The sequence below is a fragment of the Lactuca serriola genome, chromosome 8 (assembly GCF_051521515.1).
Source record: "Lactuca serriola cultivar US96UC23 chromosome 8, Lser_US96UC23_V15, whole genome shotgun sequence".
In the NCBI taxonomy this organism is placed as follows: domain Eukaryota; kingdom Viridiplantae; phylum Streptophyta; class Magnoliopsida; order Asterales; family Asteraceae; genus Lactuca; species Lactuca serriola.
In genome coordinates this window covers 113126109-113198197 of record NC_136415.1, presented here as the reverse complement: position 1 = coordinate 113198197, position 72089 = coordinate 113126109, and the positions used below count along the sequence as shown (strand labels likewise).

The 72089-nt window shown below is 34.5% G+C and overlaps 3 protein-coding genes, 1 long non-coding RNA gene and 1 other non-coding gene across 8 annotated transcripts; 3 read left to right on the top strand and 2 right to left on the bottom strand.

The window, feature by feature from the left end:
• Nucleotides 1-20631: 20631 nt before the first annotated feature.
• Nucleotides 20632-25548, bottom strand: LOC145067299 (uncharacterized). Its single transcript, XM_079014471.1, has 3 exons — nt 25029-25548; nt 22017-22346; nt 20632-21650 (listed from the first exon to the last, which is right to left on the bottom strand). Exons 1-3 carry the CDS (start codon nt 25546-25548, stop codon nt 20632-20634), a joined length of 1869 nt encoding a protein of 622 aa, XP_078870597.1.
• Nucleotides 25064-25170, top strand: LOC145071690 (small nucleolar RNA R71). Its single transcript, XR_013690697.1, has one exon. It is a non-coding gene; the product is annotated as a small nucleolar RNA R71 (small nucleolar RNA).
• Nucleotides 25549-45826: 20278 nt separating the features above from the next.
• LOC145070162 (putative E3 ubiquitin-protein ligase XBAT31) lies at nt 45827-48280 on the top strand. Of its 4 annotated transcripts, none has more exons than XM_079017109.1 (8): nt 45827-46193; nt 46301-46363; nt 46539-46610; nt 46723-46844; nt 46960-47100; nt 47184-47279; nt 47400-47658; nt 47755-48280. In XM_079017109.1, the coding sequence occupies exons 1-8, from the start codon at nt 46014-46016 to the stop codon at nt 48085-48087; spliced, it is 1266 nt and encodes a 421-aa protein (XP_078873235.1). In that variant the 5' UTR covers nt 45827-46013; the 3' UTR covers nt 48088-48280. The 4 variants fall into 4 exon arrangements, with proteins under 4 accessions (XP_078873235.1, XP_078873233.1, XP_078873234.1 ...); XM_079017107.1 differs by having other exon boundaries at nt 45829-46193; nt 47172-47279; XM_079017108.1 differs by having other exon boundaries at nt 45830-46193; nt 47397-47658.
• Nucleotides 48281-49091: 811 nt separating this feature from the next.
• Nucleotides 49092-51737, bottom strand: LOC145071273 (uncharacterized protein At3g17950-like). Its single transcript, XM_079018185.1, has 3 exons — nt 51502-51737; nt 51276-51419; nt 49092-49721 (listed from the first exon to the last, which is right to left on the bottom strand). The coding sequence occupies exons 1-3, from the start codon at nt 51511-51513 to the stop codon at nt 49257-49259; spliced, it is 621 nt and encodes a 206-aa protein (XP_078874311.1). The 5' UTR covers nt 51514-51737; the 3' UTR covers nt 49092-49256.
• Nucleotides 51738-52513: 776 nt separating this feature from the next.
• On the top strand, nt 52514-53537 carry LOC145071425 (uncharacterized). The gene is made up of 3 exons (XR_013690452.1): nt 52514-52686; nt 52830-52912; nt 53333-53537. It is a non-coding gene; the product is annotated as an uncharacterized LOC145071425 (long non-coding RNA).
• The last annotated feature ends 18552 nt before the right edge of the window (nt 53538-72089 follow it).

The following is a 72089-nucleotide window of genomic DNA, read 5'->3' as shown; positions in this document are numbered from 1 at the left end:
ATGTTCCATTTTGAACAAAAAACATTGTCTGACACTATATCCTTTTAACGTTTAGTTTAAACAAAATGCTCCAAATCTAAAAATTATTTCACGTAGCGTTTAACAAAACGCTACCAGCTACTAGCTATCCGCTTTCTCTGTTATCGACCATCAGTTACCCATTATCATTTAGTTTTGTTGAATACACCCTTAAAAATAGATTAGCATATGAATCGTTTAATATTTTTATTATATTATTAGAAATGTGTAAAAAAAAGTAAGTATAAAATGATTTTCATATTTTCGACTGAGATAATAAATATTTGACCGTTGGTAGTAAATGACATGTTTCACAAAATTGGTTTTTATCCGATTCACTTACTCGTAACTGTAACACATGGGCCTAATCGTATTATGGGTGCATCACACGTGGATACCATAAAAGGACAGCTCGTACATCATCTACATGCTTGTGAAATGTCACTTTTTTTTTTTAATCCAACGTGTTTTTTATTTGAGTTTTATAATAGACATAAGAGTAAATTACACGAATGGTCCCTATGGTTTGGGGTAATTTGCGCGTTTGGTCCCTAACTTATTTTTTTAACTCGGAAGGTCCCTACTGTTTGTTTTTATTACGCATTTGGTCCCCACTATTTATTTTTGTTACACGCTTGGTCCTTATTTTACCTAAAAAGACTATTATTTAAATAGGAAAAAATGATGGGGTATGTAAGGTAATGTGAGGGGGTGGGGTTGAGGTATGTTTATTTAAATAAATTTATAAAATCAAGAGCAAAATAGTCTTTTTAGGTAAAATAGGGACCAAACACGTAACAAAAACAAACAGTAGGGACCTTCCGAGTTAAAAAAATAAGTTAGGGATCAAACGCGTAAATTACCCTAAAACATAGGGACCATTCGTGTAATTTACTCTAGACATAAATTGCCCCACTTTTTATATGAAATTTAGTCTTTAATTTTGTTTGATCTTTGAGTGATTCATATCAAATTTAGTCTTTCATTTTATTCGGTCTCTTAGATGCTGTTTGTTTTTTTAAAAAGAAAAAAACCACTTTAGACCACTTATTGTTGCGTCGTGCAGCACACGCGCAACACTTGGTCCTTCACATCTATTTGTTTTTCAGAAGACTTCTGACTTAAAAACTACTAAGTGTGTGTTGCGTGGCGCAACACTAAACCAACTATTTCAAACATCTTCACGCCTTAGTTTAACTTACTGCAACAGTCTGTAGACGTTAAAAAACAAACATACTTTTTATTACATGTTGCAGCCGTTTGTTACACCTCTTCTGCTATAGAGGATTGCAGAGATGGTCTGCAGACTTCATGTATTTTCTCTTCGAAAAAACAAACAACACCTTAGAAAGCCTTTGTGGTTCAATTGTATACGTGATTAGTCTCTTAGCCGGATAAAAAGACTTTTATATCATTTTATTTTATTTATATTTTCTTTTAGCTGATTAACATAAAAACAAAATAACAAAACACCTGACAACCACCCTTATCCCCAATAAAACCTTAATCTTCTCTTCCATTTTCTTCTTTAGCAAACCTCTCTCACCATTGCACCACAATCTCCTTTTCTAGATCCAATTGCTCTGTTTTCTTCTTTCTGAACACCTTCAAAATCAAATCAAATATTCGAATCATGTAAAATTAGTTCAAACCTATGTTCATCTTCATCTCCCTCTAAACCTATGTTTATCTTCATCTCCATCTGTAAACTGGACTCCACCAAAGTTCCTTCTCCTCTCCCTATTTCTCGCATCCTCACTCACCGTCGAACCTCCATCGCATGCAAATTGAAAAAATGAGAGGATATATCAGAGAGATTGAGGTGTTCTAGCGATTTGAAATCATACTAAGAGGAGAGATCTAGAACATGGTGTCTAACGGCTTGAAATGCTTCGTCCCCCACTTGTTCATGTCGTCGTTCCACAAAGGATGACCACCGACGACCCCTTCTGGTGAACCTATAATCTAGGCGGAGAAAGCAATGAACATGGGGTTCAGTTCTTTAAGGTGGGGTTTTTGGTATCATATTTTCTCCCTGTTAATCCGAGAAAGGACTGATATGCATATTTAGTCACCGAATAATTGTAGTTGCTAAGAGCTCCATTTTCTCTCTGTTATGTATAGTTTTTCTTTGTTTTTATTGTATCTACTCATAGAAATTGCTCTACTACTATCTTATTGCATGCTTTTAGATCATTGACAAATGTTGATTTTGAAACGAGAGGTGGGTTTCATGAATTTCATCAAACAAGATGATTGGGTGGTGATGTTGGTGAAAACATAATAAATTTAAAGTCGGGGAATGGATTTGAAGTTAGAGGGGTCTGTAACACCCATAAAAATCAGAAATTTAAACTTTAAAAATCATCCAAATTCACAAACTGTTTACAAACCATTTTCCAAACACCAGAGTCTCCAAAAATCATAAGTCATAAATAAGAGGATGTGTACGGTCACGCCTTCGCCTTTTCGCGATCATCCAAAGTACCTGAAAACATAACCCAAAACTGTAAGCCAACGCTTAGTGAGTTTCCTCCAAAGTACCAACACATAAACAGATAACATATACAATAACAACATGTACTGGGTCCACAACTAAAAGATTGGATTACCCCTAAGCCCACAAAATAAGTCTAGCTTGCCCTCGGGGACCACCACTTATGACTGGCTTGCTCCCTAACCAAACCAATCATCGGACTAAAATACCCTCAAGTTCTCAGTACGAGTATGACATATCACCCGGTCCTCAGCTCGTATCTGGAATGCTCCTAAGTCCTCAGTATGAGTCTGGCATGTCATGCACGACCCTCAGCTCATATCTGGAACGCCCCAGGAATTCTTGGCTACAGCACGAAGCAGTACAACCTCAACCCAACATAATATTTCGACGAACAAATAACAAACAAAAAACATATACGGATAATCATGCAGACAGAATCAAAGGTAGTCTTACAGATCTACCGAACTAGCACATCGACAACTAGCATAACCATGCATATTTATTACACACCCAGTATATCAGCGAATAGCATGATATCAAACCAATGGGTCGGATTTGGTGCCTTCGACCTGTAAGTACAGCGAGGAAAACTCACCTCACAGACTGGACAAAAGTTGATGAGGTCTTGACTCCAAATCCCAGCTCTAATTGTCACCTATCCAACCAAATGAACAATCCCAATCAAAACCCCAAACTACCCAGAATACCTTTAAGACAAACTTGGTCAAACTTGATCAAAGTTAAAGTCAAACTGGTCAAATCAACTGAGTCAACCCAGACAAGTCAACTCAACTGAATCAACCCAAAGTGAGTACTGATGGGTTTTGAGCATTCTAACACTCCTATGGTGTACATGCAACCCTATAAACCTTGGATATATGTTTTCTCTATTATACATGCAAATATTAAATATTCAAAGGTTTCATCCTAACTAGCATATTATGACGCACCTATACTACAAAGTTCTAGTTAGATAACATACCTTTTGATGTATCTTGATATCTTCAAGCTTTAAGAGCTTAGCCCCAATAGTGTGGAAGCTTCAAGTGGAATCACAAATCACCAAAACACCTTGGAAGAACTTGAGAGAATATGTATGCACACTAAAATCGACCCACCCTTATGTCCTCACACACTAGTGTCATTTCTTGTGCCAAAGGCCTCTTTATATAGTATGGAGGATTAGGGTTACATCCATGTAAACCCTAATACCCATGACCTTTCATTTCATAGGATCCATGGGTTAAAACTCCATGGACTATCCATGATAGCTTAGCCCAACCTAAATAAACTTGTCCCATTCCATATATATATATATATATATATATATATATATATATATATATATATATATATATATATATAAGAGTCCATATTTAATTAGTTCCTTTTGATCACTTAATTAATTCTAAATTAATTCTTGATCAATACTAATTAAATAATATGATTCCATATTAATATATTAGAACTTATAATATATTAATATAAATCATAATTATACTATTCTCAAAAGACTATCCATATAAATTGTGCCGGTGAAGTGCAACCCAAATGGACCATGCCGGGTCGGGTCAAGTACATACCAAATATAGTTATGGACTTAGACATTAATCCAACAGTCTCACTTAGATAAGTCAAAAACCAACTGGCAATCGTAGCTCTTAAAGCCGCTGTCGAACTTTGATCTAGTCAACGAACTCTGACCTTTGTCAGTGACTTGTCCATTAGATAAGGGGTCATATATTCCTCCATTCTAGATATCATATGGACTGAGACATGGATTATCAATCATTCTCTCTGTCCATTTGTTGTTTCCCGATTTTCGATTTATGACGACTGACTGATTGAACAAATCAAATCAGTCCTGGCTTGGCCAAGCACTTACATGTGTCATCATTAAATCATCGAGGGGCCCACATATATCGCTTTTATCCCGAAGGTAAAAGGAATGGATACACTTCGACTCATATGGCTTAAAATACTACTTGTTGAATCATACACAAGGGCACGTTTTATAACATCGAGTTATCGAATGCGTTTTCGTGCAATCAATGTACAACCAACTCATAGTAACAACTCATATCTCTAGGTTTGAAGAATATAAGATATTATCGTCTCATGATCACTCGTGATAAAATCCATGAAGTGATTCAAATGAGCGCGGGTTGAATCCAATACTCAGAACTTATGAGCACTCATGAGTGTTGTAGCACAACTTTGTCCACCAACTTTGACCTCTACAAGCCAACCCATGACAGTCTTGATTCATATCTATTTCCAACATATGACCAACTCTGGATGGTTTGAATAACTTAGGGGCTGTTTGATTTTAGACTTACTGGGTCTGGTCAGTAATTTTGGACTAATTCGGTCCAGTCAGCCCGTTTGGTAAGCTCAAAAAGTGGCTGACTCGGTCAGTTTTGACTGACCCAATAGCTTACCCGGTCCATTGATTATTAGTAGCTGACTCAAAAAATTGACTGATATGCTCTAAAGAAAAAAAACACGCAACCTCCTCCTCTTCGGCTCTCTTCATCGCTACTGTGTCTCTCCCTTCTTCCACAAAAAAATGAAGGTGTAGTCTTTCATCCGGCCAAATCGACGCCGTCGTCGTCTCCTTGCCACCTATCCCCGCCTATCGCAACGTCTGACTTGCTGCAAACAGGTTTCTTTTTTTTTTTTTCTAAAATCTATTTTTTTGATGTTGAGGGGTTGTTTATGAACGAAAATCTGGAAAAACCCCTTTTTTATGTATAATGTAAGAAATCAGATTGTATATTGAATTGTTCAATTTTTGTTGATGTCCTTCCGACGTGCTTGACTTGCTAGTTTTTCAATTTGTTGTAATTTATTGTGATTTGTTGCTGAATTGATGTTCGAATATACACCATTATTGTTGAATTATTGATGAGATATAAGTGTTAATCAACAAAAGATATTTTGTTGTGTGAAGTTATGATAATCAGTTTTATATTGTGCTCCTCATAGGATTACATTTTATTTCTTTCAATTGGAGAGTCAAACAACAAAAGAGGTGCTTACAATCACAACTGAAGATGGAAGTGAGAATAGTATTTTGGAAAAAACTGCATTGGTTCATTAGTCTTTTGTTTTTTTGATTGATTCAATTCATTATTTCTAGTTTTTTTTATATGATTATGGAAATTCATCAGTACAAATATGGATTTAGATTATAGTTACACAGGTGAATGGTTGTAAGTATATTTGTGTGTACAAATCTTATTTTGGAAAATGTATTTTATGTAAGCTTTTATGAAAAATGTTGTGTATATTTATTTGTATATGAAAAACGTGTGTATACTTGAGTAAAAACAATAAACATAAAGGGAGAAGAATGAAGTTTATATATTATGAATGTTTTTATAAAAAATGTTGTTTGAGGGTAATATAGTCATTTTTGCACTGTCAGTCAGATGTAAAATCAAACAACAAGTTTCAATCAGAAGTTAATTCAGTCAGATGTTCTAACCCAGTCAGTTTCTAACCCAATCAGCTCTAACTCAGTCAACAACTATCAAACGACCCCTTAGTCATTCCGGAAGAATAACCTAGTTATTATGGAAGTCAAAACATGCAAAGTGAAACACAAGAATAAATGAATCAAATATGGTATCAAATCCTATGAATATAAATAGACCACTTTTATTTATCACCATACTGATTACTCATTATTCATTGTTTCGGTTTTATCAACTTTATACTTGAATTAAAAACACTAGTTGTCCCATGCTCCAAGCATGTACACTATGTTTTTCTAAACAATAGCTTTACCATACACCAAGTATGCACTCTATGTTTATCTATGATCCTTACTTTGTGAACTAGATCGATTGAACATAATTTCAATGATTCTCTTTTCACACTTCCAAATCCTTGTCGTAAATGTAAGAATTCCTAACATTTATCGGAATTTGTTTAGATTTTTGTAACACCCACGTTTCCAGGCTAGGCATTATCTTTGACGTAATAGTCTAGGTTAACCTTTGTAACCCGTTTTGAAATAATATAAGTATATTATTTGAGTATTATGTGTTTTGTGCTTAATTGCTTAATTATGTGGTTCGATTAATTAGGAATAAAAATAAGCGTCAAAATTTAAGTGTAAAATAAACTTGATATCTTTGGATAATGTTGTAGTAGTTGAAACGAGGTTTCCGAATATATAAAGAACGCCCAAATCTGACTTCGTATGAGGAAGTTATGATTTATTGAAGTTTCGAGTTAGCGGTATGCAGCCTGAAATACTCGATTTGAGATCGAGCGGTTTTTAGCCGAAACAATCTAAACGAGAATCGAAGATCTCGTTGTTGGTATCGAAGCGATGAAAAGTTAGGCGAGAACGGACGTCAAACGAAGAAGTTATGAATTTATAACGAAGTTTTTCTGTCCTGGCCTACTAAAAATAAATAATAAAAATAAAGTCAAAATTAGCTGACGAAGTCTCAACGAAAGTTGTAGAGCGTAGTCTCACCTACGCGTGGATATAAAGAACGTTGAAAACGGAGTTCGTATGAAGAAGATATGAATTTCCGAAGTTTATTAAATTTTTAGTATTTAAATTTAAATCTAAATCTTGGTATTATCCGAAGAGGAGTCATCAGACTCATCCGAAGTACGCCCAACGTACTGTTGTACGCCCCGTGTACCGCGAAGCATGACGCACCTCGCACTCAAGTGACTTCGGATACGTAAGCAATGGCGATTTCGGACCAGTACGCCCCGCGTACTCCGAGGCTCCAGCCTCCTATAAATAGGATGCGAGGGCAGCCGACTCAATTGCTCTTTTTCTCTCTTCTCTCTCCCGTTTTGCATCGATTTGCGTGCCAGAAGTACCCCGAAGCCCCGATATCATTCCCGAGTCCCGAAGCAAGATCCGAAGCCCCGAGAATCCCGAAGAGCGTGATTCCCGAGCCGAAGCTCTGCCCGCGAGAAGTTCGATTTTTGTGAAGATCTTCCAGATCTGCGGAGAGATACTACTTCTACAAGCCGTAGTGCTGTCTGATCGTCTTCTGATCAAGTGAGTGTATACTACCTTTCATAAACACGATAATAATACAAGTATGGTTTGAGTGTATTAAGTATATTGTTGTTTATATGCGTGAGTGTGTAGTTACTTTCTTCTAACGCATAATTATGAAGTATTTTATACGAAATACGTGTTATGTGTATAAGTTTGTTGTTATATGTGTGAATGTATATTCATTCTCTTCTATCTCATAGATCTGATTTATTTTCTATGAAATACGTGTTATGTGGGTGTGCCTCATCTGTTATGTGGAATACGTATTGAATGAAAATGATATACAGGTTTTAAACTATGTATAAAAATATATATTTTTATCTACTAATATGTTGGGTAGAACATGGATAGATAGTTGGTGTGTAATAAACAGATGAAAGGCCTCGATGTTGTTGTTGTTGTTGATCTAGTTATTCAGCGGAGTATGGATAACGACCACAGACTCTTTCTAGACAGTCCTGTGGAACGCTAGCAGGTTCATAACTTGTAGGTGTTGTGAACGATGTGTTCACCGGTGTACTCTATCCCCCTCATGGTTGCCTTTAGGATGTCTATTGTTGAGGAAACCCCTTAGCAGTAATGTCCGTCCCGATGAAAATCCTAGATTAGGTCCCTTGAGATAGATGTTATTTTAGGGACGTAAAGTGAGGATAACGGGAATGGGTAATCGGGATAGTGATTGGTTGGTGAAATTAAATATAAATTATTTATTGTGGGTTGAAAACCCTATATGCTCACCAGGCTCCCAAGCCTGACCCACTCAGTTTTATTTGTATTACAGGAAGTGGCGCAAGGGCGTAAGATGGATGAATCATCGAGTTGTTTTGTTTACAAGTATGTATATGTATATATTTGTTGAATGACTTGTAATGTTATCGTTTATGCTTTATGGTTTATATCAGAACATGACATCCCGAGTTTTGATTATATAATGAAAATGCATCTCTTGATGAAATGCTTTGATAAATATTATTTTATCATGTTTTGTTTTGGGAACAAATTCCGCAACACTTTTAAATCAAAAGGATTTACTCTGAAATTATTTTAAAAAATATAAATGAAATCGGTCTTTTCTGGCCGTGATTTTGGGGATGTCACAATTTTAAACTTATATGCACTGTTCCTCTTGTAATGATTATGCACAAAGCCACAAAGACTTGGCAACAATCATTACAGAGTATTCCAATGGAGAGCAATTCCATGGAAACGATGTCTCAAATTCAAAGTGCATTGCTTTGAACATGCTTCTTGCATTAAGTTTCTTTAACCTTACACAGATTGCTTCCACCTATGAAGACAACTCTATATTCCCATTTTGACTACCACTTCTGAACAAGAGTTGCCTCTTTTCAGACTATGTCAATATGGTCCTTCCAATATTAACAGTATACTTCCAACTGTCCTTGAGCAACCAATCTTTGGTAAACCTTAGATTGTCCTCGACAATTACTTAATCACTTTAGTCATATCTAATTCGAGACATTTTCCTCCTTAATGCCCCAAGGCATTTGGAAAATTTAGAACGGGTAAATATTACAGCACATGTAATCGATCTTGTACCCAAAGTAAATGGGACACGATTCATGATGTTTCACATAAAGACATGGTTCTAGACTAGTCTTTTGCCATAATAATTTTTGTTTGCTATATTCTCAAAATTTGACTATGAAAAGGGATGTCGTAATCATAATCGAATTTTGAGAACGCAATATATAGAATTTTCTTAAGTTGAACCAATCCAACATGAAATATATATATATATATATATATATATATATATTCTTGACTAAAGGTGATTAAAATTTCAATATAAGCTCTTTAGAATGATTATAAACTCAATCTAAGCTTTTTAGAATTGAAATGAAGTATAATTTCCTCTCCCTTAATTATAGCAAAACAACTTTTTCAACCCCTACAACCTCACGAATTAAAACTTTTGTTATCTATATTTAACATTGTTAACTTGCAATACTTATCATAATTATCATGCTCCCACTAACATGATGATTATTAGCATAACACTTATGCTCCCACTAGCTTTGACATGTATCCAGAAAACAACTGGACCTCTAGAAGTCAATACTTTATTGACATTCTTACCAAAGTTCAGATTTCTGATACTAGATTGCTTTGATAAGACTTTATCAAAATCATACACCTTATCTTAGATAGATCACAGGTGTGTCTAAACAATTTTAGAACTATGAAAAAGGATGTCGTAATCATAGTCTCAATTGTTTAGACCTTTGCCATTTCTCATAAGTCCATGTTAGTGTGCCGATTAACCGCGCACGCTCCACTAACGACTTTGAGAACTGCAAATATCACTGATGGCTATCTACTTAGTGAAATAATTTCCTCACCATCATTTTCATGAATTGGAGAGAAACCTTATGACACTTAGATTTTATGGTGTATGTGTTCTTATCCATGTGAATTTGTCAAACCATAATCACAAGAATAGGTTAGTGACAAATCCTAACTCATATGGATTAAACTTTTGCAATCTTAACTTCTTGCCACCTGGCAGCTCAAGGGCCTGCCATTGCTTCCAACTAGCTATGCAAACAATTGAGAACATGTAGAACTCAAATGTATAGCAAACTTAACTGGACTGGGCACAGAAATGTCAGCACGATAGGTTATAAACCTCTAGTTGTGTGTTAGTGATGAAATACATGTTTTATTCTTGATTACTTCTTGAAACCCTTTCAGGATCTTTTAGACTCCCACAGTCTCCTTGACCTATAAGACTTTCTTTCCAAATATTCAAAAGATAATGTGGATTCTAATCAAGACAGACACTTAACACAATTGGCCTTAGTTGGTCTTTGTTTTATCCAAAACATCACAAATTACCAATTTCAAATGTACAAGAGTAGAAAACTTTTACTCTTATATTTGACAAGTGTTTTAAACCTTCTTTAAGACATCTCACTCAAGTTACAATCTTAGAGTATAACTCTAAGAATTGTTTTTGGAATGAAGTATGAATCATCTTCTTGATTTAACCACTTCAACAATTCATAACTCTTCTTCTTAACTATCAGAATGTACTTAGAGGATGAATTGTGATAAGGTCTCAAAATCATTAAGATGATCTTAAAACATGATACTAAAGTACTCTCCCATGTTTTCAGATTTGAGAAACTTTTATCCTTCTGCCTAATTTGATTCTTCTTATTCGTTCTGTCATACATTGAAACTTTTCAAATGTCTCAGAGTCAAACTTAAGCTTGTAAGTATAATCATATTTACTAAACCTTAGTAAATCACGACAAATAGTCTTATCCATCTTTTGTGGTGGACTTTGACAAGTGCACAAGAAAGTGTACTTGATACCTTAGCCCTTCACTTGAGTCACATATACATGGGAACAAGGAACTAGTCTTAATTTTCCAAAGTTGAAAATTCTCATACATCACACTAAACAGCTTCTTGATTCCAAGTTTCGGTCCAATTGAAACTTAGGTGATGAGAATCTTTCCTTATTTGGTAAATTTAGACACTACCACAAATGAAAGAATCAAATTCATTTTTCCAATGTTGCTAGAAACATACAAACATCAAGTTTTCATAAATGTCATTGTAAGGAGATATAAAATAAAGTAAAACAAAATTTTATTTATTTATCAAAATGCGGAAAAACTTTTTCCTTACAATGTAACTTGAAATGAAAACTATGTTATTACATGTTTCCTAGCAATCTATCATAACTCCTAAGAAGTAGCTCAAGAATTCGATTTTCAACCAAGCAAAAGAAATCCATCTTCGCGATCAAATTCAACATACTCTTTCTTTAAGTTTCCTACCCTTTGCTTGATCCTGCTGAATATCAAAATGCAACCGAGTCCCATTTTGTATTAAGAATCATCAACTGGGAACTTAATAGAGTTAGATAGTGGACCTACCTGAAGCAGAGTCAAACTTTTGATTCTTCTTTCTTTCAGGTAGCTTGGGCAGCTTCGCTTCCAATGCCACTTTTCTTCACACTGAGAACATATAGACTCTTTGGGAATGGTACACAGGCTATTCCAGATTTAGACTTTTTCTTTACCTTCCGGTCAACCGGGTTGACCAAGGCCGATCCCTTTCCATTGGGAAGAGAAAGTTTTTCTGAACTTCCAATGTCACCATTGTCCATGTCCATGGAAGGTTTGATAAATAGACCTTCCATCCATATTTGCTTGACTATTGCACCAAATCATTTCTGATTCAGTAGCAATAAGCAAATAAGAAAGATCCATTAGGGTCATGTCGTGATCTGTCACATAGTAGTCTTTCTATATGAATCAGGAAGTGACTGAACGACGCAGTCAATAGCCAACTTCCTTGGGACAACAACACTCGACATTCTCAGCCTGTCACTATGTGACTTCAGTCCTAAGACATGAGTGCACACAGGACTTCCAATTTTATGTTTTATTGTGAGTAGGGATTGAGTGATCTTGAACTTTTCAAGTCCTTAAACTTGTGGGTCATTGGAGGATGAGGAGGAAGAGAAGTATGACTTCCATGAGCCAAACTTGGGAAGTCACATTCATTAGGAAAGCTTGATTTTGGAAGATCATTGTTGTCTAAACCAGAGATCAACAATGGGAGAAATTCAGAAATTCAAGTACAGTTGATTTAAGTCCTTAATATAACATCCAATATGAAATATTAAGGTTAGGACCCAATAAACTATTTTATAACTTGGAAGAGGGATGCCGTAATCCAAGCTATAAAATATTTGAAGGTAGGTGAACAACGATTCACCAATTTCCACCAAAATAAACGAAATGTATTATTAGGTTTTAATTGGTTTCGAAACTCCTAGTTCTTTTGAGATTCGTTGAACTTTTCAATGGCATGTTTCGATCTCGAGTGTGCCCTTCAGGTTTTGTGATTGGGATGTTGAGGATCACAAAACAAGGTGTGAAGTAACCATTCAAATATACTTGGTATCCTTAATATTTACCCCTCAATCGATGTGTCGGTTAACCACACACGCTTCACCGATACTATGATAAATATTAAGTTACCCTTTGCCTGCCTTGTTAAACCCAGGTTAGTGTGTCGGTTAACCACACATGCTCCACTAACGGCTTAAACAAAGTGCAAAGTGTAATTTCCTGGATTCGCACCTTATTCACATTTTCCTATATAACTAAGATTGGGAATTTATAAATTTTTAGTTACTTAGTATTTATCATTAATACTTTTAATGAAGGGAGAATTATAATCCTTGTCCTACCCGTTCGGCTAACGACCCTCCACCAGTCAAGGAAGCGGTGGGTGAGAATGGACACGCATTAAACTGCTATTTTATAGGCAGTAACCTTATACCCCCCTTACAGACCGACTTCATGAATGAGGCCTACTAACGGTAAGACTGACTTGCTCTTATATATATATATATATATATATATATATATATATATATATATATATATATATATATATATATATATATATTATTAACTTATAATATTATAAAGTATAAGGATTGAGTTTTAACTTTTAAAATTCTAAGGGCTAAACTTGGAACTAAAGTACTCATGGGAAAAACTTTACAAATTCCAAAACTTGAGGGCAAGTTTTGAATAATTTCAAAACTTATGAGTCTAATTAAAGCTTTAAAACTTCTAATGAAGAGACTCTTGGACATCCATAACTTGAGGACAAATTATGGAGCCATAAAAACTATTTATAAGAAAAGACTCTTCATTTTTTGTAACCTAAGGCATTTTTCTATGAGTTTTAAGATTCATAAATACGACTTTTCATATAACTTGAGGACAAGTTACAAAAACACATTTTATGAACAACTTTTAGATTAATTTGGATTGAAAACAACTAACACATATTTTTTTCATTAATCTTAAATAACTCATAAAACGAGGTAACACAAAAAAACTTTTGGTAATCCATAACTCGAGGACAAATTATGGACTCCATTAAAATACATTTAGATCAAGAATTAAATAACAAACACTTTTGTAAATAATCCTTATGATCTACCAAAACTCATAAGCATGAACAATCCATATCAACAATTTCAAGAATTCCATCAACATAAATAAAACTTGAAATTTTGATTTTAACCTTGAAATTGGTTTACTATAATCATTACCACTTTAAAAACAAGTTTTATAAGTCCAAAACAGCTTAAGGTAATGATTCTAGACCAATTCATGCTTTAAAACTCGAAGATATGCTGTCAGTGGGTCCAACTTGTCACGCCCCGAAACCGTGATGGCGGAATCGTTCCGGGGCGGAGGAAGTCATGCATAGCATCACAACCAATGTATAATATCAATCATAGCAACGCAACCATTACATTGAATACTTAAATAAAAATGTTTACATCAATTTGGAAATTGTCTGAAACTTGTTTGGATTTCGTCATACAGAATATATATAGAATATAAACATTAAACTCTTATTGCTCCAACTCCTCAAAAACCCAGCAGGTACCTGTCTACTGATTTCCTGAGAATACAAGCAGTTTAAAAATATCAGCATAAAGCTGGTGAGTTCATAAGCAGTAGTTTGTAATGAAACTTGTTGATGAGCTAGCATAAATGTTTGTATAGCTTTAAGAAAATCCGCTATTTTCTTTAATGAAAATGTAGTGTTATCAGTTCTGTAGTAAACCATGAATATCTGTATGTTTCCAAGAAAATCTGATATTTTCTTTAGTGAAAATGTAGCATTATCGATACCGTATAAAACCATGAATGTTCGTTACTGAAAACTGTAGTGATATGCGCAAATACTACCTCATGTGACTAGCTAACGCTAATCATGAAGTATAAGTATTTTGTATGTGAATCCATGGCATAATTGGTTCTATTTGAAAACCCTGGCTTTGGCCAGTATACGTAGTGTGTTTTAGTTCTATTTAGAATGAATAAAACTATTGAAGAGTGTCGGGATGTAAACTAAAGATGATTTATACATAATGTGAGTCGTATAACCATACTTGATATGACTAGAGACCTTTCCAACGTTCTTCAGGCGTCGATTTAAATGACATTTGTCACCCTGGGCATGCCTGCCCAATTGTAGCTAGCAGTTCGGGTGTGGGATTGTCAGTCCCAAATAGATCTATTCACAAATCTCACGCTCTCCCTCCAGGAGACTCTGGTTATACTATGATAGGATTTATCCCTGTACACCTAAGGGTACAGTAGTGAAGTAGTGCCTCACAGTATCGCACAATCTAGTTTACATGTAGTGTAGTAGCGTTCTACCGTAGTGAAAAATCCGAATGTATACCGTTCGTAGTGATAATTACAGTTATGAAAACATGATAAAGTAGTGAAAACTACTTCTGTATTAGTGCATACGTTTAGTAGTGAAAGTTTCTATACTTGTTATGTTTAGAAAATATCCCAAACTATACCGATTATAGTTTTCATGTATAGTGAATAACGTGTTCGAAAACTATGCAACTTAGTGAAAACGTCCCTTATGCTCGACACATTACAAAAGGGTTAAAGTATGAAGTTTGCATAAGTTTTGAAAACATTTATGTTTAGCTTGTATTCCCCCTGAAAACATTAAAAAAATACGGAAAATGTAGGGGTATGAACTCACCTCGGGTGATTTGAATGAAGGATCGATACGGAATGCGGGATGTTCAAGTGAAGCCTTGAACACGATTTGATCGTTTTTGAAGCTTTGGAAGGTTCAAAGTTGGAGAAACTCGAGAGGAAATGATGTTGTGTGCTGCCAAGGTGTTAAAGGAATGAAAGTAAGGGGGCTACCCTTTATATAGGGGTAAAGGTTCTGCCCAAAAGTGAGTGTGCTGCCAAGGGAGTGGGTGTGCGGCCGCACACTTGTGTGTACGGCCGTACACTCCTCCAAGAGGTGTGTATGGCCCAACTTTTTCACTATTCAACACTCCGACTTATTCCTAAACTCAACCTTGATTATTTATACAAGCTTATAACACTTAAATGACCCCTTGAATAGCACTAGAAATCGACAAAACAAGTTGAATATTGATTGAATTGATTAATTGTACAAGATTGAAATTCCGGGTTGTCACACAACTCGTCGAATGCATGAACCAACTTGGCGAGTTGGATGAGTTTGCACTTGGACTCGTCGAGTCCCCTTCCCAGACAGCACACAATCTTCGATTTTTCATCAATTTAAACAAGTATAACAAGAAAACAAGCCTAGGCTCTGATACCACTGATGGGTTTTGAGCATTCTAACACTCATATGGTGTACATGCAACCCTATAAACCTTGGATCTATGTTTTCTCTATTATACATGCAAATATTAAATATTCCAAGGTTTCATCCTAACTAGCATATTATGAAGCACCTATACTACAAAGTTCTAGTTAGATGACATACCTTTTGATGTAGCTTGATGTCTTCAAGCTTTAAGAGCTTAACCCCAATAGTGTGGAAGCCTCAAGTGGAATCACAAATCACCAAAACACCTTGGAAGAACTTGAGAGAATATGTATGCACACTAAAATCGGCCCACTCTTATGTCCTCACACACTAGTGTCATTTCTTGTGTCAAAGGCCTCTTTATATAGTATGGAGGATTAGGGTTACATCCATGTAAACCCTAATACCCATGACCTTTCATTTCATAGGATTCATGGATTAAAACTCCATGGACTATCAATGATAGCTTAGCCCAACCTAAATGAACTTGGCCCATTCCATAATATATATAAGAGTCCATATTTAATTAGTTCCTTTTGATCACTTAATTAATTCTTGATCAATACTAATTAAATAATATGATTTCATATTAATATATTAGAACTTATAATATATTAATATAAATCATAATTATACTATTCTCAAAAGGCTATCCATATAAATTGTACCGGTGAAGTGCAACCCAAATGGACCATGTCGGTTCGTGTCAAGTACATACCAAATATAGTAATGGACTTAGACATTAATCCAACAAGTACGTGGTGGTAATCCAAACATACGTTGGGCGTACTCGAATGTTGACCACCATCGGCGTGGTTGACCTCGTATGCAGGGCGTACTCCAGGTATGTGGGACGTACTCCTAAAAACCCAAAATCCCAATAAGAGCTTACTAGCTTAAGCTCTCACACCCATCTTTCAGATCCATGACTAAACTACCCCCAAGAGTCATAAAGTTTCCATCTTTATGACTTTGCATGTCCATTAAGTGCTTAGCTAAACTTCTTAATCAAATAAGACCTTCTAAATGATGCATGGAGCAAAAGCAACCATTTGGAACCCATTTTTATGACTCAAGACCCTTCCAAGGGTCTTCAAGGATAATTTAATAGGTCAAGAACATGCTATGTTCATGAATCATCATTTTTGACGAAAACGCGCACTCGCAAGTATATGAGGCCGTGCAAGTAATATAGTCGTAAGACCAGATATCGAACCCACATGGAATATCCTATTCTAAGGAAGAATGAACTAGGCAATTGATTGCAAAAGTTATTGATTTTAATAAACTAAGTAAATTATTAAAATAAAATTAAACTAAATTTAGCAAGGTAATAATGAAAACTAAAATAACCGAATAAACAAGCACACACAAAAATTCAACGAATTAACAGTTATGAGAAAAATGAGATTTAGTTGACTTATACGGGTTCAATGGTTCTTCTAATGCAATTAACTTGACAAACCAATTATACAAAAACGAATAACTTAACACCAACAAAAGTTATCAATTACCTCTCGATCTCATGATTCGATTTAAAAAACATTCACTCATATCTCTATGTAGTTCATGATTTTAAAAAGCATTAAGTCCAATGGTCTTGATAAAAATGCTCTAACACACGTCTATGTTAAGTTTAAGTGAGATAATGAAACCACACATTTATATTCAAACGATGTCCCAAATATAGCTTCTCTCGAAGTCAATATAAGCATGTAAATATTAAATTTAAACCAAGCAAATTAACCCTAACTAACGTTGATCAACTGCTAGCCAAAATCAAATTTACCCGTCAAAATTCATATTTTTTTAAAATAAGCACACATTTGAATATGTCATTCAATTTCAACAAAATTGGTTTTAACAAAATCAACTACATTAAAATTACCATCTCACCTAAGTCAACTAAAACCTAATAAAACCTACTCCATAAAATTAAAATTGATAACAGTGAACGAACAAAAGTTAAACATCATAGATAAAGGAACACAAAATTACTAAGTAGGGGTGAGCACGGTCCGGTTCGGTGCGATTATTAGCTAAAATCTCACCACTAACCGCAAATGCGATTATTAGCTAAAACTTCACCATTAACCGCATGAATTTTGTGTCGTTATTTTGTGTGGTTTTTAACCACAGTTTAGAACTTAAACGGTTTTAAGAGTTTAAACATATTACTTATAGTAATATAAAAAACCTTAAGGTATAAGAAAATTAACTTAAATCACAAACAACTAATATCTTAATTAAAAAACATCAAATCAATAGTAAGTAACAATAAATATCTTAAATTGTCTAATTTCACCATTTTTTAAAGTTAAACATAAAATACTTTGTTTTCTAGTTTTTATCCATCTTTCATCCATGAAACCTGTCTTATTTTTAATATTTAATATGTTAATAATTAATAAAAAAAAAATGTATATAATATATACGGTGCGGTGCGGTTTTTTTTGCGGTTTTTGAAAACCAATAACCGCACCGCACCACAAGTTTGCCGTTTTTGGAAAAAAGAAAACCTCACCATCGGTTTTTATTGCGGTTGCGGTTAATCGGTTGCGGTTTATACGGTTTTGCGGTTAATTTTTGTTGCGGTACGGTTTTTGCTCACCCCTACGTACTAAGACACGATAACTTAAATGTAACCGTAGCAAAAGAAACGAAAATAAATAAATAAACAGAAAAGTTAGAAAGTCTACAGAGAAACTAAATTGAATTACTTATGTTGTATGCTTACATGCGTAGCCCCTCGACAAAAGAAAATGTTTGCCTCTTGAATCGCAACAATCGTGGTGGCTGAAGGAATGGCGGCTGATCCTCTAGTTTTTTTTTTTTGTCGTCTGTATCTTCCTTCCCCCCACTTAATGCTCACGTGAATAACCATATATATAAAGCATAAGTACAATCTTGTCCCTCCAGCTTTCATCTATTATGCAGCCTTAACCCCAAAGCCTTCAACTTTTCAACTTGGTACAACTTTATCCCTTGGTCTTTCAACTTTAATTCAACTTTTACTTCTAGCTTTTGATTGTCGTCCAACAAACTAACTTCAACTTCAACGTCGATTATGAGCACGAAAACGACCGATTCAACGAAAACTCAAAACTTCAAACTAGTAAATAATTGTGTATAGTTTCTGAAACATCTTGAATCGCCTAAATCGAAGTCCCGATGAGCCAGGTATGATGAAAACATTGAGATGTGGTCAATCTACCAAACATCTTTTATTCACTTTAATTTGCTCGTGATGAATTTATCTTCTTTCGAACCCGTCAATTCCTTGCCGAAACCATTTGGACATTATAATATGAGTCCAACTCCCACCAAGACTCATTGAATAAGTGGTGGGGGCCTAAGAAGCTTAGGCCATCTTGTATACACAAGATAAAAATCATCAATTCCTTATAGATTTTTGAACTTCATAAGAGGAAGTCAAACTCCCACCATGACCCATAGACTAGGCGGTGGGGAACCCATGAAACACAGGTTGCACTTACATTAACAAGTAAATGAATACCGTCAATTCCAATGCAAAGCACAATGTGCTATAATTTGGATTCGTGCAAGAAAACCATCTCCCACCAACCTGTAGAATAGGAGGAGGGAACTCAAGAAACTCGAGTTTCACTTGTGATGACAAGTGGTGAGGAAATTCGTCAATTCAGATGAGAAGCAAGTGGTGCTATATTATGGATTTCGTGCAAGAAAACCATCTCCCACCAACCTGTATAATAGGAGGAGGGGACCTAAAAAGCTTAGGTGAACTTGTAAAAACAAGTTAATGAGCCGTCAATTCCTTTAAGAACTTTGGACTTCATAATAAGAAGCCCAACTCCCATCGTCCTATAGAATAAGAGATGATGAACCCATGCAAGACAGGTCAAAAACCCAATTGAATGGGAACAAAAACACCAACCGGGAAATATAATGTCTATTATATTCATTAACATAAAATTATATTTTTAAGCTCAAAAAATGATGTAAATTGTAAAATCCGGGGACAAAATAAGTTTTTTATTTCATTTAGTGATCGAAAAATGAGCACTAAACACATCCCCAAACTTTAAACATTGCTCGTCCCGAGCAATAAAAATAGAATAAAAAAATACTCCCTGATGACATGTCATCTCACATGATATGATAAACCAAGAATGTATATCTTGACGGCTGATCTCTAAGCATAACTCGAACTTCTTCTTTTCAACGACTCTCACTTCACCACCAACTACCTAGATAGCAAACAAGGGTTGCACATTCGACAAATTTATTAAAACAAAACAAATAAAAAAAATGGAACAAGCAATGATGAAAAATTGAAAATAATAGAAATAAACAAAAAATAAATATAAAACAAAAGCAAAAATAAAACAAAAATAATAATAATAAAACAAAACAAAACTAAAGAAAAAGAAAATAAAAAAATTACTCTTCAACCCGCTTCACATGAAGCACAATCACTTCATCTTTTCATTCTCCAAAATGGTATTTTTCTTGTTGTTTGCTCACCCAAATCCTTTCTCTCGTTGTCTCTTTTCAAAATCTCCTTGCCCTGCCATTTCTCATCCCCGAACTTTTGAATTTTGGTATTTTCATGATTTTGTATTTTGAACTCTTTATGCCTCAACAAGTGCTTCATCCTTTTCTTTCTAACCTTCACCAAGTGTTCTGGAGGCCACTTTATCTTTAAAACATAAATTTTTTCAAGGGATGACAAAGCTGATTCAACCACACTATCATTCAAGTCATGCTTCTCCTTGACCCGACTCACTATGCTTTTAACTATGGACTCTCTATTTTCCTCAACGCTACGGGTCACCTTACTCAAGTGGAATTCCTTTAAATCTACCAATCTATTTGTAACTCGTATCAATTAGCATTCTTCCACATTAGAGGGTTATTTAATAGCCTTAAACATATTAGATGTCTTTTGCTCATCATTTACTCTCAATGTAACCTCTCCCTTTTTGACATCAATTAAAGCTTCAACAGTTGCCAAAAATGGCCTCCCTAAAATTATTCCACAATCATCTTCAGCTTCATAATCCAAAATGATAAAATCAACTGGAATGAAAAGATTATCAACTTTGATAATGATATCCTCTATTTTACCTTCTAGATATACCATAGATCGGTCTGCTAGCTGGAGTGAAACGGTGGTCGGTCTAGCTTCACCAAGTCCTAATTTCCGAAAAATTGACAAAGACATTAAATTGATACTTGCACCCAGGTCGCACAAACCTATTTTGTCAAATTTTCCAATTTTGCACGGTAGACTGAAACTACTTGGATCATCCTTCTTCACAGGTAACTTGTTTTTTATTATTGATGTGCAATTTTTTGTCATTACAATGGTCTCAAACTCTCTCCAAACTCTTTTCCTTGTAAGAACTTCCTTCATGAACTTGGCATATGTAGGCATCTGCTTTAAAGCTTCAACAAAAGGAATGTTGATATGAAGTTGAGAAAGGATCTCTAAAAACTTCTTAAATTGCCCATCATCTTCCTTGGATTTACTTTTCCTAGGTGGGAAAGGCAAGGTTGTTGGTGCAACTGTCGCACCAATTCGAGCATCTTTTTCTTGGGCCTTCTTTTGATTTCCAGCACTTGGAGTTGAACTTGTTGGACCTTCCTTATTCACTTTCTTATCCCTGTACTCTTCATCGGTTATGTCTTCAATCTCGACATACTCTTTTTCATCATCTTTCAATTCTTGCTTCTTCTTATCAATCTCAACACTTACCGACTGTTGCTCATCTTGCGTGGCTGGTAAGTCATGAGTCTTTGGAGTTAGCTCCTTTCCCAATCTAAGTGTGATGGCATTGCACTGCCTCTTATCATTTCCATTACCTATATTTTGAGTGTTACTTGGCAACGTTCCAGGTTCTCGGGAGTTCCGTGCTTGTGCTAATTGCCCTAATTAATTTTACAAATTTCTCATAACAATTGATTGATTCTTCTCACGCGCCTTAGTCTTTTGATCTTGTTTGATCATAAACTCCATCATGGCTTTCTAAAAAGGTGACATCTCTTGATTTGATGAAGGCGCTGCTGGTTTTGAACTACTTCCTGATGCCTGGTGGAATGCACCTCCTTGTGGTGTCACTTGCTGATTTGGTATTTGATAAAACCTCGGTGGGTTTTGAGGCCTTTGTTGAAACTGCTCTTGCTGAGGTTGCATTTGTTGTTGTTGTTGTCCACCCCATGAGAAATTGGGATGATTTCTCCAATCTGGATTGTATGTTTCAGAGTATGTGTTGTTTTGTCGTGGGAAATTTTAACTTCCCATGAAAAATACAGATTCAGGATTCTGTGGGCACTCACTATAATCATGGACTCCTTGACAAAACGCACACAAACTCATAGAAACTTTCTTTTCATTTGACCCACCACTCGACATCATATTCTTCATCATGCTCTTGATTGTGGCCAACTCAGATGCCAACGCATCATTTTGAGCTGCAAGCCGAACTTCAGCTGATGTACTTCCTTTTGAACCTCCTACATGTATCCTATCTGTGGGCCACTGGAAATTATTGGTTGCTATTCTATCCAATATTTCCACACTCTCCTCATAGCTCTTTGTAAGCAATGCTCCTCCAGCTGATGTATCTAATAGTGTGAAATCCCCATTTTCACGGCCAGAAAAGACTGATTTTGTTTATGCTTTATAAAAGTCAGAGTACTTCTTTTCATAAAAATGTTGCGGAATTTGTTCCCAGAAAAACACGATAAATACGTTATTAAAACATTTTCGAAGAAACGTATTTTATTCATTTAAAACATTTGGGATGTCATTGTCAATACATAAACATAAGCATAAACAGAACTTACATTTATTTACACTAGTGATATACATCTCTTTAATCTCTCAGTGTAATGTGACTTCATATCAACACCTGTGATATAAATAAACTGAGTGGGTCAGTTTGGGAAACCTGGTGAGTACATAGGGTTTTCAACCCACAATAATATAATTATTATGTTTAAACAATCAAGCAATTAAACCCAATTACCCATCCCCATTATCTTCTTTACTCTTAAGGATCTACCCTAAGAATCAGCTATTTCTCGTTCATTCATTCCTAAGGATTATCCTAAGGAATCGGCACGAAGTCCATCGTTACCAAAGCTTATAGATTACAACTGGTGAACACATAGTCCAAAACATCTGGTAAACACTTAGTTCAAAAGTAACTAGTGAACACACTTAGTTCAAAATACCTAGTGAACACACTCAGTTCAAAGATACCTAGTGAACACACTCAGTTCAAAATACCTAATGAGCACCTAGTTCAAAAACACCTACATGTTACGAGCTTACTAGCGTTCCACCGGACCGTCTAGTATCGCCCATGGTCATCATCTATACTCCACTAGATGATTGGATCACTGACAACATTGATGTCTCCCATCGTGTTATCACAAAACAACTATTTCATCTACCTATGTTTTACCCAACACATTTTGTAGATATAAAATACATATACAGTTTAAATCATTTAAAACATGTATAAAAATCTTTCACCCAGCATAGACAACAAGTATTCAGAAAATATGCACACACAACACGTAATTTATATTAAAATACTTCATATCTATGTGTAAGATGAAAGAGACTATGCACTCACCTGAGAAGGTGGTGACTCGGTACTCGGACAGCGCTTCGTTTACTTTAAAATAATTTCCTTCGATGAAACCTAGTATTATTACTACTAGATTTTAGTCTAATATTTACCGTGACTAATTATTAGTCTTATTATTATTATTATTATTATTATTATTATTATTATTATTATTATTATATAAGCGTTTAAACAATACTTTCCAACCACTATGTATAGACAGGGGCCAGACATAAAACACCGGAGGGCAGAACCATTTTGGCATATAGCACTTCTGAAATCCAACAACCCTATGCGGCCCTTTAAACCAGATTCCCCGTACCACGAGTAGTTAAAAAGATATTATAACGACACTTATATAAGTCATAATAATAGCTCAAATATTTATTATAAATTTATAATAACAATACTAATTTTAAATATAAACTATATTTAAAATAGGGTAAGCATAACTTACTTACAAGGGGATTTTAGCTAGGAGTCGGGCTCTGTAGGGGCAGAACTTCGTCGCTGAATCTTTCTAAGAAAGATTCGTGCAGCGCTTCAGCGCTCACCTTACTATACTAAAACTACAGAAAGAGAAGTCGAATCACGAGGGACCGAAATGCTCGGGGGATAAGGAGAGAAAGACTCTTGAATCAAGAGAATGGTGCAAGAAATATGAGAGCCCAAGCCTCTTATTTATAGTAATTGAATTTACAAAAACTACCCTCCATAATTACTTAATGATCTTATAGTTATATAAACAACTAAACACCCCTTTATAATACTATTTTAAATAGATTTAATGATATTTGCACTAAACTAATGTCGAAAGAACTCAACATTAGTCTTATAATGACCGCATCGTCGATACCTTTCTAATGATATATACATATGTATATATATATATATATATATATATATATATATATATATATATATGTGTACGTATATATGATTTATACTTTATTTTAATACGTAAATATGCTATTATAATTTGTAACTCGTTCATACGAACTCCATTTTTGACATTCTTTATATCCACGCGTAGGTGGAGACGTACTCTACAACTTTCGTTTAGACTCCGTCGGCTAATTTTGACTTTATTTTTAAAGTTATATTAACAGGCCGGGACAGGATTGGTCCGTTAAAATCTCATAACTTCTTCATCCAATGTCCATTTTCGTCTGTCTTCTTATCGTTACACTACTAATAACGAGATCTTCGATTCTCGTTTAGGTTGTTTCGGCTAAAAACCGCTCGATCTAATACTCGAACTTCGGGCTGTACACAGCTAAGCCGAAACTTCGAAAAATCATAACTTCCTCATAAGAAGTCAGATTTAGGCGTTCTTTTTATGGATGTTCTCAGGTTAACATATTCTACGACTTTCATTTAGATTACTAAGGCTAAAAGTCGCTCTATCATAAATTCACTATTTACGTCTTCGCGGTGCCGTGCCGGTTCCGTCGCTAAACTTCGACGGGTCATAACTTCTTCGTTATAACTCGGATTTTGGCGGTCTTTATATGTACGGAAACCTTGTAACATATACTACAACTTGGTTAAGATTATTTATTCTAAATAATATTTTGCCGAAAAGTCATTTTCGACCCCTATTATCTCTAAATTAACTAGCCCGGATCTACGGGCGTTACAAATAGCATGCGTGTTTGAGCATCCAAACCTTGGTAAAATGTCTCAAGTTTCACATCATCAGGGAGTCGATGAGATGGACATTTTCTCAGCAAATTGTTCCATCTCTCCCACACTTCCCATAACGATTCACCATCCATTTGTCGGAATGATGTGATGACGTTTCTTAGATTTGCATTTCGAGTGGGTGGGAAAAATCTTTTTAGAAATTTTTCTCTTAATTCCTCCCAAGTGGTGATGGAATCAGAAGGCAAAGACTCAAACCAGTCTCGAGCTTTCCGTTGTAGTGTGTAGGGAAATAATCTTAGCCTAAATGCATCAGCCGTCATGCCTCTTTGTTTGAAATTATCACACATCTGGTTAAAGGAACGCAGATGGGACAAGGGCTCGTCACTAGGCATACCTCCATAGAGATCATTGTTATTGATCATCTGAAACATCACAGGTTTGAATTCAAAATTGTCAGCATTAATTGTTGCGCTGAAAATCGGCGAGTTTGTTCCTTCGAAACCTCTGTTTCTATTATTGTTTTCGTTTCCGTTATCTCCCATATATTCTTGAATCCGAAGTCTCCTCAACCCTCTCAAAGTTCTTTCAATCTCCCAATCAAGCGCAAATTCAGGTGGTCTAAATCTTCGACCGGCCAGAGTAAAATATCTTCAAGATGTTTAAGAGTCTAACAACAACCTAATTTTCTAACTTAAAAGTAAATATAATCCCCAGCAACGGCGCCAAAAACTTGTTGACGAAAACACGCACTCGCAAGTATACGAGATCGTGCAAATAATATAGTCGTAAGACCATATATCGAACCCACATGGACTATCCTATTCTAAGGAAGAATGAACTAGGCAATTGATTGCAAAAGTGATTGATTTTAATAAACTAATTAAATTATTAAAATAAAATTAAACTAAATGCAACAAGGTAATAATGAAAACTAAAATAACCGAATAAACAAGCACACACAAAAATTCAACGAATTAACAGTTATGAGAAAAATGAGATTTAGTTGACTTATACGGGTTCAATGGTTCTTCTAATGCAATTAACTTGACAAACCAATTATACAAAAACGAATAACTTAACACCAACAAAAGTTATCAATTACCTCTCGGTCTCATGATTCGATTTAAAAAACATTCATTCATATCTCTATGTAGTTCATGATTTTAAAAAGCATTAAGTCAAATGGTTTTGTTAAAAATGTCCTAACACACGTCTATGTTAAGTTTAAGCGAGATAATGAAACCACACATTTATATTCAAACGATGTCCCAAATACAGCTTCTCTCGAAGTCAATATAAGCATGTAAATATTAAATTTAAACCAAGCAAATTAACCCTAACTAACGTTGATCAAGTGCTAGCAAAAATCAAATTTACCCGTCAAAATTCATATTTTTTTTAAAATAAGCACACATTTGAATATGTCATTCAATTTCAACAAAATTGGTTTTAACAAAATCAACTACATTAAAATTACCATCTCACACAAGTCAACTAAACCCTAATAAAACCTACTCCATAAAATTAAATTTGATAACAATGAATGAACAAAATTTAAACATCATAGACAAAGGAACACAAAACTACTAAGACACGATAAATTAAATGTAACCGTAGCAAAAGAAACGGAAATAAATAAATAAGCAGAAAAGTTAGAAAGTCTATAGAGAAACTAAATTGAATTACTTATGTTGTATGCTTACGTGCGTAGCCCCTCGACAAAAGAAAATGTTTGCCTCTTGAATCGCAACAATCGTGGTGGCTGAAGGAATGGCGGCTAATCCTTTAGGTTTTTTTTTTCTTCGTCTGTATCTTCCTTCCCCCCATTTAATGCTCACGTAAATAACCATATATATATATATATATATATATATATATATATATATATATAGAGAGAGAGAGAGAGAGAGAGAGAGAGTTAGGTTCATATATAAACTTTATATATTGTGTGAATGTATGACATATTTCGGACCAATCATTTCAATAGGGACATTGTGGTAAAATTCACTGATTAGTTAATTACTAACCAAATTTAAAAACCAATAATTTAGGAAAGGTAAACACCTATCGTCAATTTAAAATCCATTTACTTAGGCAATTTAATTGAACTCATCAGCTCAACTTCAAACACTGATCACCATCATCATCTACACACCTTTCCATTGCCGATATCGACACCTTAGTTGCGACTGAAGTTTATCGTCAATCATCACCTATGTCGTTTTCGTTTCGTTCAAGATCAACATTACCCATCATCTGATTTACCGTAACCATTCACCATTGGAACAAATCTGCCATACCAATCATCATTATTTTGTTTTTTAACCAACAACATCATAACCTTCTTCTTTACGTCACCCTCTTTACAACCGCGAACTGCATGTTTATATTCATCCGAAGGCAGGTTACAATGCATTAGCCCCATTCTTTTCACTGGAATAATGATGATTAGGATCCGAGTTTTAAAAGAGGGAAGTCACAATTTTTTATTTTTTTGTGTTTGGTTAACGCCTACCAACTGCTCGACGAATTGCTTTTGCAACTTTGCATCTGAAATTTTGTTGTGGGCTTGACTATATCCATGGACTTTTAACAAGAACTTTGTTTATTGTACAAAACAGGTAAAACTCGATAGGTACTTAAGTATGTATTGGATATCTATGTTTTATTTTCCAAGAGCCTTTTTTATTTCTGGTTGATGATAATTGTTTGTTCAAGCTTTTTTTATAATAAATTTTCATATCTAATATATTTGGTCTATCTTATTGCAGACCTTGGGACATTTCATGTTTAAGAAGAAAGAAAATGTAACAATTTATTCATATTTTCTAATATAAATTTTCATATCTAATATAATTGTTGTGTAAATTACCGTCTGCGATCTTTCCACAATCACTATAATCCAGCCTTCATAATACAACATCAATCATAAGCAACAACCTAAATCATCTTTGCCGATCAATTTCTTCACATAGACTTTGCAGGTATGTATCATTCTTTTTATTTTCTTACCCGTATATAAGTATAAAAATTGCCATGGAGATGATGTATTTTTTTCTTCTCCATTTGACCTCTCTGCCTTTTTTGATTATGCTATTCATATTTTGCAAGAAAAAATTGTCATGGATGTTTTTTTATTATGTTATGCATATTCAACAAATAGAAATTTGCCACATTATGTTATTCGTATTTAGCAAGAAAAAAATTGTCATGAATGTGTTTTTTTTATTATGTTATCCATATTCAGCAAGTAGAAATTTACTATGAACGCATTTTTTTATATTTTTTGAGAATTGTGTAGATATGGGCATATTTTTATTATTGGTGCTACTATTCTTTTAGTTGGTGAGACTTGATGCTAATATCATACTTATATCCACAAAACTATCAAAATTTTATTCTCAAGATAGATAATATGATTAAGATTTTGTTTTTGAAATTGTGAGGTTGTTCTTAAAAAAAATATATAGTCTTGTGCTAAATGATTGAATTCTTCTATGACCTACTGTTTTATTAACTTGTTTTTATGCTATTTTAAAAAGTCAAATTGGTGAACAGGTAGTAGTTAATATCAATAAGAGAAAGATAGAAATACAATATGTTTATGGTGGCATTTTTATACAAGTAGATGGTGGGAGAGGACAGTGATGCAGGTAGTAATCGACATGGATCGGAAACACAAAAGTTGTAGACATTGTAATATTAAAGAATTCTTCAAGAATATTTATTTTTTGCAAGAATTATTTTGTTAATATCCTCAAGAATGCTTATTTTTTGCAAGAATTAAAGAATTCTTCAAAAGTTGTAGACATTGTAATATTAAAGAATTCTTCAAGAATGCTTATTTTTTTCAAGAAACAGTGGAAACACAAAAGTTGTAGACATTGTAATATTAAAGAATGCTTATTTTTTGCAAGAATTATTAGGTTAAAATCCTCACTTTAAAATGTAATATGATTCTTAAAGAATTATATAGATGAGTTTTATATTATTTAATATTATTATGTCTTTATTGCATTTCGTTGTTAAGGAATGAAATACATTTCATATATGTCACCAATTTGAAGGTAGTAATTTTTGAAGAATTAAAAAACTTAATTATAAAGAATGAAAGAAGCCTTTTGCATTTTATTCTTATAGAATGAAACATGTTTAATACGATCTGTACATGTATACAAGGCTATTTTATTTACCATTCTTGCAGAATCAATTATTTTACAGTAGTAGAATGCTAATTAGTTTTCTTTCTTTCATAATACAAATGTTTAACCGTCGTTGAATGCTAATTACTAACCATTCAGTCAAAATAACTAATTTTACAAGAAGGTTTTACGTTAGGCTAAAATAAATTATTAAAAAATTAATTAATAATATTGTTTTTAATAGATCGATAAAAATATCATACATTAATCCATGAAAATGAACCAAAAGAATGAATGTATTCTTAAAGAATTTTCAGCATGTTGTAGTGTATCATATTTTTATGAATACATACATAATAATCAATACAATCAACAAAAAAAATGAAGGTATTCTTACAGAATTCCAATGTGCATAATTATTACATCATATACTTAAAGAATTCACAAACAATAATTTTTTAAAAAAAATATACAGACATTTATATAAATCATAGTTAAGGATACAACAACTAAGTTCAAATTTACAATATATAATATTCTTTTTTGAAATCTAATTTAAATTTCGTCACTTAATATGTTTAGTTTCCATAAATTATTGTTAACAAATTTTACTAATTTATCCACACAATTAATTAAGTGTAATTATATACTAAATGCTACCCTGTGTTAATATCATGCACCTAATAATCACAATCATTCAATTTTTTAAATCTAATGGACCAAAAATGGTCATACATTCACATTATATTTAGAGTTCATATTTAATCCTAACCCTATATATATATATATATATATATATATATATATATATATATATATATATATATATATATATATATATAGCATAAGTACAATCTTGTCCCTCCAACTTTCATCTATTGTGTAGCCTTAACCCCAAAGCCTTCAACTTTTCAACTTGGTACAACTTTAGCCCTTGATCTTTCAACTTTAATTCAACTTTTACTTTTAGCTTTTGATTTTCATCCAACAAACTAACTTCAACTTCAACGTCGATTATGATCAGGAAAACGACCGATTCAACGAAAACTCAAAACTTCAAACTAGTAAATAATTGTGTATAGTTTCCGAAACATCTTGAATCGCCTAAATCGGAGTCCCGATGAGCCAGGTATGATGAAAACATTGAGACGTGGTCAATCTACCAAACATCTTTTATTCACTTTAATTTGCTCGTGATGAATTTATCTTCTTTCGAATCCGTCAATTCCTTGCCAAAACCATTTGGACATTATAATATGATTCCAACTCCCACCAAGACTCGTTGAATAAGTGGTGGGGGCCTAAGAAGCTTAGGCAATCTTGTATACACAAGATAAAAATCATCAATTCCTTATAGATTTTTGAACTTCATAAGAGGAAGTCAAACTCCCACCATGACCCGTAGACTAGGCGGTGGGGAATCCATGAAACACAGGTTGCACTTGCATTAACAAGTAAATGAATACCGTCAATTCCAATGCAAAGCACAATGTGCTATAATTTGGATTTCATGCAAGAAAACCATCTCCCACCAACCTGTAGAATAGGAGGAGGGGAACTCAAGAAACTCGAGTTGCACTTGTGATGACAAGTGGTGATGAAAGTCGTCAATTCAGATGAGAAGCAAGTGGTGCTATATTATGGATTTCGTGCAAGAAAACCATCTCCCACCAACCTGTAGAATAGGAGGAGGGGACCTAAGAAGCTTAGGTGAACTTGTAAAAACAAGTTAATGAGCCGTCAATTCCTTAAGAACTTTGGACTTCATAAGAAGAAGCCCAACTCCCATCTTCCTATAGAATAAGAGATGAGGAACCCATGCAAGACATGTCAAAAACCCAACTAAATGGGAACAAAAATACCAACCGGAAATATTATGTCTATTATATTCATTAACATAAAATTATATTTTTAAGCTTAAAAAATGATGTAAATTGTAAAATCCGAAGACAAAAATAAGCTTTTTAGTTCATTTAGTGATCGAAAAATGAGCATTAAACAATCATTTTTGTAACATCCCATTTAATAAATTTATAATATTTAGCGGGGTGAGGGTGTCGGGGAGCCAATTGATGTAATTTTGGATTTTTAGGGTTAATGTGTAAGTTCATGATTTAATTTGTAAAGATTCCTGAGAGCAGGGGCTATTTGGTAAGTTTTGGATCTTATTTGTAATGAATTGATGGAATTAGGGGCTGCATGGTAACTATTGGGATTTAATTTGAAAACCGGGTTTTGGGAAAAATAATTTGAAAAGGCCAAACTGGATAGACATTGGATTCAAATTGAATCGGGTAAAACCGGTTTAAAAAACCTATTTTTTTTATCTTTTATAAAATTTTCGATTTTAATATTGTAAAAACAAAAAAAGAAATTGCAATATATCTTTAACTCTAAAATTAGAAAAATAAAGCATGTCTAATAGAAATAGTTGTCATGTTGTGTTGGTATAAATAGTAGGGGTCGTTGGTCGTTTAGTAAATATTCAATTTTTTGTAATTGTCAATTTAGTCGTCAATGTTGTGTACTTATTTGAAGATGAGTTATTTGTGGTAAGTAGGACCGACATTCGTATAGTTATTTTTCTCTTATGTATTTGTTGTTCGACCAAATGCCATGAGTATACCCAAATCATAAGAGATATCTTTTAATGTAAACATCGTTTTTAAGTGGTATGACGAACCTAACAAAACTAACATCGACAACATTTATTTATACTAAGGTCATCCATTAATAGGTCAAGAACATGCTATGTTCATGAATCATCATTGTTGACGAAAACGCGCACTCGCAAGTATATGAGGCCGTGCAAGTAATATAGTCGTAAGACCAGATATCGAACCCACATGGAATATCCTATTCTAAGGAAGAATGAACTAGGCAATTGATTGCAAAAGTTATTGATTTTAATAAACTAAGTAAATTATTAAAATAAAATTAAACTAAATTTAGCAAGGTAATAATGAAAACTAAAATAACCGAATAAACAAGCACACACAAAAATTCAACGAATTAACAGTTATGAGAAAAATGAGATTTAGTTGACTTATACGGGTTCAATGGTTCTTCTAATGCAATTAACTTGACAAACCAATTATACAAAAACGAATAACTTAACACCAACAAAAGTTATCAATTACCTCTCGATCTCATGATTCGATTTAAAAAACATTCACTCATATCTCTATGTAGTTCATGATTTTAAAAAGCATTAAGTCCAATGGTCTTGATAAAAATGCTCTAACACACGTCTATGTTAAGTTTAAGTGAGATAATGAAACCACACATTTATATTCAAACGATGTCCCAAATATAGCTTCTCTCGAAGTCAATATAAGCATGTAAATATTAAATTTAAACCAAGCAAATTAACCCTAACTAACGTTGATCAACTGCTAGCAAAAATCAAATTTACCCGTCAAAATTCATATTTTTTTAAAATAAGCACACATTTGAATATGTCATTCAATTTCAACAAAATTGGTTTTAACAAAATCAACTACATTAAAATTACCATCTCACACAAGTCAACTAAACCCTAATAAAACCTACTCCATAAAATTAAAATTGATAACAATGAATGAACAAAATTTAAACATCATAGACAAAGGAACACAAAACTACTAAGACACGATAAATTAAATGTAACCGTAGCAAAAGAAACGGAAATAAATAAATAAGCAGAAAAGTTAGAAAGTCTATAGAGAAACTAAATTGAATTACTTATGTTGTATGCTTACGTGCATAGCCCCTCGACAAAAGAAAATGTTTGCCTCTTGAATCGCAACAATCGTGGTGGCTGAAGGAATGGCGGCTAATCCTTTAGGTTTTTTTTTCGTCGTCTGTATCTTCCTTCCCCCCATTTAATGCTCACGTAAATAACCATATATATATATATATATATATATATATATATATATATATATATAGAGAGAGAGAGAGAGAGAGAGAGAGAGAGAGAGTTAGGTTCATATATAAACTTTATATATTGTGTGAATGTATGACATATTTCGGACCAATCATTTCAATAGGGACATTGTGGTAAAATTCACTGATTAGTTAATTACTAACCAAATTTAAAAACCAATAATTTAGGAAAGGTAAACACCTATCGTCAATTTAAAATCCATTTACTTAGGCAATTTAATTGAACTCATCAGCTCAACTTCAAACACTGATCACCATCATCATCTACACACCTTTCCATCGCCGATATCGACACCTTAGTTGCGACTGAAGTTTATCGTCAATCATCACCTATGTCGTTTTCGTTTCGTTCAAGATCAACATTACCCATCATCTGATTTACCGTAACCATTCACCATTGGAACAAATCTGCCATACCAATCATCATTATTTTGTTTTTTAACCAACAACACCATAACCTTCTTCTTTACGTCACCCTCTTTACAACCGCGAACTGCATGTTTATATTCATCCGAAGGCAGGTTGCAATGCATTAGCCCCATTCTTTTCACTGGAATAATGATGATTAGGATCCGAGTTTTAAAAGAGGGAAGTCACAATTTTTTATTTTTTTGTGTTTGGTTAACGCCTACCAACTGCTCGACGAATTGCTTTTGCAACTTTGCATCTGAAATTTTGTTGTGGGCTTGACTATATCCATGGACTTTTAACAAGAACTTTGTTTATTGTACAAAACAGGTAAAACTCGATAGGTACTTAAGTATGTATTGGATATCTATGTTTTATTTTCCAAGAGCCTTTTTTATTTCTGGTTGATGATAATTGTTTGTTCAAGCTTTTTTTATAATAAATTTTCAAATCTAATATATTTGGTCTATCTTATTGCAGACCTTGGGACATTTCATGTTTAAGAAGAAAGAAAATGTAACAATTTATTCATATTTTCTAATATAAATTATATCTCTCTTATTTTTTGATTATATATATATATATATATATATATATATATATATATATATATATATATATATATATATATATATATATCAGGGTCGGCTCAACCAGTTTAGGAGCTCTAAGCGAACCAAAAAATTTGGGGCCCTTTGACATTTACTATACTTAATATTATAAACCCTACTCCTTTATCCGGGCTTGAGACCGATAATAATAAACTGAAAAGTTTACAAATGGCAGAGTTAATTTTTATTTTTTTATGTTTATGTTTTTTGTGAATATATTTTATGACATAAAGTTAATTTTTCTAGCCTTTTTTAGGTAATCAAGTTAACGGTTATGTGACACCAAAAATATAAATTAAAAACTTTTTCTATTTTGGATGCTATATTTCTAATAAAATCAATTATATATAATCTAATTGAAATCTCACATGCAATTCCACATTATTCTGTCATTAATAGCAAACAAAACATTGTCAAATAGACCAATACTTTAATGTTAGTTTATTATGAAAAAAAATCATTCATTAGATTGCAAAAAAAGTTAATTTATTATGAAAAAAAATCATTCAAAAAAGGTTAATAAAGCCGATGGGAGTTAGTTTGTGAAGCTCTAGAAGTTGAAGGGTTTAAAAGGGTTTCTCTTCAAACTACGGGGACATCATGGAGAATTATCATGCACCTTTTGTTTCGTTCTTTTTGTTGGGTGAAAGCGTTGTAAAAAAAAAAAAAAAAAAAAAACTAAAACAAGTATGGGTTTTAATTATATGGTTCCAAACTTTACTATGTTGACTTAAAGATGAATACCTAATTTTACAAGGCAGTTTAATTGATATGAGATACTCGAAATCAAATAGCGTAACAATCCATGAACCAACATTTTCAAACACAAAACAGTCCATGAACCAGAAGATATTATCCATTACATATGAATCAGTCATTTAACAAATGACATCAGTGATTGTATCATTAACCCTAATCAATTCATTCAATTGGCTATTAACACCAACTAGATAATTAGAGATAACAGAAGAATCAAAATTGAAAAGTGAAAATACAAGCATACCTTTTCAATGACAACAGAATAGCATTACTGCATCAGATCATCAAGATCAGTGATTTTTTAGCAATTGAGAAACCTTAACCGAGAATGAAGATTGAAGAAGGAAGAAGATCGTGAAGAACAGCGCGTGATTTTTTGGAAGTTTAATCGCTAGTTGTCACTTGAAGAATGCAATACATGTGATTTTTTGGAAACTAATAAGCTTGGATCGAAAGAAATCGGGGCCCTTACAATTGGGGGCCCTAAGCCATATCTTAACTACTAAAACAATAAGGTCGGCCCTGATATATATATATATATATATATATATATATATATATATATATATATATATATATATATATATATATATATATGTAGAGAGAGAGAGAAGCTGATTGGGTGTGGTAGTTCGTGTTCCCCACCATAATTGACCACAAAAATGCTTAACCACAAATACCTAGGATGATGTTTACATTTGTTGTTAGTGACCACGTAGACCACAAAATGGTTTATGACAAACATACCGGCTGGTGAAGAGCAAAAAGGTCACTTTGACCATAAAAGCAATTAGTGACGACTATATATCCACTTGAGAATGATAAAAGATAAAAAAAAATCAAAAAAATGATCCTCCAATGGCTAGTATCAGAAACTGGACGTACCGATCATATAATAAATTTGAATCCAATATTACGTGTAGACCTTAATTCAGACTAGTTTGTAGTTCAAACTGATTTTTCAATGCACATCTAATTTGTAAGGGAGGAGAGAGTCGTTCCCTCCCAACCGACTGAACTCACTGTCACATCAATTTTTATCTCTTATTTATCTTTATCTTTCCCAACCCACAACATATGGAAATCATATCTTTCTCAACCCACTCAACCCTCTCAATTAAAAAAAATACAAAACAACTAAGGTGCAAGTTTTAAAACACATGATACAAGAGAAAATAAGAAAGAGAAAGTAGAGAGAGATGATGAAGTGGGTTAATGAAACCAATTAACCAACTCGTTGAAATGGGAGTGGTACCGCCGGTAACTCTATTGTTAATTAAGATTTTACCTTTAAATGTTTTGTATTTTTTTTAATCGCGTGTTGAATGAGTTCAAAAAGATAGAGTTTCCGTATGTTGTGGGTTGGGAAAGACAAAGAAAAATAAAAAAGAAAAAGTGATGTGGCTGTGGGTTTAATGCGTTAGGAGGAAATGACTCTCTCCTCCCTAAGATAACCAAAATTCGCAAAAAAAAAGGAATAGTTTTTAACTACATATTATTATAAGTTTATATATATATATATATATATATATATATATATATATATATATATATATATATATATATATATATATATATATATATATATATATATATATATATATATATTTCATTTTAAGCTATTACCGATCAATAAAACATAGTTTTTAACTACATATTATTATAAGTTTATATGTACAATGTTAACTTAAGTATAACATATTTTTTCTATATTTCTTTCAAAATTTCTAATACTCTTGCATATATAAATCAAAATATTTTAAGTAAAACCATGAAAATATTAAATATATGGTTAAATATTTTAAGTAAAACTATGGCTGTAAATGAACCGAACGAACACGAACATGACCTGTTCGTATTCATTCGTTTAAGTTACCCGAACAAATTAACGAACACGAACGGATAAACGAATGAGTTTTCTTGTTCATATTCGTTTGTTTACCAAATTGCATTGTTTATGTTTGTTCGTGTATGTTCAGGAACATGCTAAACTAACATAAACGAACAAAAATAAATGAACAAAGATAAATAAACATAATTTGAACATATATGAACATAAACGAACATATAATATAGTAATTTAATCAAATACAATTAAACATATATAAACATAAAAGAAACTTATATGAATGAACTTAAACAAACGTATATAAACAATATAAATGAACGTTCACGGACACAAATGAACGAACTAGACCATTGTTCATGTTCGTTCGTTTAACTAAATGAACGATAATTTGTGTTCATATTCGTTTAGTTATTAAATAAACGAACATAAATGAACTTCCAATCGAACGGTTCACGAACAATTCACTGAACGTTAAGTTCGTTTACAACCCTAAGTAAAACCATCAAAATATCAAACTTTCTAAACTCGCTTTACTTTATAAACTATAAAATTTATCTTGATTTTTAAATTTTCCCATCATCCTTGAATTTTATACAAAACATTGTTTTAATTGAAAATAAAACGAAGTATAATAATGATCATTATACGATGACTTTAATATAAAAGAAACAGTTTAATATTTAGATGGCCTATATTTTTAGGTTTATATATAAATAATCTGTTTTGTTGCATTTCTTATATTTATATTGGCAATACATATAGTATCCTAATTTTAATTTGATGTTACTTTCAAAACAATGTACTTATTTCGAACTTATAATATGAATCAATTTAATTGTAAAATAGTTTCTAATATATAAAATTATAAATGACATTTTTTTGTTTTTTTATATAATTAACTCATGAAATAATGAGTTTTTGACCATAGGGTGATTGAAAAAATATTACATTTTAAAATACTTTGAATATATCAAAGTTTATGTAATATTTGAGTTTTTCACATAAATATCAAACCCAATCATCTTTACATTTTTCTTTTCTCGGGTACTACTATACCAAAGTTTAAGATTTGATGTTTGATTACCAAAAACATTGTATATATAATATTTGAGCTTTTACACTTTAAAATATATCGTGTTTAATTTATGATAGCTAAAATATAATGGTCAATAGTATGTATAAAAAAATGGATATTTAATAAAAAAAATAAAAAAAACTATTATTTAAAAAATAAACAATAAAAATGTGAAATAAAAGAGAAAGGAAAAAAATCGGATATTTAAAATAATAAAAAGAAAACATTAAAAAAAACTAAAAAGTAAAAAATATATATTAATATAATAAATATTTTTCAAAATACACTAAAACAATAAATATTTTTCCAATCACCTCGTCTTTTTGTCAAAAACTCAAAGGAAAAAAAAAGAGTGATATATCCACTTCTTTCCACTTATATAAAAGTAGTCTCCCTTTTATATCCTTTCTTTTAATCATTAAAAATATAAAAATATAAGAAAAACAATATTTTCTAATTACCAAATACAAATAGAGAAAAATAGGCATGTTTGTTTTGTTTTGTTTTCTTTTCTTAATTTATCAATTGCTTGTGTTTTTTTCTTTCGTATAAAAATTAATTTCTTTTGTAATATTTATCATTTTATACAGTTGATACTAATTTTCATTGTCACATAGATATGAATATTTAAACGTGCTCTATCATGTAAAATATAAATAGATCTTATTAGTTTTTAACAATTTATATTTATTTTAGTGGCAATCATTGTTATTAATCCCATATCAATTTTTATGGCACAAACTTGGTTTATAACAAAATTATTAAACATATACACCACATCATAAAAGAAACACCGTAATGAAAAATAATATTAAAAGAAACTTGTCCAAAAAAAATATTAAAATCAAAATAATGCCAAAAAAATTGACGATAAAGAAACATTCACCCTACTCTAGTTGCATATCATCACTTAAAAAGTTGGATATGCATTTAAATCAAGACTAAACTACACAAATGGTCCCTATATTTTGTCGAAAATTGTCACTTTGGTTCAAAAATGTTGGGTTAGCACCAGAAGTCCAAATTTTTAATTTTGTTGTGAGTTTGGTCTAATTTGCTATAAATTTTTTCATAATGACGAATTTACCCTTACTTTTTTCTTTTTCAGTTTTTTTATTATTTAAAGATTTTTTTGATTAATAGAAAAATAAAAAAGAAAATTTTCCTTTTATATTTTATTTTATAATTTTTTATAACATAAAAAATAGAAAATGAAAATGCAAACTCTCTCTCTCTCTCTCTCTCTCTTTTTCACACACACACACACACACTCTCTCTCTCTCTCTCCTGCCACCATCTTCCTCATCATTTCTTGATTTTTCTACCGTGAATCCCAATCTGGAATATGTATTTATTGGATCTTTGTTAAACAAACTTCATCCTCTTCATCCTATGTTCTAATTATACCTACAAATAGAAAAATGAGATGGGTTTTAATCTGAAGGAGGATATGTTTTTTTCATCCAGTCTTTATCTTTCAAACCTGCAACTACCACCACGCACCATTATGAATACCTCTACCACGATGAAAACCTCTAATCCAAAGTTGTCATTTCGAACACTGGGAGAGCCCTACCATAATAAACGTCTTCACCATTTCAATGACACCACCGCCGCCCCATCACTGCCATCACCATCACTACCTGTTGAAACCATAAGTCCGAAAAATCTGCCTCAAAGGCTGCTATCATTCAGGCTACCTAGTTCCCCCAACCCTCTATCATCGACAAAACCTTGCTTTCAATCCTCACCCTCGTCTTGTTCAGACACCAAATTCCAAGATTATTCCATTTATCGACATCTAAACAAGATGATACTCCAAAAAATGAAAGGGTCGGTGACAGAAGTGAAAAGGGGTTAAACCAATCCATGAGTGCACATTCAATTAAAGCAAAATCCCCAAAATCAGAACAAAAAATCATTGCATAGGTTCTTCAATTAATCTGAAACCCAATTTGTAAAAGAGATAGCGAAAGAGGTTGTAACATCCAAAATTTCAAAACAATTAAAACTTTTCAAAACCACCCATTTTATTAACGTTGTTACAAAAAGGTTTTCAATACATTATTAAACAGAGTAATTTCCCAGGTTCATATCATAAAACACCAACGCGAGGAACGGTACGATCACGCCTTTGCCTTGCCACAGACTCTTGAGAACCTGAAACATAAAACCACAACTGTAAGCCCGAAAGCTTAGTGAGATACCCCCAGAATACCAACCACATATACGCCTTTCCAGGCCCTGACCTTCCGGTCCATGTGTCTCAGGGGACTTCCGTCCCTGCTGGGTAAACCTTCCGGTCCTACCCACGCCGACCTTCCGGTCCATCACACAATATAATCGCCTTCCGGCCCATAACATATTGCCTTCCGGCCCATAACATATTGCCTTCCGGCCCATAACATATATTGCCTTCCGGCCCATAAGCATAAAATGCATATACAACATAACGAATAATCATATAGCAGTTCATAGACAACAATCGATCAACAGATTACATATCATAGCATTACTCTAACAAGATACCGGTCTAGCCGGTCACTATCATAACATTACCCTATGAATCAGTCAACATACTAAATGCATACATACGCCTTTCCAGGCCATGACCTTCCGGTCCACATAGCAAAGCCTTCCGGCCCATAACATGTAATGCCTTCCGGCCTATATCATAACAATGACAACTACCCGGATTTCCATCCGATAAAAAGGGTCGGCCTTGGTGCCATAAACCCTAGCGATATAGTGAGGATAACTCACCTCGAAACTGCCGACTGAACAGATAGCTCAAGCTGCTCCGATCACTGATACGATCTCCACCTCTGGACAGTCACCAATGCACTGAACTCAAACAATAAACAACAATTACCAAAATACCCCTGGAACCACTGGTCAATCCTTGGTCAAAGACAAGGTCAAAGTCAACCCCTGACTGACCCTACTCGCCGAGTCAACCCTATGACTCGCCGAGTCCCCATACTCAGAACTTCACTTAACCCGCGACCTAACTCGCCGAGTCACCCCAAGACTCGCCGAGTTCAACGACTCTGAGTCCACTCGCCCTTGACTCGCCGATTCCTTAAGATTCCCTTTCTACACGTCGAGTATCCCCTTTTTACTCGACGAGTTCCTCCTGGAAGAATCGCGGGGCCACCCCGACTCAACTCGCCGAGTCTGAAGAACAACTCGACGAGTCCCAGTTAATCTTCAAGCTACTCGTCGAGTCTGTTCATTGGACTCGGCGAGTCCATGCCATGCAACCGCTCAAACTGCTTTCTAATGGCAGAACTGCTCCGACCATTCATAGGCCTGGCCTTCCTAGACTGGTCCATCACGTAAGGTCCTCATTTTGGTGCTCATGGTACACCCCAAGACTTATAATTTACATATTGACCTAAGGCATAAGGATTCCAATCCAAAACCTTCATCAATTTCCGAAATGCACAGGCATGGGACATTCTGGACCTCCAAAGGTCCTAATACAGGGTTACAATCGTTTGGGGGACTAGGGTAACATTCAATCTAGCCACAAAAGGGTTCCATAACCCTAAATCCATATACACATCAACATAGCAGAGTATAACTCGAATTCTTACCTGAATAATGTGCTCTCTATGTCCCCAATCCTCAGAACGTGACTTCCTTTGTTGCTTCCTTAATCAAGCCTTCTCTTCCTTGCACAATAACTCTTCTAAAATCAACAATGGCCTTCAACCTTGTTCCAGACGCTCACAATCAATTTAGGGTTTCTCTCAGAAGGCTAGAGTGAACAATGACGGCCATAAAGTCCCTTATATACGTCCCAAACCTGAACGGTTAGGGTTTCGCTAAACAGCGTGGACTCGCCGAGTCCATATCCGGACTCGTCGAGTCCAGTCGCGAACCCGCGACCAGATCTGCGACCCTACTCGGCGAGTCTGAGCTCCAACTCGCCGAGTCCCCTCTTAAAACACCCCAAAATCATAATTATATCAATATCTGGAATTTCGGGCTGTTACAGAGGTGGTGTTCCACCTCAGATTTATGTGTGTGAGTGAAAATGAGAAGGAGATTGACAAAGTCGTCGCTGCCACCGATACAAACCCTAACTTCGATCTATGTGTCGCCACCTGAAACTTTAGGGTTAGGTTTTTGTGTGGGAGCTTCAATCTGAAATCCCTCGTCGTCGAGGCTATGTTGATCCACTGTGAAACCATATATGCTATGAAGATGCACCATCGTTCTTTAATAGATCGGGTTAGATAAAAGAAAGATAGATAGAAAGAGATATCGAAGAGAGATAGAGAGAGAGAGAGAGAGAGAGAATTTTCATTATTTATTTATTTATTTATTTATTTTTTATAAAAAATTATAAAAATAATATATAAAAGGAAAATTTCTTTTTTATTTTTCTTTTAATCAGAAATATCATTAAATAATAAAAAAACTGAAAATGAAAAAAGTAAGGGTAAATTCGTCATTATGAAAAAGTTTATAGCAAATTGGACCAGACTCGCAATAAAATGAAAAGTTTGGACCTCTAATGCTAGTCCAAACATTTTTGGACCAAAGTGACAATTTTCGATAAACCACAGGGACCATTTGTACAGTTTAGTCTTAAATCAAATAAGTCGTTTTCAGACACTTCATTGTTTGTTTGAAATGCAAATGTGGAACTCAAAGGATTGTGTGTTTGTGATGATTTCATAAGCTCAAATCTTGAAGGTTCACCGTGCAGTTGAACTTATTCATTTTTTCTTTTTTTCTTTTGAATGTCTACCCTTTGGTCGACGAATCACATACTAAAAGAATGTATCAGATTCAGTCAAAAGTTTAGTAATGATAGAAGTAGCAAATTCTTTCTTACTTAGAGGCCATATTTGGTATTTTAAAGACAACTCATTAAGCAACTTATCAAATTCATTGGTGACATCATTATGTGAATTATCTTCTAAATCCAGGCGCAAGGCATCAATCCTCTAATGTGGGTGAATGAGATCCAAGTAAGTGGCACTCCTTGCAAACGATTTATCTTGTGAGCACAAGGAAAACCCAGGGTCGCCATAAAATGACCAATGCAAGGATTCATTGTACCTAAAAAACCAAATACTTATTAACGGCTATGCAAAAGGTAATGTTTTATAACAATTTAAAAGTATAGTGTTTGTAATATTACCATTTTTCTTTTTTCTTTTTTTCATATTGCATGTGTATCTCATTTAGTGCAAAATGAGATAGATGATACAAAAGCTCTCTAAAAGAAGGCACATTACACTTAGGAAGAACTTGAATTCTTTCACTTGCGGGTTTCACTTTAATCTCGTTGAATTCATATGTAACCACAAGACAAATTTTTTCGTTAACTTCTTGAAAGCCATCGGTAGATACTTGCAGATACAACTTGAGTTTAGCTTATGCGTCTTCAGCCCTTGAAGATGACCGATTACCAAAATGCAAGCAATTGTCTGTCCATGCACGAACAAACTTTTCTTTCCACGACAACCGAGTGTTTCTTATATACTCAAGTGTAACTTTTTTCATCTGATACAACAACTCAAATTCAACCCAATTATTCTAAAAAATAGTTGGTGTAACTGAATATGTTACATTTGTCCAACTCGACATAAAATTATTAAACTCATCACCATGTTCAAAATGCTTCTTGCAATTTGCTACACCTTCTTTTCGATATGCCAAATACACAAAAGGTTTATTGTGTTGGGAAATATCATCTTTATGGCATTCATTAATTCCAACTCTTTATTAGTCACAATAACAGACGAGTCACAATTTTCAAGAATCTTCTAAAATGCACTTAATGCCCAAATATAACTATCTTCATCATTTTTCTCCAAAAAAGCAAACCTAGAATAAAATGACGTATTAAAGCATGAAACACCAATGATGTCATGGATAGGCATATGATATTTGTTTGTTTTGTATGTGCAATCCATCACAAAGATTGTTGAGAAGATTTTGACCAATTTAATTGACAAAGGATGTGCGATGAACAAATGGATTATATGCCCTACTGTAATTATATAAAATATCATAAATAAAACCCTCCTTTTGAAGCTCTTTAAATAAGGCACTAACAATTGATCGATTTTGCAACTTTTTCCTTACTGGGGTTTGCCTTCGGGTTGTTTATAGTTCGAGAATCAGCCGGAAGGCTTTCGTTTCTCTGACGCAAAGAAGAAACAATTTGCCTTGAGGGTATGTCAGAAAGCGACATGTTTTTGACACTTTGTACGTCATTTAATGATAATCGACGAAATAATGGATGCCTAGAGATATCAGTAGATGGTTCATGGTTATGAGTCAAGTTTTTTGCATTAACTACCCAAGAACCGTCAATTCCTTTTTTACCTACAATCTGGAAGGGGCATTTGATCAAATGAGATCCGGTGTTCCTCTTTCTTTTATCACAAATACACAATCTATATCGATAGGAACCGCCCCGGACACATTGCAACTTGACATATTTGTCTTTACTTGAATCTCGAATAGATAATGCATATCCTTTAGCGTAATAAAAGTTTTGTACACTCTTTAGCAATTCATCATATGATTCAAATTTGGAGTTAGCTAAATATAATTCTTCATTTTCGATTATAAGACTTGATGAATCCATTCCAATGATGCCTAAAGCATAATATAAAACATAAATCAAGTTACTAGTTAGTGTATTGTAATGGTACCTATAGCATAATATAAAACATAAATCAAGGAGTTTGAATACTTTTTCTTGGTTATGGGTTTATAGAAAATATCATTAGCTTGCAAAATTAGTAGTTAGTGCACTGAAATGGTTTCTATGACATAATATAAAACATAAATAAAATATGTTATTATACGTTTAATCTTCTTTGGCATTAATTATACATACATTTTGAATGAGGTAGGCTTTTACTTGTTTATATAACAATACAACAATTATCAAAACATGAAGTAAATTTGCAATATTTTATAGTAATTATGATCACGTACATATTAATATACTAATGAGATTCTTTTTGGGTGGTGTTAAAGCCTTGAAGGTCTAGTAGCTATGCATAACACGTGAACCAATTTTATAACCTAAACCTTAATCCTAGTAAAATCCCATTTTGCAAAATCAATGTTTTAATGCAATACTATCACCAAGTATAGATACCAACGAATGTACAACAAAAAAATTATGAAAGTCTTACGAACTACCGATAAAAACAAACATAATATAATATACACCTAAGAACCCTAATATAATCAAATAAAACCAATAATATAATATAATTAATACCTGTAAACTACTTAGTTTATCATAGATTCAACCTCTTCGATATCGACAACCGGCGACCGGCGAAAACAAAGAAATAGCGTTTCTTGAACGAAAACTAAAGAGGACAATAAGTCATGGTTTGGAAAGAAGAATCACATTGACATTGTTGGAGATTTTTATCTCTCTTTAATAATATATTTTTAATTTTTTTTTAAAATAAGGGCATATATGTCAAAACAATTACTTTTAATCAATGTTGTAAAAATCGTTCGACGGTAGCTCGGCGGTCGACTAACGATAAACAATTAATCAGACTCGGCGGGGATTAATCGGCGATTAATTAGGGATCCTAAATTATTAATAAAATTATTTAAAAAATTAATATTTCCTAAAAAATTAAGTATTTGAAAATTTAATTTTGGTGTAATATTTGAAAATTATTTTTATTTTTTAATTTTTTAAATATTTCCCGCTTATAACCGTCAAGGCCGCCAAGGACCAACAAGCTCGAGTTTAACCGATTTTAACAAATTTTCGCCAAACACTCTAATCAGAATTGGTTTGAAGCGCCAAAAGATTAATCGCCCGGCCGCCAAAACCGATTTCTACGTGGGTGTTTTTAATGGATGGATAAAAAAGAGAAGCGGATATTTCCCATAGTTAAATCGAAAATATTACCATTTCTTTTGGCCAACAGGCCTAGTAACTTTAAGTAGAATCAAATCAATTATCCTATTAACAGACACAGATGCGAAAAATCGGGGCTGTCGGTACCCACTTTTGTAAAAATTGGGAATCTCTAGATTGCCCGTCATGTATCGGACACCTGCCCGTTAACCTCCCATTATCTCTCCAACTTAAACGTGAAAAAAACCGCTACCACTCTATCTCTGCTCCACCAGTATCACCACCACCACCTTATCACTGGGTGGTTGCGGATGATTCCGGTGGACCTCCGCCATTTTTCTCCTTAGCATTTAAACCCTCAAAAAGATGGGTCAGGGGCTTAGTTGCAGGGTAAAAGACGAGCATTGGTTGTTCACAGCAGTGCAATCAGGCGATTTGGAGACTGTAAGGAGTGTTTTGGAGAGAGATCCCGATCTTATTCAACAAACCACCGTCAACGATCGCCATTCTGCTCTTCACATAGCTGCTGCCAATGGCCGAATTGAGGTGGGTAATTCAAGAATTTCTTCATTTTCTTACTTTATTTTTTGTTTTTCCTTGATGAATTTGTTCAGTGTTTCATTATTTCATACAATGTGTCGATTTTGTGTCAGATTGTTTCTATGCTTTTGGACGATCAGTTAGTCAATCCCGATTCCTTGAATCGTCATAAACAGGTGTGTTTGGGTAGTCTCTGTTTGAATTATACTTCAGTTTTGTTTTTTTATGTCAGTTTCATGACTCCAATGTGATGTATGGTTCATGATCTTATGGAAATTGGGTGATTTTCTTAATTCTCACATTCTTCTTCTACTGATTTTGTGTAATTCGGTGATGGGTATCACTTGTTAGACTCCATTGATGTTAGCTGCAATGCATGGGAAGATCTCTTGTGTACAAAAGCTCATTGAAGCTGGGGCTAATGTATGTCAATTTCTTTCCTTTTACATACCTCAAAAAACAAATGCATGTATCTGTTTTCAAGATCATTGTTTCGAAGTCAACAATGGTGATGATACTGTTAACAATTTGTCAGATTTTGATGTTTGATTCACTGAATGGAAGAACGTGTTTGCACTATGCTGCTTTCTATGGCCACTCTGATTGTCTTCAAACCATTCTTTTAGCTGCCATGACCTCCCACATTGCAGTTTCTTGGTAGACTTTTCCTATTCCCTTTTAAATGAATACAAATTACTTTCTTTTACATGTAAATCAACGAACTAGTGAAGTATGACATTAAAATTAATCATAATTTAAAATGGGTTTAAAGGGGATTTTCAAGATTTGTGAATATAAGAGATGGTAAAGGAGCAACTCCATTACACTTAGCTTCACGTCAACAACACCCTGATTGTGTTCATATACTTTTAGATAATGGAGCTCTTGTTTGTGCCTCTACTGGTGGATATAGGTAAACATTTCTTCTCAAATTTCTGATTTTCAAGATTTTTTTTTAAAATGAAAATCAATATTGATTTACAGCTTCCCTGGTAGCACTCCACTTCATTTAGCCGCAAGAGGGGATTCAATCGATTGTATCAGAGAATTATTGGCATGGGGTGCAGATAGACTTCAACAAGATTCATCTGGGTAACACTTTCTTCAAAATCATTTGCAATTCGTTAATCTTTTCAGCAAAAAGCTTCGATTTTTATCATCTTTTTCGACCTCAAAACTTAATTTGTTAACCTTTGTCGCTAAATGCAGTAGAATTCCATACATGGTTGCTTTAAAGCATAAGAACGAGGCATGTGCAGCATTGCTAAACCCTTCATCAGCAGAGCCTCTAGTGTGGCCTTCACCGTTGAAATTCATTAGTGAGCTTCATCAAGATGCAAAAGCCTTGTTAAAACAGGCTCTAATGGAGGCCAATAGGGAGAGGGAGAAAACAGTCTTGAAGGGCACCAGTCATTGGGTGGCATCTCCATCACATTATGATTCCGATGGTATAGATGACAATATCTCTGAGGTAAGCTCAAACATGTTGTTTATTGATCTTTTCAAAAAATTATTTAGCTTCTAGGATTTTCATGTACAAAAACCTAATTTTACTTTTTAATTTCAGGTAAGTGAAACTGAGCTATGTTGTATATGCTTTGATCAAGTATGCACAATAGAGGTTCAAGATTGTGGGCATCAAATGTGTGCTCAATGCACCCTCGCTTTGTGCTGCCACAACAAGCAAAATCCATCAACTCCGCCAGTCTGCCCCTTTTGCCGGAGCAAAATTGTGCGGTTGGTGGCGGTGGAAATTAAAGCCGCCCATCAAAAGGCTTGGAAATCAAGAATGCCTACAAATTGCATTGAGGAAAGCTGTGGGCTATCAGCTGTATCCTCATTTGGAAAAGCAAGGAGCCATGGCTCAGCTAGGATTGATCAATGCATTGATAAAACATGAAAAATGTCAAATTTATGTGTTACCCACATTTTGGTTGAATATAAAGATATGTGCCTTATTGGGTATATGTATAAAGGATCTCTTTATTGTGTAATTTTCTTGTTAGTAAGTTCAAACTGTTCAAGTGTCATTAATGTTGATGTTGCATTACTAAAGATCATTTCAACCCAATATAAAAAAAAGTGTTTGTAAATTTTAGTGTACATTATATTGTGTTTATATGTGTATCTTGTATAGCCCAGTGACCAGTATAGTAGTCCGGTAGATTAAGCCCATATACGCTTTGTAACATTATTTATTTTGATGAATGTATAAATACAGGTAAATCCCTTTGAAGGAAGAAATATGAGAATAAATGTCTACAAGATACAATATTAAATGTTATAAATAATTAAATATATTATGCTAATACACATCTTTCTTAAAATGCATAAAATACATAAGACTATTGGTTTTAATAAAATACTTGTTCTTAAACAAATAATAATCTAAAACAAGAATTTTGAATAACATTGTTTAATTTTAAATATTATGAGAACGATTGTTGTATAAAGCAAGATCCGATGTATCATGGTCAATGTGTCTCTGGCAAGATTTAATAAATGATAAAGTGATTTTAGATTTTAGAAATCAAACACCAACATCAAATTTATATGCTACATTTATTCATCACTACGTACTAGACCAATTTGGCTACCGTCGTACATTTTTATAATATTTTTATACAAGTCTTGTTTTTATTTGTGTTGAAGGTCATCTTTTTATTTTTATTTTTTTTTTTTATCAAAAGACTTTATTCAATTTAAATATATAGATGATATAGACCCATATATATGTGATGGATTAGAAGTTAAAACGACCAGATATCATACATGTGATATGACAAAATCCCATCATTAATTCATGTGAATACACTTTTTAACTTAGATTCATGCGGATACACTTTTTAACTTTATTAAATTAGATTTAGATGTTAAGTGACATTTTATATGCATATAATCATATTAAACAAGACAATTATTTCTACGTGCATTAAAACATTGGTTGTTCACAAAATGAACCAAACAAATTAAACCCCATTATGGGTAGCAAATATGACAAATTCTTCACAAATGCACCCAACATAATTAATCTCCAGCTGCAACAAAGATAGGAAAGAAAACTAAGTTTCAAAAACATGGAGGTCTCAATCTTCTACCCTCCTTCCTTCCATTAGAGTCCAAACCCGAACAAGGGCTTGACTGGGTTGGAGGCACAATTCGTCCATCCACAAACAACGAATTTGATAGCTCCCCAAAAGGTTGAGCCAACGCAAGCTCATCAGGTCCATATATCAATGGACCATGCTCATGACCTCGTCTATGCTCCTGAGCAACTCTTCTTTCTACTTCTAGTAGTCTTCCAAGGGGTACAGTGTTGTTTCTAGCGATATCAACATCAATGTCTTTTCGGCATAAACAAAAATTGAAACACCCAAGTTTTGATTTGAGGTTTGATCTTTCGTTGTTCCCTAAAGTTATGGTTTCTGAAGTTCTCCTACTTCTTAAAGATCTTCTTGAGAGCTCTACAATGCTTGAAACACCCAAAAGATTTCCTAATGTGATGCTCTTGTCATGAAAGAAAGACCCTGTTGACTAGATACAACCAATAACAATCTCAAAATAAGGTCACAATATTTTTAACTTGATTTTGGGTCAAATCCAATAATGTAATGCTATATATAACCATTTGCAAATGTAATGGAAGTTGTATACTGATATAGTCATATAGGTTTGTTGTAAAAGATGCCTTGCTAGCCTTATTCTGGTATACCAAACATACCCATATAAGGGATGACAGTGACATGTGAAGGGCACAAGCTTCTTTGGGGTCAGAAATGTCATTTTAAATGTCATATAGATTCACTAGTTTCAAGGAAAAGCAATTGATCATCTACTACCAAGGGCAGAAATTTGGTGTTATCTTCCATATGTCTTTATATACGTCTTATTCCAAAAGAAGTTTGGACTGAATGAGACAACTAGAGATACGAAACAAGAAATGGCTGATGAATCATGTACTAATTTTTAAGAACTCTTGTGACTTCAAGATTCTCATCTTTTATTCTTTTATACATGGTTCTCTCTCTATCTCTCTCTCTCTCTCTCTCTCTCTCTCTATATATATATATATATATATATATATATATATATATATATATATATATATTAACTCATTAATTTTTAGATTGAAATGTTATATGAAATGTTTTTAGTGTCATGAAAATTACACTCTATTTTATATATTTAACTATTTTAGCCTTTTTAGAAAAATAGGAAAAATGGGAGAGAGTTAACTTTATAACCATTATATATATTTGTAGTTTTTTTTCAAGCTAAGGGCATCTATAATATATTAAACTTAGCAGAATACATTGCATTGTGACATTATTATTATATATTCCATATAACTCTATTAGTCTTTAATATAAGTCTAATATATTTGAAGTCTATAAAGTTCAATAAAACATATTTAAGTATTTATTTGAAAATTAGAAAACTTTTTTTTTTCTATTTAAAGAATTTAATGAACATTAATCTCCAAATAAATTAAATGTGATGACATCTTACAATAATATCTATCTAGGTTTGCAAACTCATTCAATTTTTCCATTAAACTTTCCATTATGAAAGCTATAAGATTTATAATATAGTTATGTGTTTTTCAAGCATTTTAAACATTGGAAAGAGATTATGATTTACGATAAATCTCCAAATATGTTTGTCGTGTTACCAGTTCAATAAAAAATGCAAATTTAGGAAGTACATTCATTGTTTACCGCTAAGTTATGCGTGAAAACGAGATATACAAAATTAAAGTAATGCTAAATCTATGTCAAAAAGGCAAATTCTTATATTACAACATTTATCATGTTGTTGTATCATTTGCTTCTGAGTTCGTCCAACCTCAGAAAGCGTAGGTATCCAATATAAGACTATATTTAGGTACCAACATGATGAAACAAATCACTGACTCTAGACGTTTCTTGATCCTGAAAAATCATGACCTTTTCGACTCAATGGAGGAAGTTGGATCCAAAATTAGATTATTCTAGCAAGTTTTAACCACTTCATCACGGGTGACAGGCAATGGATTAATAAATAAAAGAAAATAACGCAATAAACATTGAACACAAACACAAATCAAACCTGTGTATCTACATCTGAAGAAGAATCTGAGGTTAATGCAGGAGAGCCACTGAGCAAAGTGTTGCATGAGATTGATCCTGAGAAGTCATAGTCTCTTGGTCTCATATTCAAAGGCCGCAGTCCTAAAGGCCACCCCCCTTCTTCCTGCATTCAACTCAAAATGAAGAACAAAAAAAAAAAAAAACGCTAAATGTGTATCGTCAGTAACAGTGGCGATAAGAGATACCTGTTGAGCCATGTAGAAGCCGAAAGTGGTTTATCGGAGCTGATGAAATATGGTAACTAGGTGTAGTTCAATCAAAGAGAAAAGTGTCATATCATATCAGTTAGAGGTGTTCTTTTATTTAAATAAATACAATGAGATTTTGATGTTTTGGGGATGAACAGATGGGTGTTATATGGCTTCAAAGAGTAAAAAGACTGAAGCATGATGGGGTCAAAAAGAATGGTGTCGAGATGGGACATGTCTTATTATTATATCAATTCAAAACACCCTTTTCCCATTTGTTGTCTTGCTTTTATTCTAGGGTATTTTATTGTTTAAGGAAAAGAATAAGTATATCACCTGCTCTTCTTAGTCTATTTATAACTGGAATATAACCTTTTTTGAAACTTAAACCATCAATAAAGGGCAATAAAGCCGGGTGCAATGAAATTTGTACAATCTAGACATTATAATTGTCTTATTTTTTTTTTAATTATTTGAAATTACCTTTTTTGTTGTACATATATACCCTTAAAACTTGCTAGTTTAAAACCTGATGCGTGGTCAAACTTTATAATGATTTGTGTACAAGGAAAGATTATTGACTCATTACATGTTGAAAATTGTAGGTTTAGGTAAGGTGTGCAACATCAAATTAGGTTTGATATAATAGTTTGAACCAAACTATTGTAGTGGCAGTTGGATATATATATATATATATATATATATATATATATATATATATATATATATATATATATATATATATATATATATATATATATATATATATATTCAAATGTTTTTCACAAATTTTGTGTGCATATATGAGCCAATAGGAATTTAGGAATAATTAAATAATTAAAAATGGTTATAAGGGTAATTATGTAACTTTAACATGATAATTAAAATAAAATCTCTTAGTTCATGGAAATTACCATAAAAATATCTTTGACCAATTATTTAACCCTAGCTTCTCATATGATACGTATTATATCTTTGCCTCCTCCCATTTTCTTTTCTTATTGACGAATGAAGAAGAAGCGGTGGATCTGCAAGTCTGTTTCCCCATTCCGTTGACAAGATGAAGATGTTATTCTCGGCGACTCCATCTCCAATCGAAGCTAGCTTCTACCTCAATAGTTGGTCAAAGAGATTTCTACAATTTAATTTACCAGAATTGCAATTCCATTCCATAGAAAACAGGTTTTTTTCTTCGTTCTTCCAACTAGCCAATTTCAACTTTTAGTTTTAGATTTATATAATGGTGTTTGAAATATCTTATTGTTCATATGAATTTGATGTTGATGGTTCTGAATTGATTTTTTTTTTTCATTCATGATTCATAGAAAATATGGTGATTTAGGAAGCGCCCTTAAAGTGTTTGATGAAATGCCAAAGAGAAATATTGCAGTCTCAGATTGTATTCATGGTTAGCGATGGAATGTTTATTGTTGTTCATATAATCTCCAAAGGTAAACAAAATCAAAATAGAGAATTATGTTATTATATTATACTTTAAATTTAGAATAACTCTCATTTTCTTTCAATATTGAAAGAGAGGAAATCATTTTTCGATTATGAAAAATATCAGGTGCTGGAAATCACATAAGAATATTCTGTAGAATAATTATTGGGTGTTTATTCTTATCTTAAATTTTTTTCATTCTTTAAGAATAATTATTTCATTCTTTAAGAATATTCTGTAGAGAGTATTATCATCTTAGAAATAACATATGAATGATTCTTCCAGAAGTGTATTTATGATATAATCACATAAGAATGATTCTACAAGGGTTGTATTGCAATTGGCTGATGTTTTAACATGATTTTTGTTTCTTATGTTTTTCAGATGTTTCAAGTTTTACCTAGGGATCACTTACCATCCTCGAGTTTATATCCTTTTGCAACTCCTTGTATAAAATCATTCTCATGCAATACAATTCTGACATAATGCCAATTTCACAAAATGTGAATCTCATAGAATGCTAGATATTTTGAAGTAGCTTAGAGGTCAAACATACACAAGACATCTAGGAACGAAACAAGAAAGTGAATGAGGATTCTTTCAAGAATGCCGATATTTTTTTTGCAAGAGATTTCAAGAATGAATGTAATTTATGTTCATAGCATAGTTGTATTCTTTAAGAATGAATGTAATTACTTATTCTAAAGTATTAAACTTCGTCTTATATAAAATTTGTATTCATTAAAAGTTATTGGTCTTGATAATATGTGTTTATAATATTATGTTCATAGTTGTATACCATTCTAACAGAATTACAGAATATCATTCTAACAAAATGACATTCTGATAGAATAAAATCGGTTTATACTTACAAATTATGTTTGAAATTGAATTAATTTGAAAAAACTCAGATTTTTTAAATCAAAATCATTAATTATCTCATAAATCTTGATTTTTCCTTTTTTAAATTTGTCTCAAATGACTAAAATGCCCTTATCCTGAAATTTGTGTGATTATATGGTACATGTTACCCTATTGTAATATCGTAAACCCTCAGATCATGACCTTTGATTCTATTCCATCCGGTGGTCTAGATCTGTGCATTCTGGCACATAATAGTTAGTAAAAACAAAATAACTTAAGCATATATATATATATATATATATATATATATATATGTATATATATATATATATATATATATATATATATATATATATATATATATATAGAGAGAGAGAGAGAGAGAGAGAGAGGTAAAGATTCAAATGAGAACCAAAAAAGATTAAGAACCGTATGAACCATTAAATTAGATCTATCTTTTCAAATGATAAATTATTTCAAACTCTTCCACCATTTTTGAAGAACACGCATTCCTTATTACCACTACCACCTACCACCGCCGGTGCCACCGTCGCCGACTGCTTAACCTTCGCCGGAATGTCAAGTCAATCATGTTTTTTTCTCTTCAGATCTGAAACCACAACAAAAAACGTCATCACCAAGGTGTTTCCGCTTCAAATCTACCGTCCACCGCCTGTCATCTCTGACAACATAATTCCGATGACTTTTTTTTTTTTTTTTTTTTTGTGTTTTTTGCTAAGATCTGAATGATTCTAGTGATTTTTTTTTTCATTTCTGATCGTGTTCCTAGTCTAGATCTTTCGAGATGTGGTCAGATCTAGAACCTCCACCTACTGATATGCCATCAGTTTCGCCTCCACCTTCAGATCTAACACTTTATGTCACTGAAACACTAGATCTACCATTAGACCTTCCATACCATTGTCTAGATCTACAAGCTCCGGTCCAGAGTTAGGATTTCTACCACCACCGATGTCCATATCTATAAGGTCCGACAATATTGAAAGAGTTCAGATGAGATTTGGTGTCATGTTCTTTAGATTACACATTTGATTTTGTGTTCTTCATCTCAGACCTATGAAATTTGGTTGTTTTTTTCCTCTGAAGATATGCATCTGTTTTTTTTGTCAAACCACCACCATCAAACCTCTCCGGAGAAAGCAAACAACATCACCTGACTTCAGAGATGATGAAAATCTTATACATTTGGTCAGATATGATATTTTATGGTGATTATGGATCTAATGTATCTAGTGCGCACAAAGTGTTTGATGAAATGTCTCAACAAAATATGGTAAGTCAAGTCATTAAGTTATGAATATGTGTTTTCTATGTATTAATTTGTCTAAGTTATTCAAACTATGAATGTGTATTTTTTGATGTATTAAGTGTTAAATTAGTGTCTAACATATTGAATTAAGTTTTGAATTAGTGTTTGAAATGTTGTATTAAACTGTGAATTCTAATTTTTTTATCTAGATCTGATTTTAAAGGGAAAGATATTGGCGATGTTTGCATCGATGGTTGGTGGTGGTGATGGTTGATTGCAGTGTACGATAGTTGACAGTGTTGATACTGGTGGTGGTGGTAGAGTAAGCATCTTCTTCATTGGTTTCAGATAAGTTATTATCTTTTATAATTCATATATATTTCTTTTATATTTGCTTTTGAAATATGATATAATTTATTTATGTATTAAACTGTGAATGAGTTTTTTAATACACTGAAATATGAGATTATACTTGTAAATGAGTTGTGAATGTATTGTATAAAATTGTGAATTTTATGTATTACGTTGAAATTTTATTCATAACTTAATATATTAAATTCACAATTTAATACATAGAAATATCTACATGTATTAACATATAAATATAAGTTTTAATTTGAAAATATGGTTTCAAATATAAAAAAAATGTCTTAAATTTTGAATTTGTTATATTAAGCTGTGAATTTTGTATACTAACATGTGAATTGTGTATTATATTGTTAATTTTATTCACGACTTAATATATTAAATTCACAATTTAATACATAGAAATGTCTCCATATATTAACGTATAAATATAAGTTTTAATTTGAAAATATGGCTGTAAATATAATTTGTTTTTGTCTTAAATTATGAATTTATTATATTAAGCTATGAATTTTGTATATTAAACTGTGAATTATGTATTATGTTATGAATTTTATTCACGACTTAATATATTAAATTCACAATTTAATACATAGAAATATCTTCATATATTAACATATAAATATAAGTTTTAATTTGTAAATATGCCTGTAAATATAATTTTTTTGTCTTAAATTGTGAATTTATTATATTAAGCTGTAAATTTATATACTAAACTGTGAATTATCCGTATTAAGAGTTTCAAATTGATATTATGGTTATGAATTTATATTTTTTGTATTAAACTGTAAATTTATTGTAATGAGCTGTGAAATTTATGTATTAAGTTGTGATTTTTCTATATTAAACTTTGAATTAACTACATTAAGCTGTGAATATTAATTTAAATTGTTAAATTGATTATATTAAACTGTGAATTTTTTATATTAAACTGTGATTTTTGTGTTTAAAAATATGAATTGACTGCATTAAACTATGAATTTTTTATAATTTTTGTTAAAATATGAATGATTTATGTATAAATTTTTGTGTTAATTTTCTTATGAATATATATATATATATATATATATATATATATATATATATATTATAAATTTGTAAGAATCCACTAGTTTTTATAATTGTTTGGCATTAAATTCAAAACGTGTGAATTAATAGGCTTAATTAGACTGTGAATGTAGTATTTAAGTTGTTAATGTATGACTTTATTTACATATATGATTTTGAAGAAATGACAGCTAGTATGTTGATACAAGTGGTTGGTGGCAGCATGTGGTGGTAGAGTTTGAGTTTTTGACTTGTTTGAATTAATGAATTATTGTAAAACAGTTTCTATTAAGTTGTGAATTTTTTGCATTAAACTGTAAATGGATTGTGTAAATCTGTATTTTATATAAAGTTTTGTGTTAAAATATGAGAGCATAAACTGATGAAAATATTAGAGTGTAAAAATTATAAGTTTGCTCTTTTTGTACCAAAAACACAAAAAATTAGGATTTTAACATGTTTAATAAGAGTATCTAGTAAATATTTACTAATTAATTGGGGTTCTTAGGGTTCTTAATCTTTTATGGTTCTCATTTGAAACACTCCCTATATATGTGGATAATTCAAATAAAAACAGTAAATAGTGTGAGAACGTAAAAACACTATTTTTATGTTATTATTCTTCAATGAATTTTGTATTCTCAACTTTATGTCATTATTTAGCAATGAATAAATGAATAGTCACAGGTTAGAACTAAAATTAGAGTTTACTATAAAAATACACATACATAAATTTATAATAGAATAATAACATTCTAATAAATATATGAATAATCAAACGTTAATATTCATATTAAAATTATTTCAACAATACAAATATACAACATTCGTTACAGAATAATAACATAAACATAGTGTTTTTACCTTCTCACACTATTTACTGTTTTTATTTGAACTTACTTATATATATATATATATATATATATATATATATATATATATATATATATATATATATATATATATATATATGTGTGTGTGTTCTAGTTCCGGTGAAGACTATTTTTTCGGTGAGGAAACCTTTAAAAAAAATTTAAAAAAATACAAATCATAAAATCGAGCATAGTACTATATCCGGGAGAAAAAAAAAGTTGGACAAAAAATTTTGCATCATTAAAATTGAATCATGGATCATAAAAATTGAATCCTAAATCATAAAAATGATCAGTGCTTCAATTTTAATGATCTAATTTTTTTTTGCAATTTCTTTTCTCTCCGATATAGTACTATGTTCGATTTTATGAATTGTATTTTTTTAAAGATTTTTTTAAGGTATCCTCACGATTTCTCACTTTAAAAAGAGTGTTCACCCGGTCTTATATTTCTTTCTTTCTCCCTCTCTCTCTCTCTCTCTCTCTTTTTCTTTCTCTCTCTTTCTCTCTCTCTTTATCTCTCTCTCTCGCTCTCTCTCTCTCTCTCTCTCTCTCTCTCTATATATATATATATATATATATATATATATATATATATATAAGTTCAATTGATAAAATAAAAAGATTGAGAACTAGAGAATCATTCTCATACAATTATTTGTTTTTACCATAAAACTCTCTATCGTACCAGCGGAAAGAGAAATAAAATGCACTTATATTTTTCAAAGTTGTAATATGATTCCTTAAACTATGTTAATTATTACATTTCATATATATATATATATATATATATATATATATATATATATATATATATATATATATATATATATATATATATATATATATATATATATATATATATATATATATATATATATATATATAAACAACTTTTTTTGTCTTTTTTTTAAAACTTTTTTTATCAAGCTAGTTTTATCAAAAATTGATTTTTAAATATAACAAAATTCATAATTTTGTATTCTCTATAAATAGACTTTCATATCGATATAGTTTTAACATATATATATATATATATATATATATATATATATATATATATATATATATATATATATATATATATATATATATAGTTCCAGCTCTCATTATCCATAAGTTAATAATAGTGCATCGGATTTTTATTACAATATATTCGTTATTCACTTATGAATAAAACATATACTTAATTATTTTACAGTTGAAGTATCATTAATATACGAATATAACATACAATAAAGTTTTTTCTCACCTAAAATATATTTTTATTAATATTTAAATTAAAGTTACATGAATTTTTTATGAATAAACCGTTTAAATATCATTCATATATGAATAATCACATGTTATAGTTATATATGAATAAAATGTGTATTAGCTCTCTTTACATGTCATATTTATATGTGAATAAAACATTTATCAGAATTTTGTTACAATTCATTTGTTATTCATGTATGAATAAGTAGTTTGAATTTTCAAAACACGTCGTTTTTTATTAACATACTACTTATTCATATATGAATAACAAATAAACTATAGCAACAACTTGATAAAAGTTTTATTAACATATGAATATAGCATATGACGAGATAATATACGTTTTATTCATATATGAATAGAACATTGATGTAACATTCGGATTCCCAGGTATAATATTTTATTCTTTTATTTTTGGAAGTTGTGAGGAGACTCGGTGAGTTGGTGTTTAAACTTGCTGAGTATGGTCGCGGATTCGTATCCGGGTTCACAACCGGACTCGGCGAGTTCATGGGTGGACTCGACGAGTTCATGGGTGGACTCGGCGAGTCCACGCTGTTTAATGAAACCCTAATTTCCTGGGTTTGGGACCTATTTAAAGGCCCTTAAGGCCGTCATTTGCGGCTACCAAACCCCAGAGAGAAACCCTAAGAGATCTCGAGCATTTGTGAGGGAGGAGAGGCCATTCTTGATCCTTTTGTTGGTGGATTTGCAAAAAGGAAGTGACCAAGGCAAGATGAGGCTGAAGGAGGTGCGGTTTTGGTGACTTCTAAGTTCATAGAGCTCATATTGAGGTATTTGTTCGGACCGTCTTTAGTTTTAGTGTTGAATCTTAGTGTTAGGGTTTTCTAACCCCTTTAGAGGACGGATAAGTGGAGCATTTGGTCCCTTCTCGAGTCTATGCTTTGGATCTAGACTCAAAGAGGTCCAAAGACCTTTCCCCTTGGAGCTTTATGGGTCATTTTGGGAGCCATAAGCTTGGGATGTCATTTTTGGGGCTAAATCACCAAGTTAGACCATTTAGATGTTATATGAGTGTCAAGGTCTGAACTTTACGTGATTATCATGCTTGGGAAGGCCATATCTATGAATTTAAGGAACAGATCTAACCTCAGGAGGTCTGTGGAGTTTGTGCATGGCACGAACTCGCCGAGTCCGAAGATCAGACTCGGGGAGTAGGATGAAGGTTTCCCGTATATCACTAAGCGAGTAGACTTGCTGAGTTGGGGAAATAACTCGGTGAGTCAGGGAGAGTTAGGGGGAATGGAGTTCAAGGCGGAACTCGCTGAGTTGTACTTGAGACTTGGCGAGTTGAGTCGGGGTGGCCCCACGATTCATGCCAGGTGTGACTCGTTGAGTAAGGGGAAGGACTCGACGTGCCAAGAAAGGGACGAAGAGAGTTAGTGGACACGTGTAGACTCGCCGAGTCGCCTTAGTGCACTCGATGAGTCGGGTCAATGTTTGACCGTTGACTTTTGTTGACTTTTAGGGTTTGGTCAACAGTGAGGCCCTTAAGCCAAGAGAGGGGTAAAATGGTCTTTTACCCTTCTAAGGGTGTTAAGAAAGGTGAGTATAGTTATATTTACAAGAGTATTTACTTTATGTGATTTGGCGGAGGCTAGATCACATTTCTACGGAGTCAGAGACTTACCGAGACACCTGAGGTGAGTCTTCTCACTATACGTTACCTAGAGTGGTATTATGTGTTGACCAGAGGGTCTTATGTGTTATGTATGAGATTATGTGCTATGTGATATATGTATGTTGTATGATGTTATAGACCGGACCGGAGGGTCCAAAGAGCTATGACCGGACCAGAGGGTCCAACGAGCTACGGGACTGGAGGGTCCCGCTAAGACACATCGACCAGAGGGTCGTATCATAGCCTCGAGTGGCGTATGTATTGTATGCGGTATTTTGGGGAACTCACTAAGCATTTATGCTTACAGTTGTTGTGTTATGTGTTTCAGGTACTAGCGAGGGCCGTGGGAAGGCGCCGGCGTGACTCGTACACACTGGAGAGAGAGTTTGATTTTATGATCTTAGGATATGTTGTGTTTCAAAAGCTAAATATTGGAAATATTTGAAAATGTTTTTATGTGAACTTGGTTGACGAAAAATGAAAATTTTGTTTTGAAATTTACGTTGTTACAAGTTGGTATCAGAGCCTTGGTTTGAGGGATTCGGATGCATCTTCGGGCGTATCTGAACTCAAACTGGGGATTTGAGGAAAATTTTGATAATGAAGTAAATTTTTGAAAAGAGTAAAAAGAGTTTTGAAACAAACAAAGCAGAGCCGTGTGTACGACCAGCCAGCGCCTGAACGGTGAATCCCCAAAAGTACCCTTACATTATGTGTTATGAGATATGTTATGTTACATTATGCATGCTAGAGTAGGCTAGGTATACATATTAGGACTAGAGTGGCCTAATTTGTGATGCCTTAGCCTAGGAGATTTCTGCTGCTGAGATGGTTTGAGAGCGAGTAGATAGCAGTTAGGAGCTCATGAGAGGCCTATCGGAGGGTAGCCAATGCATAATGAGAGTAGAGTACTTGTAATCAAGGATCCAAGGAGGAGGACTTGGAGTGAATGCTGATGCGGTGTGGTCAGTAGTATTGGGCCCGTACTACTGAAGACACCGGATCAGTGGGCATTCCAAGTAAGAATCTTTTGGACAACGGAGGACGAGTAGGATTGCGTCATCGAGTATGAGTATGATCGATCGAGTCTCTGATAATTATTGTTGTATTTCAGAGGCTTCATGGTTGGGACTCGACACACACCAGAGAGCAGTGATGTCAGCGACGAGGAGATCTGTCGATTGATTCATGAGGAGGTGGCTGCTGCCATCCGGGCTGAGATTCCTGAGATGTTTGGGGACATCAAGACTATGTTGATTGAGAATTTTGATGAGCGGTATGCAGTGCTGACTGAGGCTGCGGCAGCTGCAGCTATTGATGTTGTTGCTGCTGCTAGACCTCAGGGAGGTGAATCATTGTTGTTTTAGGAGTTCAACAACACGAAGCCACCAGAGTTCGATGGAACGTAGGACCCGATTGCCGCAAGGAGATGGATCTCTGACATCGAGGGATGTTTCTATACGTGTTCTTGTCCAGAGCACTTGAGGGTACGGTTCACTCTAAACCAGCTCCGCTTGGGAGCAAAGGATTGGTGGAAGTTCGTGACGACAAACTTCACTTTGGCGGAGATTTCTGAGATGACCTGGGAGAGGTTCACCGCTATGTTCAGAGACGAGTATGTTCCCCCGGTGGAGAGAAAACGGTTGATTCAGGAGTTCTTGACCCTCAAACAGGGTACTGATTCCGTGGCAGTGATCACCAGGAAGTTTCATGAGAGGGCGATGTTTTGCCCTGAGCAGGTGTCTTCTGAGCAGGCTCGTATGAGCCGTTATCTGAATGTGCTGAGGAGAGATATTCGGGAGTTCATGGCGAACTTGACTTATCGGAAATTTGCTGAGCTCCAGGAAAATGCCCGGAAGAGGGAGATTGAGTTGGAGACTCAGGCTAGGGAGGAAGCCGAGTCACAGAGGGCAGATCGGCGACCGACTCAGTCTCAGCCGGTAGCCAAGCGGGCTAGACCCGCTGATTCGAGATCTTGAGGTGCGAAGGGTCGCACCTGCGGAAGTGCGGCAAGATCCACGAGGGATCGTGTAGGGATGGAGTATGCTACAAGTGCGGGAAGGAGGGGCATATCGCGAGGGATTGCCCCTAGGGATTTTCGGTTTGCTTTCATTGCAACCAGACCGGCCATCGAAAGGCCGAGTGCCCTCAGCTACTTCAGGGGTCAGCACAGGGATATGCGCTTGCTGCTAGGGCTACCGAGGTTCGGTCGGTGAAGGCCGGGGCCCCGAAGGCTCGTGGGAGAGCATTTCAGTTGACTGCAGAGGAGGTCCGCGCGACGCCCGATGTTGTGGCTGGTATATATTCTATATTCATCTTTTATTTGAGTTGAGTTTTTATGCTTATATGATGATGTGCGTAGGTACTTTTCTTGTGAATTTTGTGCCTGCTTTGGTATTATTTGACTCGGGTGCGAGTCGGTCGTTTGTTTCCGTAGCATTTAGTCAGCACATTAGTATCCGTCGAGATGCGTTGGATCGACCTCTGCGAGTTTCCATAGATGATGAGCGAGCAGTGTATGCTTCAGATGTGATTCGAGGATGTGTCCTTGAGATCTTCGGTGTGGAGTTTCCAATAGATCTGGTTCCAATTGCGATGAGGGACGTGTGTGTTATAGTGGGCATGGATTGGCTGAGCCGATATGGAGCTGTGATAGACTGCGAGCGTCAATTGGTGACGATTCGAGACCCTAGTGGGGGAGTTCTTACAGTGTACGGCAAGGGTACACGTACAAGATCAAAATTTTGTTCGGCCGCCAGAGCGAGACAGAGTCTACAACAGGGCTGTAGGGATATGTGGCATATGTAATGGATGCGAGGGTTGTTTTAGAGAGACCGAAGTCAGTTGATGAGGTTCCGATAGTGCGTGAGTTTCTGGATGTGTTTCCTTAGGAGTTGTCGGGTGTGCCTCCGGAGAGGCAAGTAGAGTTCGGTATTGAATTGGTTCCGGGAGCTGTGCCTATCGCCAAGGCGCCTTATCGCCTTGCGCCTCCGAAAATGTAGGAGTTATCCTCGCAGCTCCAGGAGCTGCTAGGAAAGGGATTTATTAGGCCGAGCAGTTCGCCATGGGGGGCGCCTATCCTCTTTTTTCAAGAAGAAGGATGGTTCACACCGGATGTGCATTGATTACCGGGAGTTGAACAAGCTAACGGTCAAGAACCGTTATCCGTTGCCGAGGATCGATGATTTGTTCGATCAGTTGCAGGGAGCATCTTGGTTCTCCAAGATCGATTTGAGGTCTGGGTATCATCAGGTGAGGGTTCGAGATGAGGACGTCCAGAAGACAGCATTGCAGACTCGTTATGGGCATACGAGTTTGTGGTGATGCCTTTCGGACTCACCAACGCACCGACAGTGTTCATGGATCTTATGAACAGAGTGTGCAGACCGATGTTGGATCGCTCAGTGATCGTATTCATTGACGACATTTTGGTGTATTCGAGATCCAGAGAGCATCATGAGAAGCATTTGAGGGAGATCCTCGGAGTTCTGAAATCGGAGAGGCTTTATGCCAAGTTCTCCAAATGTGAGTTATGGTTACGAGAAGTTCAGTTTTTGGGGCATCTCGTTAACTAGAATGGGATATTGGTCGATCCGGCCAAGATTGAGGCGGTCATGAGGTGGGAGGTGCCGAGATCACCCACCGATATTAGGAGCTTTCTGGGTTTGGCCGGCTATTATCGGAGATTTATTAAGGATTTCTCCAAGATCGCCGTGCCACTCACCAAGTTGACTCGGAAGGGTGCTGCGTTTTCTTGGGGTCCGGAGCAGCAGACCTCATTCGAGACACTTCGCCAGAAATTATGCGAAGCCCCAATATTAGCCCTTCCGGAAGGGATGGAGGATTTTGTGGTATATTGTGATGCATCGATATCCGGATTGGGAGCGGTGCTTATGTAGAGGGGTCATGTGATAGCATATGCATCGAGGCAGCTTAAGCCTCATGAGTCGAGGTATCCCACTAATGATTTGGAATTGGGAGTGGTAGTGTTCGCCCTCAAGATCTGGCGACATTATCTGTATGGGGTTCAGTGTACGATATACATGGACCACAAGAGCTTGAAGTATTTGATGGATCAGCCCAACCTGAATATGCGCCAGAGGAGGTGGTTGGATGTGGTCAAGGATTATGATTATGAGATCCTGTACCACCCGGGCAAGGCTAATGTTGTAGCCGATGCATTGAGTCGTAGGGCAGAGGGTGCCCCGATACAAGATGTTTGTTTGAGATTGACAGTGATGACCCCGGTGTTGGACGCTATTCGTGGGGCCCAGACTGAGGTTGTGAGGCCATAAATCCAGAAGAGAGAGCGAGTTGTTGGGCTGGTATCGGAATTCGTTACCGATAGCCGAGGGCTTATGACATTTCGGGGTCGGATATGGGTACTGTCTGCGGGCGGAACGCGTACCATTTTGATGGAAGAGGCTCATCGATCGAAGTTCTCGATCCATCCCGGGGCCACTAAGATGTATTTGGACCTAAAAAGGGAATATTGGTGGCCCTGTATGAAGAGGGATGTCGCATGGTTTGTAGAGAGATGCTTGACCTGTCGCAGGGTTAAGGCCGAGCACCAGCGTCCACATGGTAAGTTGCAACCGTTAGAGATTCCCGAGTGGAAATGGGAACATATTACCATGGACTTTATCACCAAATTGCCAAGGACTGCGAGGGGTGTCAATGCAATTTGGGTGATTGTGGACAGGTTGACGAAGAGTGTTCACTTCCTGGCCATCAGTGAGAGCTCTTCCGCGGAGAGGTTGGAGGAGATGTACGTGCGATAGGTGGTATCGCGGCATGGAGTGCCGATCTCGATTGTCTCGGATCGAGATGTACGTTTCACTTCCAGATTCTGGAAGAAGTTTCATGAGGAATTGGGTACGAAACTACATTTTAGTACCGCATACCACCCACAGACTGACGGGCAGAGTGAGCGGACGATCCATACGCTCGAGGACATGCTCCGAGCATGTGTGTTAGATTTCGGTGGGAGTTGGGACACGTATTTGCCCTTGGCAGAGTTTTCTTACAACAACAGCCATCATTCGAGCATTGGCATGCCGCCATTTGAGCTGTTGTATGGGAGGAGGTGTCGGACCCCCATTTGCTGGGGAGAAGTAGGACAGCGTGTGATGGGTAGTATCAAGATTGTGCTTCAGACGACAGAGCAGATTCAGCAGATCAGACAGAGGTTGTTGACCGCTCAGAGTCGTCAGAAGCGTTATGCGGATAGACGCCGGTCCGAGCTCGAGTTTCAGGTCGGCGACTTCGTGCTCCTGAAGGTCTCTCCTTGGAAAGGAGTGATTCGATTCAGGAAGAGGGGCAAGTTGGGGCCCCGATATATTGGTCCTTTCAGAGTGATCGCGAGGGTAGGCAGGGTAGCCTATCGTTTGGAGTTACCAGCAGAGTTGGGGCAGATTCATGACACTTTCCACGTGTCGCAGCTACGAAATTGTATAGCCGACGAGTCGGCAGTGGTGCCATTAGAAGATATACAGGTGGATGCGAGTCTGAATTATGTTGAGAGACCGGTGGCGATTAGGGATCGGAAGATCAAGGTTCTAAGGAACAAGGAGGTGCCTCTGGTGCAGGTCCAGTGGCAGCATCGGAAAGGGTCAGAGTTGACCTGGGAGCCGGAGCGTGAGATGCGGGAGTAGCATCCAGAGTTGTTTGCAGAGTGAGACTTCGAGAGCGAAGTCTAATTCTAGTGGGGGAGAATTGTAACATCCGGATTCCCAGGTATAATATTTTATTCTTTTATTTTTGGAAGTTGTGAGGAGACTCGGCGAGTTGGTGTTTAAACTCGCTGAGTATGGTCGCGGATTCGTATCCGGGTTCACAGCCAGACTCGGCGAGTTCATTGGTGGACTCGGCGAGTCCATGCTGTTTAATGAAACCCTAATTTCCTGGGTTTGGGACCTATTTAAATTCCCTTAAGGCCGTCATTTGCGGCTACCAAACCCCAGAGAGAAACCCTAAGAGATCTAGAGCATTTGTGAGGGAGGAGAGGCCATTCTTGATCCTTTTGTTGGTGGATTTGCAAGAAGGAAGTGACTAAGGCAAGACGAGGCTGAAGGAGGTGCGATTTTGGTGACTTCTAAGTTCATAGAGCTCATATTGAGCTATTTGTTCGGGCCCTCTTCAGTTTTGGTGTTGAATCTTAGTGTTAGGGTTTTCTAACCTCTTTAGAGGGTGGATAAGTGGAGCATTTGGTCCCTTCTCGAGTCTATGCTTTGGATCTGGACCCAAAGAGGTCCAGAGACCTTTCTCCTTGGAGCTTTATGGGTCATTTTGTGAGCCATAAGCTTGGGATGTCATTTTTGGGGCTAAATCACCAAGTTAGACCATTTAGATGTTATATGAGTGTCAAGGTCTGAACTTTACGTGATTATCATGCTTGGGAAGGCCATATCTATGAATTTAAGGAACAGATCTAACCTCAGGAGGTCTGTGGAGTTTGTGCATGGCACGAACTCGCCGAGTCCGAAGATCAGACTCGGGGAGTAGGATGAAGGTTTCTCGTATATCACTCAACGAGTAGACTTTCCGAGTTGGGGAAATAACTCGGTGAGTCAGGGAGAGTTAAGGGGACTGGAGTTCAAGGCGGAACTCGGTGAGTTGTACTTGAGACATGGCGAGTTGGTTCGGGGTGGCCCCACGATTCATGCAAGGTGTGACTCGTCGAGTAAGGGGAAGGACTCGATGTGCAAAGAAAGGGACGAAGAGAGTCAGTGGACACGTGTAGACTCGCCGAGTCGCCTTAGTGCACTCGACGAGTCGGGTCAATGTTTGACCGTTGACTTTTGTTGACTTTTAGGGTTTGGTCAACAGTGAGGCCCTTAAGCCAAGAGAGGGGTAAAATGGTCTTTTACCCTTCTGAGGGTGTTAAGAAAGGTGAGTATAGTTATATTTACGAGAGTATTTACTTTATGTGATTAGGCGGAGGCTAGATCACATTTCTACCGAGTCAGAGACTTACCGAGACACCTGAGGTGAGTCTTCTCACTATACGTTACCTAGAGTGGTATTATGTGTTGACCAGAGGGTCTTATGTGTTATGTATGAGATTATGTGTTATGTGATATATGTATATTGTATGATGTTATAGACCGGACCGGAGGGTCCAAAGAGCTATGACCGGACCAGAGGGTCCAACGAGCTATGGGACTGGAGGGTCCCGCTGAGACACATCGACCAGAGGGTTGTATCATAGCCTCGAGTGGCGTATGTATTGTATACGGTATTTTGGGGAACTCACTAAGCATTTATGCTTACAGTTGTTGTGTTATGTGTTTCAGGTACTAGCGAGGGCCGTGGGAAGGCGTCGGCGTGACTCGTACACACTGGAGAGAGAGTTTGATTTTATGATCTTCGGATATGGTGTGTTTCAAAAACTAAATATTGGAAATATTTGAAAATGTTTTTATGTGAACTTGGTTGATGAAAAATGAAAATTTTGTTTTGAAATTTACGTTGTTACAATTGACGAAATCTGATGTAAAAAAAATATTTTAGGTAAGAAATTTTTTATTAAATGTTATATTCATGTATGAATGATAGTTAACCTGTAAAAAAATTAATAACACGTTTTATTCATACGTTAATAACGAATGTACTGTAATAAAAATCTGTTGCTGAAACTATAAAGAAATATATTTTTTTTTATTTTATTTTAAAACCATTTCAATATGTATGTCTATTTATAGAGAATAAAAAATTATAAATTTTCATATATTTAATATCGTTTATCACCTAAGATTTCTTTATATACACAAGTGCATAAACGTATATATGAATATGTGCATAAACATATTTGCAGTTATATATATATATATATATATATATATATATATATATATATATATATATATATATATATATATATATATATATATATATATTTTATAAACATATGTGTGTATATGTATCAGGTATATATTTGCAGTTTTGTACACAAGTGCATAAACATATATGTATGTATGTGCATGAAGTGTATAATTTTTTATGTATACATACATACATATATACATACAAACACACACACATATATATATATATATATATATATATATATATATATATATATATATATATGTTTAGGTTCTATGAAAATAAAAAACCTTAAAAAAAATCATAAAAATTCATAAAAAAATACTTAGACATCAGAAATCTTTTTTTTACTTTATATTCTTTAAAACCGCGCCTTTTTATATAAATTCGCTGAAAAATTTAAAAAAAACCAAAAATAGTAGAATAAATAAAATAAATAAATAATAAAAAATTAATTTTTTAATTTTTTTCAGCGAATTTATAAAAAAAGCTGCAATTTTTAAGAATATAAAGTAAAAAAAAAGATTTGCAATCTCTAAGTATTTTTTTATGTTTTTTTTCCATATATCTCTTATATATATATATATATATATATATATATATATATATATATATATATATATATATATATATATATATATATTATATAGGTTATAATGTGGATGGACAATTATTTTGCAGACATGTGGACAATGCGATTTTATGAGAATTACTAAGAATATAAGTTGTTTAGTAATGTGAATACATTCAACCTTACAAAAATATCATCATTTTCACGCATTCTTACTAATTCTTATTCATTTTTGTTCTCACAAATATTTTCTCACTCATTTTCATTTTGACAAAATACGACTCAATAAATATTCTGACAACATTCTGACAGAATTTGAATAATAATAAAAAGTCTATAATAAACTTATAGACGATTTAATTGGTGAGAATGTGTGATAATGACAATAGTTATGTAAGATTGAACGTATTCGTATTATCAAACAACATATTTCTTTGTCATTTTCATAGAATGACACTGTCTACACGTCCGCACGATAGATGTTATCGATATTTGAATCTAGCTCTCTTTCTCTCTCTCTCTCTCTCTCTCTCTCTATATATATATATATATATATATATATATATATATATATATATATATATATATATATATATATATATATATATTCGAATGCCTAGCAACTCTCAAAAAAATCTTAAATACTAGATCTATGGTTTGGAGCATTGGGTTCGCTTAAAAGCGTCTGAATAAGAAAAGGGGCAGAAGGAACTCGACGAATTGGTTAGGGTTTTACCTGATATTCTGGACATTGTGCAATCTCGACGAGTTGGCAAGACAACTGGGTGAGTTAACTTGAAGTTTCCCGGTTTTTGGAGAACAGAAGGAACTTGACGAGCCGCATAAATGCACTCGACGCGTTGAGTCAACATGGACTGTTGACTTGAGTGTTGACTAGCATTGACTTTTAGGGTTTGGTCAAGTTGTGGACTTTGGAGACCATGAAGGGGTAAAATGGTCTTTTACCCTTCTGAGATTTAGAAGAGGAATTAGCCTAACATCTTTGGGGGTTGTTAATTCTAATTATTAATTAGAGATGATTTTGATATATTATAGGCGGAGTCTACACCGGCAGTCCTAATGTGAGACATACTTTGCATTACTTACGAGCTGAGTCTTCTCACTATACTTACCTGAGTGGTAATCACTGTGCGACCGGAGGGTCTTACCTACGTTATTGACCAGAGGGTCTTATGTTCTTATACTGAGATATGTGATATTATGCATTCTGTCTTTGTGATTTATGTTGTATATTATTCTGTGCATTTATTGAGATAGGACCAGAGGGTACAAACCGAGTCATGAGACCGGAGGGTTTTCACTGAGATACAGGACTAGAGGGTCCAGCCCGATCTGTGAGACCGGAGTGTCTTCACTGAGACACATGACTGGAGGGTCGTTATTGAAATATAGCTATGAGAGGCTAATTATATGTGTGTGGTATTTTGGGGAACTCACTAAGCTTCGTGTTTACAATGTTGTGTGATATGTGTTTCAGGTACATCTCAGGATCGCAGGAAGGCGCCGACATGATTGTACACACCAGCTGGATGATTTATGTTTTGAGGATTCTAGGATATTTGACAAACGATTTTCATCTCTTGTGTTAAAACATTTATAAATCGAGTATGAGAGATGTTAAACTATATTTTATGTGGAATTAAAAATGAAAAATTTATTTGAAAATTTAGAGCGTTACAATTTGGTATCAGAGACTTGGTTTGAGGGGCCCGTATGTACCCTCAGGTATGTCTGGACTCAAACTGAGGATTTGAGAAATTTTTCTAAAAGAAATGACTTTCTAAACGAGCAACAAATTTTAAGAGGAAACAAGACGAAGCAGTGTGTACAATCAGCCAGAGCCCGAACGATGATTTCCCAAAATACCCTTACTTGTTTATAGTATACGATGAGATACTTTTGAGATATTAGAGCTGCATCCTAGATGGTAGGCTAGGTTTTTCAGGAATTTAGAGCTCGAGTTGCCTGATTCATGATGCCTTAGACTAGGAGGATGTTATTGATTGACATTATGTGCTATTTGCTCTGTATGTATGCTGAATAGGGGTATATGGCAGGAAATCTTTAAGAGATAGATTTGAGTTGATGAGTAATATAGGAGGGTTACCTAGATGTTCATTTTGAGAAGTCTGCTGAGAGAGTAGTTAGATAACCGTGAGGGATAGAGTACTTGTGAATTAGAATCCTTGGAGGAGGACTTGGGACAACTATCGATTGGTATGGAAGGTAGTGTTGGGCCCGTACTACTGAAAGCATCGGATCTATACACGACCTAGTTAAGAACCTTAGGATACTAAGAAGCATGTAGGGGTGGGTAATTGTGTGTGCGCTTTATCCAGTCCCTGATGATTTATGTGTTGTGTTTCAGAGAGACTATGGTGATTACCCGCAACAACCCTGGGGGGGGGGGGGGGGGAGTACCAGTGATGAGGAGATCCGTAGGATCATTGCTAAGGAGGTGGCCGCAACTATCAGGGAGGCCAATCCAGAGATGTTCGAGTCTATTAAGACCACTTTGATTGAGACTTTTGGCGAGTGTTATGTTGCTGTCACGGAGGCTGCCGCTGCCGCTGCCACCACAGTCCTTGCAGCTGCGAGGCCACATGGCGGGTGATTCATTGTTGTTCCGAGAGTTTAGCAACATGAAGCCAACAAATTTTGATGGGACCAAGGACCCGATTTCTGCTATGAGATGGATTTCTACTATCGAGGGATGTTTCTATACTTTTTCATGCCCTGAGGACCTGAAGGTTTAATTTGCGTTGAACCAACTTCGCTTGGGAGCGAAGGACTGGTGGAGGTTTGTGACAACTAATTACTCTCCTGCAGACCATGCAATAATGACTTAGGAGAGGTGCACCTAGGTATTCCGATATGAGTATGTTCCCCAGGTAGAGAGGGAACGATTGGCCCAGAGGTTTATGTCTCTCAAGCAGAAGACAGAAAAAGTGAAAGAGATTACGAGGATGTTTCATGAGAGGGTGTTGTTCTGCCCTGAGCATGTGTCTATGGAGCAGGCACATTTGAGCCGTACTTGAGCATTTTGAGGCGAGATATTCAAGAGTTTGTGGCGAACTCATCATATCAGGTATTGGCTGAGCTACAGACCAATGCCAGGAGGAGGGAGATTGAACTGGAGATTCAGACTAGAGAGAAGGGAGAGTCTTAGAGGAGAGACAAGAGACCAGTGCAGTTGTAAATGGCGACCACGCAGGCTAAGCCTGCTGATACGAGATTAGGAGGCCAAAAGGGTCGCGGTTGTGGCAAGTGCGACATGAGTCATGAGGGATCTTGCCAATCAGGTATTTGCTACAAATGTGGCAAGGAGGGGCATATGGAGAAGGATTGCCCCATGGGATTTTTGGTTTGCTTTCATTGTAACCAGACTGGCCACCGAAAGGTCG

What these genes read in the sequence shown, in the direction of transcription:
- LOC145067299 (XM_079014471.1), bottom strand. Translation starts at nt 25,548, where the DNA reads ATGGGAGATAACGGAAACGAAAACAATAATAGAAACAGAGGTTTCGAA. An exon ending in ACTTGAGACATTTTACCAAG is followed by an intron (nt 22,347 to 25,028) that starts GTTTGGATGCTC and finishes TCACACTATTAG; the next exon opens with ATACATCAGCTGGAGGAGCA. An exon ending in ATCTGTATTTTTCATGGGAA is followed by an intron (nt 21,651 to 22,016) that starts GTTAAAATTTCC and finishes AAAATTAATTAG; the next exon opens with GGCAATTAGCACAAGCACGG.
- LOC145071273 (XM_079018185.1), bottom strand. An exon ending in CTTCAGATGTAGATACACAG is followed by an intron (nt 49,722 to 51,275) that starts GTTTGATTTGTG and finishes GGTTGTATCTAG; the next exon opens with TCAACAGGGTCTTTCTTTCA.
- LOC145070162 (XM_079017106.1), top strand. Translation starts at nt 46,014, where the DNA reads ATGGGTCAGGGGCTTAGTTGCAGGGTAAAAGACGAGCATTGGTTGTTC. An exon ending in CTGCCAATGGCCGAATTGAG is followed by an intron (nt 46,194 to 46,300) that starts GTGGGTAATTCA and finishes ATTTTGTGTCAG; the next exon opens with ATTGTTTCTATGCTTTTGGA. An exon ending in TAGATGACAATATCTCTGAG is followed by an intron (nt 47,659 to 47,754) that starts GTAAGCTCAAAC and finishes TTTTAATTTCAG; the next exon opens with GTAAGTGAAACTGAGCTATG.